This window comes from Rissa tridactyla, chromosome 13, assembly GCF_028500815.1.
Source record: "Rissa tridactyla isolate bRisTri1 chromosome 13, bRisTri1.patW.cur.20221130, whole genome shotgun sequence".
Taxonomy (NCBI): Eukaryota; Metazoa; Chordata; class Aves; order Charadriiformes; family Laridae; genus Rissa; species Rissa tridactyla.
Genome location: NC_071478.1, coordinates 743,648 through 797,094, shown reverse-complemented (window position 1 = coordinate 797,094; position 53,447 = coordinate 743,648). Strand labels below are relative to the sequence as shown.

Here is a 53,447-nt window from a genome sequence, read left to right as displayed (position 1 = left end):
CCACTACGCCAGATAAAGAAGAGCCAGAACAAAGAAGCGAAGCCGGAGTCAGCCGCAGCAGAGGAGCCGGCCAGCGCCAGCCCCGCGGCAGAGGAGCGTGGCTGGAGGACGGGGACTCGGCCGGAGCCCGGCCCAGGCAGCGATGGGAGAGACGGGGAGTGCTGCAGCCACGGCTGATACACCTGAGCGCCGCCCAAACTCACGGAAACACTCGCAAGATAAACCAAAGTATTTAACTCTGTAATTTTAGATGAGAGAGTGCTGCAAACCCAACATGCTGTCAAGGTATTTCTTGCCCTTTTCTGGGAAATCAGAAATAAAATCCTTTCGGGGTCCTTTTCCAGCCTCTAAGTACAAACATAAGCTACGTCTCTATCAAGTGCCCATTTCTCTGCCACGCTCTTCGGCTGGATGGAAAGGGAAGGTCAGGAAAACGGGCGCCGTATGCGCGCGTTGAGAGGAAGATGAGAGGCAAACTAAGGGAAGCAGCAGGAAGCTTTCAGTATTCACGTGGTATTTCAAGATTTGGAGTCAAAAAGCAAAGTAACCTGGAGGAGCTGGGCATGCGTGAACCAAAAGCGCCGCTCCTTTCTGTTCCCTGCATCTGCTTTTGTGTCGCCTTCCCAGAAACACAGAGCCCCCAGGGCACAGGCTGCTCCCAGCAGCAGGAGCCTCACAAGACCGTCCAGCTTCTTGCTTCCCTCTTCGCTGGGTTTACACCAGCCTGACTAATGGGATCAATAATCTGTTGGTTTTCATCAGAAAGCCCATGAATCCTATAGAAGAAAGATTTTTGGAACAACTGGGACTTTAGACTCACTTTAAACAGGAAGACTAAGAGAAAAGTAAATCATCAATAGCAAGATATACTGAAAAAACAGCCAGAGTTCTGGAAACACCTGAAGGAAAGTGGTCAGTGAGTAATTTAGAGTGGTTACAGGGCGATTCCAAGAGTGGCCTTCACACGCACACTGCGCAAATGATGGGGGGTGAAGCCTCTGGCACCCGGCAGAGCACCAGGATGTTGTTTCGCACTCACCAACGGCGCCTTCGGAACCGGAGCTCAAGCCCTAGGGCTCTCCTGGAGCTGGCTGAGGAGTTCCACAGGTGGGGAAGACACGTCAGAGCAAGACACACATCAACAGACACGGCGCGCATTGATGTGACGATGTTTCTGTCCTCTACATGCCTCAAATGTTTTTCTTATTTTTTAGGCCCATCAAGTGTTCCATACGTGCAATTTCATAGAAAAACTGAAAATGAAACGTACACAACACAGAAGCCGACATCTTTGGTCTGCAGAGAAAGTCCTGGGTCAGAGCTCTACAAAGCTCAATGCCATCAAACCTACACTGACGTCTCTCCCCGTAACGCGGCTCGCGCTCAAGGGCCGTTCCTCAGCCGCCTCCACCAGTATTTGGGCGCACCATCCCCGGCGCCAGCAGCTCAGCTCAGGGGCTCCCTCCCAACACGCCCAGAGCAAGGCCCACGGCCGCAGCCTCTGAGCCAACAGGTCAAGAGCGCCCGTTATACTCAAGGCTTACAGATGGAGAGGACTGGGTCCAATTCTGGTGAAATACAGGAAACGGGCAAGATATTTCAAACTAGCGCACCTTAAACACCGATTACAAGAGCGTTAAGTCGATCGGCGGCTGTCAAAGCCTCCGCGGAGCCGTCGCACTGTGCAGCTCCTGGCCGAGGTACGTGCTGCTGGAGGGAACAAAGGAAGCGAGAGGCAGCTACAGTCAACAAAAGAACACGCATAAACCGATCCATGGAAAAACTGACATTCCATAATATTCTGGGGAAAAATTACATCATCTGCCAACTCTCAGTCTCGTTACAGACCTGTCAGTTACAGCTAAGCTCTCTTTACTCTCAGGTCACGTTTTCTATGTTTTCGTATTAATTAGAGAAGTTTCTGGCAGCCGTTATCCATTATCCAACTACACCTTTTAAGAGCTCAGTTCTTTGGCACAGTCTGATTTTAGGCTAAAACCCAAACAAACAAAAAAATCATGACAAGCCCATTCCAGTGATGTAAGTTTACTTGCGTTGCTCCCAGAAATCCTACATTTCAAACCCTTGGCCCGAGAAGAACCTTTCTGTAGTAAAATGAAAACATTTGGTCCCTAAGGATTGCTCAAGTAATTATTTTCACAATTTCCTGGGAGCAGGGCGACAGCTATATGAATATCAATACGACGAGTGTCAAAAGCCTGTGAATCATCAGCTGCACTGGAATCTATTTGCATTACTCTGTGCTCAACAGTTCAAAACACTGATGGTTTCATAACTTTCTTGCACCAAAGATAAAACATTGCCGCCCGTCTATAAGGAAACTTCACCTGTGTTTCTTTGCGTGGTTTCCCTCATTTAATTTCAAGCTGGTATAATCCTAGAGCGGAACGAGCACACTTGTGTGCGTACAGATGTTGAGCACCAGCTGCTCACTGTCGAGCGTTCGGGTGACAGTGGTGTTCAGAGAAGCCGATGTGATGCACGTCCCTGCGTTTAGGGTTTAGCAAACAGCAGTTCATTCTAAAGCAAAATTCCAGGCATTCTATACATGCACAGCACTATGCTGATTTGGTAACACAGGGACACAATTTAATGATTTTCTTTGCATTTGTTTTTACAAGATTCAGATGCCAAAAACAAAACAGAACATTAAGTTACCTGATTTAAAAAAGAAAATCACATATGTTTACAACATCAAAAGAATAAGACGAAATATAAACCTTTGCTACTTACAATTGATCTATACAGATTAACCAAATCACAAATCTGTCACAATATAAACGTTTAATTGTTACAATGAATAAGAACATACAGAAAATGATTTGTTTTTTTTTTTTTTTTTTATAAAATCTTCCTTTGCTTTTTTTATTTTAAACTTACCATTAACTAAATTAGCTATGCGGGACTTGTGGGATACATGACTAAGAAGGCACCAACAGTACAAAGCAAAGACAAAGCAGTTTGAGTAGTTTAAGAGTGCTCTACACCGATACAACACAAGAAAAGGCAACAATAGTAAGTAAACCAGCTGCAACCTTTAGAAATTTGTTCTAGATTTACAAAGGTAGTCCAACCGTTACGTCTCCTCCGTTTCACTTCGTCTGATCACAGCACGTGCTACAAAAACCACCGTAACTTCACTTTACTAATGTGCACTTTTCACTAATTTAGTGTCTTGACTTCAATCGTTAACTAAACCATTTTGAACCACAAATGTATTTAAAACTTAGTAAAAGGATTGTTTGGACTTTTTTGTTTAAACCACTGCGTTTACAAAAATATTTCCCCTAAAATCTGGGATTGCTTGAAGACATCGCTGTACAAATATAAAAGTACTATGCAAGGGACCAAATTCATGAGTATATGGTGGGTACGTATAGACCTATATTTATACCATATCACGGTGCTGTAACAACACAATAAATTTATCAATAACCAAGGACTATATAAACTACACTAACAGAAGCAAATATATATTAATAAAGTTTAAATCTATAGTACAGTTGCTCAGCAAACAACTTCGACATGGTATAAATATATCGTAGCATATTACAGTGGGCAGCAACATCAGGTTTTTCTTTTCCTCATTCTGTAGGGAAAACCCCGCTCGACTCCTCGGGCTCTGTCTGGCCACTGCCGAGTGGTGCCATCGCCGCCGGCAGCGCCCAGCGCCCGCACCCTCAGCCCGCCCGGCGAGTGCCAGGGTTCCATGGACCGGGCGCCACTGGGAGGAGGAGCCTGGCAACAGTCAGGGCAGCAGAGCAAGACGCTTATTTGCCAAAGCATCCGTGAGAATTCTACGTTTGCATATTTTTCTTCAGCTGTAAGGTTGGAATGTTTTTGACAGTGAACTGTTTACATTCCTTATTCCCAAAACATCTTTACCATGAAATATGCACGTTACTTCGATCAAGAGTTGCTGTTCTCCGCTCTAAAATACAAAAACTACATAAAGAAAAGAAAAAGATCAACGTAAAATGATGAAATAACTGACCTAACACAGTGTTGTTATAGGCACCTTCTTTTAAACTATTTTCAAAATCTGACAAACAAAAAAAAAATCATGCTTCTGCATTTGACGCATCAACAGATTCAACCCAACGATGGTTACTGAATTCAGTAAGAGTGATGAATGTGGTTACTGATACTGGCAGAGCCCATTGGATTCAGCGAGAGGAGCTAAGGAAGAAAGCCCGAAAGCACCAGATGTCAGGTAAAGCAAACCCTCGGCTTCTCGCTCGGAGGCAGAATGCAAGGGTAAGTCTACACCTCCCCAAAAACCCAAAATGAAAGAAAGTATTAAAAAAATAATTGGGAAAGAGAAGGGTGAAGTCAGCTGCCAAACTTCTTCCTTAATAAATTAAAACTGAGGTGTTACAAACTGATTTCAGTAACAGTCATCTTCCCAACCATGCCAAAAATGGTTCCTGTAGTAATGATGATCGTACAAGTAGCAGAGATTCTAGAAATATTTCAACTTCTCAAAACTGAGTGAGAAAAGCATTTTGGTAAGGATGTGTAGAAATGTCAAGAGAAATTTCTACACTAGTATCAACAGTCAAGTGCATATGTCTATAGAAATGTTTTCAGCATAGGTTCCATACCCCGATTCGATGATCACCTGTGCAGTGTCCTGACAATGCTCCTAAGATGTTCCCCGCAACAGAGGTTTATGTACCACAGGAACTTCCTAATAGAAAATGCCCTTTCATGGTGAACCCTTGCTTGTTAAAAATTAGTTTTGGCAGACTAACACTTAAACTATAGGAAAAAGAAAATTCTGAAATGGAATCTTGTAAGCACCCTTATCTATAGAAGTCTGAGAGTTAATGGCTTTCCAGATTTCTTTGAAGAGCAGACTAACTGGTAAGAGGAAGCCTGGAGTTATAACCAGCAGCATCCTTCTAGACTACAGGAGCAACTGAACCTGATTTCCATTCAAACACATTACCCAAGAGGAAACCAAAAACTAATTCTTAATGTTAATGTGAAGATATAAGATTTAAATTTATTTCCAGGAATTACAAGTGCATTTTGTTCATATTAGCAAGCAGTCTTTATACAATCCATTCTTCACTGCTGCCAAAATAAAATGAGAAAAAGACAGCAGAGATATGAAAAGCTAAAAATAGAACTATTTTTCCTAAGTTATTTGTTGAATAGCATTTCAGTTGAACACAACTCAGAGGTAACAATAGATTATTTTTTTTCTCAATCATAGGCATGTGGCACTTAGACAATCATCTTTGCACAGAAAGCTTTAACAGTCATGCGAGGGCACAGTAATTATTTTAAACAAGGCAAATTTCTCACCACAGAGAGCAGTGGGGAAAGAAAAGGAGGCACTGCACTGGAACATAACACCTAGTAAACTCCACATTATACAATTTCAGTAACAAATACTTGAAAAGATCATTAAAAGGTATACAATTTTAAACATTATTTAGTGCTAGCTTTGTTTGGTTGTCCTAACTCAGCATTATCAGAAAAGTTTGATAGTACTTGACAACAGAACAGTACTTCATGTCACGAGCTCATGGAGGCTTGATTACAAATCACCATAGTGTAGGTTGCAAGAAATGAACTTGAGATGCTGACATGCTGTAGGAGCAAAAGTAAAATCAAACTTTCTCATTTAAAGATGCAGTGTTCCTCTCTGCAAGAATTCTGAACATCAGTGATTAGAGTCAAATGTGAAAACTATCGATCCTCATTTGAAGCGTTTCATTGGTATGCAGTGTGTAGACTGAGTTTATTAACATCATATTTTGGTTTCTCGCTTGCCACCACATATGGATGCCTTCCACAGAGAAAAGCATTCACCATTAGGTCATCACGCCATCATTATGTTCTTTGTTAATCTTCCACCACACGGTGAGTAAATAGAAGTTGGCGAGCTGCCACTCATGCTCTTTGCACAAGCCTTATGAACGCTACTACGCGCTATGAACTTTGGAAGTACTATGCCTCCAACATGGTTAAACTTTAAATGATCTCTTTTAGAAAAGGCAGGGAGAAGAAAGTACAAATTTTGTCAATACGTGGAAAAAATGGTTCTTAGATGAATTCAATTAAGTTGGGTTCCCATGTGGCTCTTACGCTGTATAGAATACCTGTGTGTACAGCACAGGACACCCAAACAAGTGCATAAGCGAGATTAACATGAACAGGACTTATGCTGTGATCCATAGCAAACGGTATAAACTCCGCTGGATGCTAACCATTTCTATTTAAAAAGGAAGTGCAAAAAAAATCTGGGATGTCACTGACTTAAAGTGCCCTGAATAGTAGCTTTTCTAAAAAAAATGCCAGCGACTTCAGTAAAGTCAGAAGAACATAGTTCATGGTGTAAACTTCTTACAGGTTAATGAATTATCTTCTTGGATACTGAGCCAGGAGTGAAAGGAACCACTGCATCTTTCAAACCAGAAAGCAAGCAGTTAAAATACGGCCAGCAGTAGGTGCACTTACAGTACAGTACTGCAACAGGTCAACAATGGGCATTACGCATAGGAGTGTCAATTACAATTCTTCAGGCTTAAAAGATTCATTGAAAGCATGAAAAGCCAAAACTACCAGGAACTGCCCTCCTGAATGGCTCAAAGGAGTTAGTGGATAAGCTGAGAGAGGCCACAAGACATGACCAACAATAAAGAACTGGGAAGAGGAACAGCAACGTTTGAGCACGCCCAGTCCTTTAAGTCCTTGTCCTACAAAAAAGAGCAGAGACATATTTCAGTGAAGAAAGTTTTAACATTGCCCTTTAAAACACGCATACTTTCCTGTTTCTATGCTTTACGTACACTATGTTTACCACGGGCAGCAGTACCGATATTTACTACTTCTGTTTAAACTGCTGTGATGTGGAATAGCTAATGATTCTAACCACAAATGACTAGGACAAATAGCCAGCATATTATTACCAAGCTGAGTACGATATTTAAATTTCAGTGTCATGTCAGCCAGATCAATTCTTCGGAGTAGCATTTAAAGGTAACATTTTTAGCAAACCAGAAACTTCCGTTAGCACCGGCTCACTGATATCTTTATCCCTAATCCTTTTATCCCTTAATCCCTAATACAACTTTTGTAAGTATGGTCTGGGCAAAGAGGCAAGCAGGAGAGATGATAAACTATGATTTACCACAATGTTAGCTACTTGCTCTCCCTTCCTTGATGCTACAGCCTATTGGTAACGGGTTTCATCTTGCACCTACAAATTTATGTAATTTTCTTCCATAACGCGCACTTGTACTGCTAGTGCCTCTTGTACAGAATCAGCTTTAGAAAACACGGACGGGAAATAAGCACCACGCGCGTTACTGTGTCCCACATCTCATTCTACTGGCAATGCCCAACTAATAAGAGCCAGATGTGTGAACCTCAGATTTACCTAACTTTTCATTATTAAAATAGTTTCAAACGTTAGCTAGTAATCTTAAATAAACAAAATACAGTCTTTCTAAAGATGAAAATGACTTCATTTGTGGACTTCTATACATTTCAATATTCAAGCCAGTGGCAACAGAGGTTACCCTACTGAAATAAAAACTGTATTTTCAGAAGTTTCCTCTACTTTTCTTTTTCTTTCTTTCTTTCACGGATTTCTTGCAGTGAGGAAGTTCACTGTCTCAAAACTTAACCTTTCTGCTGGAACGGCCAAGAAAAAATGTAGAAGGCTGCTGTTGACGGACAATAGCACAGGAACTACTTTTAAGATCACAGAACAAGCAATCTAGATTAGGCTGTTGTCTTTAGTTTCCAGTCACAAAACTTTGATACTTTAAACTATTAGTATCACAGAAATTTCATAAGACTGGATATCAGGGAGAAATTCTTGGCTGTGAGGGGGGTGAGCCCCTGGCCCAGGCTGCCCAGAGAAGCTGTGGCTGCCCCATCCCTGGAGGGGTTCAAGGCCAGGTTGGACGGGGCTTGGAGCAACCTGGGCTGGTGGGAGGTGTCCCTGCCCAGGGCAGGGGGTGGCACTGGATGGGCTTTAAGGTCCCTTCCAACCCAAACTGTTCTGTGATTCTATGATTCTAAGTATTACAAAAACTTATTCAATTCAGTATTGGACCAATTTTGTATGAAACTACTGAGACTTGCAAGCCTCATGGTAGACTCATGCCAAGCCTCATGCATACCCAGTTAAGTTTATTGATTTAAAAAAAGAAAAAAGTCAGACAGTAAATATCAGTACATTACATTTTTAATTAAAATGTAAAATCTTCAAAGGATTAGGAAGATTAATCATAACTGATTTATTGAGTATTTTGATACCTATTCTTATTTACTCACACTATTTCACAGGTACTTAAGACTGAAGCTAAAACATACTGAAGTTTCATGGTTGTTTTTTTTTCCCCCCTTTAAAATAATTTAAGGGATTTGTCCTCTGTACGTTACATTAAATGTAACGTACAGAGGACAAAATGTACAGAGGAAGAATTTTTCAAAAGCACTTGAAGCCATATGACAAAATAGCCTGCAACATATGAAGAACACTGTCCCCTTAAAATGTTTGGGGGGGGGGGTTGAATAAAATTTGCATTTCAAAGTGTTACTGTGGCTTTTATTCTGAGAAGCACTGTTTAAATGTAATTCTTATTCCTTAAACGCAACCTAAAAACTAGGTAAACATCTCAGGTAGTTGCCTGGATTCCCTGGAGACACCTCAATGTTGTAGACAAAACAAACTGTTTCTTCAATAACAGCGTAGGAGTGAGGTGACATGAACAAGCATAAGGCTGTCCTTTAACAGCTAGTTATCCTATCGATAGAAAAGGAAAGTTCTACATTTCACTAGTGGTAACGAAGTTCCAAAATTCTTCCCCCTGCCCAAGTGGTTCCATATTGCTGTGACTTTACCTATGCACAATTTAAGATCGATATCCTGGCTGGAATCTAGCAGTTTCCTCAAAAATCAGTTCTTTCAGCTTTTCCTTCGGCAAGTCATCCAACTCCATATCAAACTTGAAGGGTGCTTCAGCTACAGGCTTAATAATATAAAAAAACATTATTACTTTTTTTAATATTACTGTTGTATTGAATTTCATGTAGTCCCTGTACGGGGAAAAAAACCCTGAAAACACGCTTCACAAAAATGACTAATATTGTGCAGTCTTCAAGGAAGAACTCATTCTAGTAGGCCTTTGTGTGCTTTATATATTAGTTTACCAAACTTAATATCAAACCATTCTAAGTAGCTACTCAAATATAAACCACAAGTTAAAATATTTGTTTGAGGCTTGTAACTTAGTATCTACCTGAAGAAAAATTATCCAAAACATTTGTATTTCTTGTAATAAACACATCTGTCCCTTAAGAATAACTAGCTTAATTCCTCCTCCCCTACTTCTTCACCAAAAGTAACCTTAAATCTCATCAGAATTGTCTACTAAACTACAGTGAGTTCAGACTGGGGGGTTGTAAATGCAGCATCTGATGGCAAACTCGGTTATTCTCCTCATTATCAGACGCTGGGAAACAAGACCATAGCAGGCTAAGAAGTTCCATTTTCAGAAGACTACACCTTAGCATCTTATTTATTGTGTTGTGCCTCAACAAGATATACAAAATTTTGGTAAATTGATGCAATTCATTCTTCTAACTCCATTAGAGCAGTAGAAACACTGCCCTTAAACTAGTGAAGAAAATAACGTGTTGCATCATTTAATCAACATTTCCATTTTAACAATGTCTTTACCTCATCACTCGGATCGTAATACTGCTCCAGATACGGATGGGCTAAAGCTTGCTCCACTTCAATCCGCTTATGAGGATTAAAGGTCAACATTTTATCCAACAAATCGAGTGCTAAGAGGAAAAAAAAAATAAGTGAGCAAGAGTTTAATACGCACTCCAAAGTACAAAAGTGTTACAAACACTGACACTCCACAGAAAATACATGGTACCCTAAGTTTGGGGCTAACTTCAATTTCCAGCTGGAATCCCCAGCCATAGCAGCAGCAGCAGATTGCTTCCTAGGCCTTGGGCACAGCAGCTTCGCCTGCCCGCCTCATGGGCATTCATGGCTACGGGTCCCTTTGGCACGGTCAGCTCTAATGGAGGTAGACCCTTCCAAAGGCTCCTCAGCATCAGAATGAATGTCAAGGCAAGAAATGCGTAGAACCCTATGGTACAATGTGCTTTTAACTACAGCAGAAATTTAATAGATGAGGCTTTTTTCTTCACTCAAATAGATGCTTCGGATTTTTGTGCCAAATATCCAAACCGCGATAGTGCTTTTCTGAAATGAGTAAGTAATCAAGAATATGTTCTCATTCTGAAAAGAAAACTTGGCTGTTTAATGACGCAAATGTCATCGAGAAGTCATTAGGAGTTCTAGATCACCATGGTGAAGTATTCTAGCATGACTAGCAGCTCAGAAGATACTCTCCTGCTAAATGCAAATATTGCATATTCATGAGATTCAGGTAAAATCTGTTGAAGACAACTCATAAAGAATCCATAGAGAACTTGAAGATCTAGTAAGACAGTGAGGTCTGATGAAATTCTGGACAAATGTTACAAGTCAGAGTTACTGCAGTTGTTCAGCTACTTTGATTAGAACACGTTTTCCTTCTCCAGGAAACCAGAATGATCATAGTAGCAAGAAGCCCAAAGATACCTGCAGCATCCCAAATTTCATTCCATTTCTTCTCATTACCACAACATTTATGACACAGAACTTAAATAGAGGCTTCTTTCTATGATTCTTACTGTAGCAAAACAGTTGCAGTGTTGCATCAGGACAAGATGCACACCAACCATCGCAGAAGAGACAGGACTTTACCACTGCATTCAATGGCAGCTTGAAAAAGCTGCAAACTTGCACAGCAATTACATTAAATATTTTTATGTGGCTTTCTCAACACTGGAAACTCACATGCTCACTCCATGCTAAAGCATGTCATGCACAACGCCTTTTACTGAAATGATTGACAAACAGCTTTTTGAAAAACTGCTCTGTCAAAGCTACTCTGAAGACTGAGAAGAAAAGGTGCTGCAGAAGTTGTGCAAGCGGCCTGTTCCCCCAGCAGCTGAGCAGAGCAGCGCTGCTACAATGAGAGCTGTCAGAAGCCCACGGTAAAAATTCTCACATTGACAAGCACTATAATAAAAGCAGAATAAATCACTGCTGTTTCTCTGAATGATAAGGATAATCAGCTCTACCCAGCTCCATCTGCAGAAATTAGCTTTTACATGGTAGTTCCGTATCTGACCATGTTCACTACGAGTAAATTATCACATCAGTATCTTAAAAAAGCGACTTATGAATTGTGTCAGAGCAGGTGAAAGAGCACTGTACTATGAATACAACCACCCTTAAACTGCATGAAGTAGAATTTAAAAGGCAAGTTAAAAGCTATGTAGCAAAACAAAATCATATTTACCCTTCACTAAATCCTTGTTAAGAAAGGCAAAATTATTACATTCCTTGCCTTTATAACTTCTGCTCCACTTATCATAACTGAATTTTTTAACCCTTTACATTTTAACCTTTCATACTGCTGAAGGACCCGTGCTTTGATTGACATTCTGCTGTTTGCTCTGGAGCTGACACACAGGCTGCACAATCTACTCTGAGTTCAGCAATATACAGCCATCTGCTAGCTGATTTTAGAAACAAAGTTCAATGTCGAAATCCAATGCCGATGTTCAGTACTTGAGTAACGTACCATGCTTTCGAAGACGATAACACGAGTTAGGATTTACATTTTACATGTAAGTTAAAAGATCAAACACCACAACACGTAATCTTAGTTACTAAAAATTGCTTTAAAAAGATAAGCTACTATGAGTGTTTCATGCTGGTTTATAAGGCCATTTTAAGGGAGCTGCATGTTGCATTTCCAACATAGATAAATGCTTAGGGTGGTTTTAAAAATCCCATCCTGCCATTACTTTTGCTGCTTATTTCCATTTGTGAAGATGTGGTACAATGTAATAGAGCATGAAATACCTTTGGGATCAGCATTCGGAAACAGCCTGTTCCATGGTACCTTATTTTTGTGTGGTAGGGAAAGCAAGTAGTTTCTGGCCTTTAAATTGATTATACAATTCAAATCTTCTTGGGAAGGGGATCCAAGTATACCTAAAAAAAATAAATACAAACAGTACTGCATCCTATAAAAAGCACATTTAAAATGGTTATACCTCATTTGCTAAAACTCAATATTAAAACTGCTGGGAAGAAGATTTCAGACTAAATGTTTTAAGAGTACATAATACCTTAGAATTTTTTTAGAAACCTTTACTAAAAAGGTTGTTTTTTTCTTGTAAATAAACAAATGCATTTGAATTTTCTAATGATCAGTAATCTGCTTAAAAGATACAATTAAGTGGCGTATCTATAGACATTTTAAAAACAATTGACTTGGACTTAATAGTATATTTGAGCTTTTTAAATTTTTTTTTATTTTAAAAACATCCCTGCTGATGTAGTAAATCAACTGGTAAGTAGCCCCCCAAATCAATGATTTTTTGTAGGAATCACTGCAGAAATAACTATGGGGAACAGATGATAGACCTACAGGTCCATACACTGACCAACAACAGAAAGAAAGGAGTGACCAAGACCAGTTTAGCTGGTAGAAAAGATGGAGAGACAGAGGGATGTGGAAATGCTACTTTTACAAAAAGCTTACCAAGGATATGGTTAAGTTGGTCAAGGTAGTGTTTTCCTGGAAAGATAGGTCTGTTGGAGAGCATCTCTGCCAGAATACAGCCTACTGACCAGATGTCAATAGACTTGGTGTAACCCTGCAAGTAAAGCAAAACCATATTTTTGTCAAAGAAATTTTTGCATAATTGCAGCAACATGTTACTTCAGTAAATTTTGAAAGTGCACGCAAATAAATCTTTTTCTTTAGATGAGTCATGCTTGTTCATGCTGTTTGATTTTTCTGTACAGAATGAAATAATTAAGAATTGTATATCAAAACACTACTTTGAAAGGGTAGCAAGAACTGAAGTATGCAAGATATGGTTTTCCAAAGGGAATCTCTAAGTTTAGCTAAAGGTATTACCAACTGCAAATTTTTGAGAGTCCCTAATTTTACAGCAAATTTACACTAACAAAATTTGGAAATAAGCTATTCTTCTTAGTTCTGCAGTTCCCAACATCATACTAAACACATGTGAAAAAACCCATCCTTTTTCCTAACAGGATCTAAATCCCCCACAAGTAAGAAGCCCTCAGTATGAAAGGGGCGAAAGGGCCAGACAGGCTGGTGGTTAGCTGGTTTGTAAACCACAACAGGTAAGTAAGGAGTAAAGATGATGTGAGAAGACCAACAACAGTAAATGCAATACAAGAAGAACAAAACTGATGCCCATATTTTCACGTGTATGGAAACCTGCGCTATCCATAAGAGGCTTTTATTCAGAAGCACACCAGTTACACTGCTGCCTGAGGGACACAGGGGCAAGTTCACCTCCAGAAGCCCTGGCCCCATTCTCCCTCAGCCTGCTGTCCCCTACTCCCATTAGCTGGGAGCTGCCAACAAAAGCCAGTAACTGTGCTGAATCCCCCAGCCAGCTCAGCACCCGCTTCTCAGGACCCCGTCACTTCACCATTTGTTTGCAAAGCACTGCGATTCTAAAAGGAATCGGGCTACAGGCCAGGAAAATTGTAAGTTGACCACCTCTTCAGAAACAAAGTATTTTCTTGTAAAAGCTGCTGACAAATGTACGTTGATACCTAGAAATAAGGATACGTTGCCCTATGTTTATGGCCTCAATGCAAGTTTAAAATACAAGAACCGTGGGGCGGGGCAAGAAAAAACCCCCAGACCCCCTCGGTGGTCAGATGAATGTTTTCTAGAAGCACATTAGACACACTATTGCCACGACAAATCAAACCCAACAACCAATGAAGCAGTAACCCTACAGAAACAACAAAGTCTCTGAGGACTACAAAATACAGACACAGATGTCACATTTTTGTGAACAAGCATACGGCTGTAGGAACTAATGCAAAGGTTATGAAGGCTATCCATTACTCACACCGTACAGGGATTGGATACCCGTTAAAACAGCCACAGAAGAACATAAGAATTATTCCAAGTATAAAAAAAACAAAGGGATCATTTTATTAAGACTATGGGAATGCAATTAAGATCGACATACAACAAAGATCACATGCCTTCAGAATCAGATTCACCCTCATTATACATTCTACACCTAAATCAAGATGTCAAGATAACATTAAGGCAACATTTGCAAGCCTTGATGAAGACAGTAGTAAAATGCTCTTGTTACGAGTACTTCTACTCCGTGGAAAAGCATTTGATGGAAAGAAGTCTCATGATTGACAAGGAACTGGACACATGGGAGCTCATGTACATGATTACTCAGTTGTACTATCCAATAATTGCATCTGGAATCACAAATTTACTGCAAGCAAGAAGCTGTACTGCAAATCCATTACCGCAGTTCCTCAAGACTATGCGTGCGTTCTGATCCTAAAAACACAGAAGGCAAGGGGAAAGAAAAACTGGTACTCACAAGTGGATAACCAGCAACAGAAGCACCACAGCAGTGCACTATGGTTCTTACCTTAGAATTCAGCATGATTTCAGGAGCCCTGTACCAACGTGTGGCCACATATTCTGTCAAGAATCCTGTGTGATCATGATCTGGATCTGCAACACGAGCCAGTCCAAAGTCACAAATCTGGTTTTAAAGAAATTTAAGAAAAAAAAAAAAACACAAAAGAGCACGTGAGACATACAGCTTCCAGTACTACACTACTAATTCACCGTTCCCCAACCCATGATGTAACACCTACAAATACAGGGATGGTAACCTATATTTTTAGCAACAAATTATTGCACAAAGGTTAAGAAAAATGTTTTGGATTAAGTACAAAGAGTATCCAATGAGGCCATGCAGGCAGGGAATAGGAAGAATAAATGGTTTGGGGAAAGAAGATGTTCCTGGTGCACAATTTATGTTCCACTATGGGTTTACTTAACACCTTCTCTGCCAGGTGGTGGCAAGGTACACTGCTGCAACCTGTTATTAGAAATGTGCCAGGAAACAAAAAGAGAGATTAAGATTTCCAGAAAACAAAATTACAGACCAACGCATTTGTAGCAGAGTTCAATACCCCTTTTCACAAAAGCTGCTATCATAACTGCATCTTTGCATGAGAAACTTCCTATCTGATAGGACACAGGGTAACGGCCTCAAACTGAAAGAGGATAGATTTAGATTGGCTATCAGGAAGAAATTCTTTCCTGTGCAGGTGGCGAGGCACTGGCCCAAGTTGCCCAGGGAAGCTGTCAATGCCCCATCCCTGGAGGGGTTCAAGGCCAGGCTGGATGAGGCTTTGAGCAGCCTGGGCTGGTGGGAGGTGTCCCTGCCCAGGGCAGGGGGTTGGAACTAGATGATCTTTAAGGTCCCTTCCAACCCGAACCGTTCTGTGATTCTGTGTGTGATTCTGTGAGATAGTGGTAGACTGGAGAGAATATAGGTTGCTGAAGGAAGCATGAGCTTGAAAACAAAACCACAAGAAAATATTTCTCAACCCTGTATGAGGAAAATAGTTTTATCTAATCATGAAAACAAAACCAAACTCTGATCTAGACTAGTGAATTCAGAACAAAGGAAAATGTGCTTTTATCTATACTCTGGTAAGGAGGCTCCATGGCTTTCAGAGCTATTTAGTGTCCTCTCTCCAGAGAGAAGTCAAGAAAATTGAAAACGTGAAGGAAGACAGTGTTCTAGAGCGCAGCAGCTGTTCTTTTCTTACCCTCTGAAAGGTAAATGGCAAGCTTGTTGAGTGGCACATTAGACACATTCATATGCTTTTGCTACCACCAAAAAAATATCAGTTTATGATAATGATCAATTTCCACACAAAATGCATTTGCATGAAAGAGTATGTACTCTCAGAAAATCAAGGCACCAAACGTAGGAGTAGCAAACAGGAGGTTCCTCTGATGCACACATTTGATAATAGCTTACTTTTTAATAGTTAATTGTGGACACTGATTTTATTAAAAATGTGTAGTAATAATATGCTGTAGTCAATAAAGACTGTAACGGATAACCCTACCAAAAACGCAGAAAGCCCAATGCACCCTGGCAACCTCCTCCTTTGTTTTCCTGGAGGCCCAGCCTGTGAAACAACTGGTAGATCAGCTAAGGAAGAAGCGATTCAGCCAACCAAAAGCTACAGCTGAAAGACAAGATTCAGCAGCTGTTAAACGGAGGGACTGAAGAAAAGGCAATGATGAAATTCATAAGCCAGGCTCTGTGGGACGACTCCTCTGAGTTTAGCTACATATTTAAAAAAATTAAAAAAAAAAATAAATCCAAACACAGAACCCTCAATCCTTAAAAACAAAACCAAAAAGAATCCTTCCTTTTAAGCATGTCAAGGTTTTCCCAGGCTACAGAAACAGAGCAGCTGCCTTGTGTGCAATTAGCAGCTTGCATAAAGAGAATCAGTCCAAATAATAGGAAGAGTCTCCCGTAAAGACAGAAGTGAAGAAACTGCAGAAGACAGTTTTTTGGACTTCAGAAAATAATTATGCAGGCAGACAAAACTGTTGTAATCTCTTCCTCCTAACCTCAGAAAAAAGCTAGATAAGACCATAGGCAAGAGGCTTGTGCAGAATTATAGTATTACACATAAGCAAAGTGCTACGATTTGTTATTAAGACAAAAGAAAAAAGACACTCTCCGGTCCACAGTGAGGAGAAAGAACTGAGTTAAACAAGGTGTCTGTTGAATCTCTCAAGTAGAAAAATGCACATGGGGTGGAAAGGAAGATTATTGACAGAGAGAGATCATTAAAACGACAAAAAGCTCCTGCTGAATAGAGAAGAAACAGGTTAAGCAGAAAAGAAGAAACACCATTAGTGAGAAAAGCATCAAGGTTGAAGCAGCAAGAAAGAGGCTGTCGCAGCGTTTTCACCAGCTGCAGACTGACCAGGAGCATCAGCAGGCAGAGGAGAGAAGCTGGAGGGGCCAGCGTCCTGCTGGGTGCAAGGGACCAGGCACAGCGCCTGACTCTGCCCTGCTGAGGATACAGTTCTTGCCCTGTGGTGACAGAACACATTTAAAAATGCAGCTGCCCTATCTGGGGGGAAAAATAATAAAATTGTGAGTCCCCTCTGCCTGTTCAAGTAATAATTGGTAAAAGTCAAAGCAGCAGGAGGAGGTAGACTTCTCAATCAGAACTAAAACAAAAGAAGAAAGAATCTGAGAGAGCAACATAATGACAGGCAAATTTTTCTTGGCATTTTGACTAAGTCATAGCAGAGAATAAAAAAATGCATAATGAAAGACCCAGGTACGTCAGTCAGTGCTTCATGCCTTGGAGAGACAGAACAGATGCTACTAAGAGAGAAGGAATAACTTCCCCACTAAATAAATAAATAAAATGCCAGCATCTTCTTTATATATTTAGCTTACAGTTGTTCAAAACAACATTCTTGTAATCAATATCAGGTATGCTTTTCTTTCTTTCTTTTTTTTTTTTTTTTTTTAACAGAGATGCCTTAAAAATGGATGAAGCTGTAAAGCAAATGGGAAGATTTATGAGGGTCATGTACATATGACCATTTACTAAGCAAATGAAACACTACTAACACACTGAAATACCTGATTATTGTATCACTGATTAGTCTGTGCGTGTGTATGTATAGATTTGTATAAAAGGAAAAGGAGAGGTTTCCATTCGGTTTAGCTGTTAATCATAAGTTGAAACAGTTGCATCTCTAGAGTAATCATTAAAATCCTGAAACAAACAATAAGTTGTAGTTTTCCTCAACCCCCCCCCCGCCCCACATTACCTTCCTTTCAAGCCTATCAAAGTATCTAACAATTCTTGGATGTTTAATACTTGGGAGTGTTCGCTATGTAGATAGAAAAGTGCAATTTATAAATAATATTGATATAGTGTGTTAACGTTTTAACCAATGCAATGAAGTAGGTTCTGCCAGAGTAAGCTGGTACACTGAAGACACTGCAACACACTAGTTGAGAATCTGTTTAAAATAACTTTGACTTTTCTGACATATTAATGCCACTGGCCTAGGAAAATTATACAGTCATGATAGTTTTTACGTAACATTTAATTTACAACACTGTAAACCAAGTCAAATTGTTGGATGCAGATAATCACGAAAGCACGGGGAAATATTTTAAAAATGTTAGTTAGTATTTTAGAGTATATTCCAGCCTGTAGCATGTCAGCCTACATTAATCTCATTCGTGGGAAAGATGCCAGGCTGCGAAAAAGAAGACCAGTATCTGTATTACCCCAGACTCTCACCAGAGAGAGATTCCAAGGCATAGTTTTCATGGACTCTCAAATCTAATCTTTCACTGAAAATATGTATCAAGAGACAGTAGTTAAGTTCAATTATGTACTTTCACAAACTTTCCTTCACTATGTGGTAAGTTATATTTAAGGTCGCATTTAAGTCTGTAGTATAGCCTAAGGAAAGAGAAATGGCTTTAGGTTCTGCACTTCTGCCCGGAGCCTTTCAGCTGCTTAGGACAAGCAATAAGGTTCACAGACAAATTGTGTCAATGGAGACTCATACGTTTCTTTCCTAGAAATGGAATCTATGATCCAGAAGTCAAGATCATATTTAAGGGAGAAGAAAGAAGGAGCTCTTGTTACAACCTGTAGGACTCTGAGCTCTGGAAGATATCAACAGCTCTCTCAAAACACCATTAAAGAAAGAACCTAACACCATTACCACCGAAGATGAAAATTACACTTTCAGATGAAAGTTAAGTTGTTCATTTTCACAGTACGCTGTGTTTTGAGTTTAAGTACAATAATCAACATTGTAAGCATGTACGTAGCTGACATACAAACTTAGAGAACAGCCCTAAAAGAAACAAGTTAGTACAAGTTCAGCATTCATCAGACAAGGCCTAAGCATGTACTAGTTTTCTCTCCAGTCCTGTTATTTAAACTTTAGATGTGGTATTAATACAACACCAGAGTTCCCTTTAGGTTACGAAAAAGCATGTGCTTTGTCACATAGACTACCATATTCTGCACTAGGAAGCACATAGTGCAGTGGAACGCTGTTTTTAAAACCTTATAAAAGAAATTGGAACAGTCCTGTATTTTTATATTGTATTATTTTGCCATACAGTGAGTTTACCTTCTTTTTCATGACCATCTTACTTGTGCTAAAACATTGCCTTTTAATATTTTATTGCCTTTAATTGCACATAACACAGCGCTACATTCAAACTTTCCTGCTTCTATTGCACAGTCATCATAGATTTTACTCCGTTTCTTTCATGAAGAGGTTAATGCCTAGAAAGGATCTGATGTAATAACAGCTGCTGAAATCCCGTCGCAGGAGTCAGAGGTGACCAGGCCAGCAGTACCATGCATTAGGAAAAGCTGACAAGTAGCAGTGGGAATGTAAAGCAAACCGATGGTGTAGCCAGCATTTAGAATGGACCAGCGTATGAACAGCAAGGACATTTCTTGGAACTGTGACAAACTTGGACGGCCAGCAACTGGTTTACATTTTGAAGACAGTATTTTTGTTTGTTTGTTTTTTTAAATGAGAAAGCTAGAGCTTCTATAAAAAAACAAAGTGTAATTAGGTGCAACTCAGCATGCAACAAACACAGTTGTACCACGTCAGATCAAAGTAACGCACGCCCTGTCATCTCGCTGCACCAGTGGCCAATGGCAAATACACAACATAAAGCGTAACAGTGCTTCTCCACTAGTCTCTCACATCTTCCACGGGTTTGCTGCCATGGGACTCTCAACCAGAGGCAGCATTCAATAGCTTTTTCTTCTACCAAATTGTTTGGTGTTCCTGTAAGTCACATTATCTGTAATATCTACAGTGCTCTGTGGTACCAAATTCCACAGCTTAACAATGCTGCAAGTTAACTCCTACGTCCTTTCACCCCGAGCATGCCACCTGCCCCTTTTGTTCCCCCCCAGCCCTGACTTTTAATAGGTAAATACAGTGAACAACTGTTCCCTATTCACCCTCCCTACAACAATTTTATCAAATTCTATTGTAGTCTTGCCTTTCCTCAAGCAACATTTTCCAGCAGAGGAGACCTAGGCTAAATAGTTCTTCCTGGTATGGAGAGAAGTACTTTGAAGTCCTGGTCTCCTCATTTTAAAAGGATATCATATAGAGAAGTGTGATAACTAGGATCACACAGAACTGAAGGCTCAGAAACAACAGAAAGTTATAGAATGGCATGTTTTCTGTTTTATTGTCTATTTCTGTTCTAATTCTTCACAGTTGGTTTGCTTTACTGAATGCCACTAAGCATTGAGCTGACATTTTCCAAGAATTGTAACAGCTCTAAGATCATCCTTCTGTAATATTAGCTAGCGCAGAGCCCATCACTGGAAATGTAAATTAGGAATGTTCTCTCTCCAAGTAATTGCTGTGCATTTAATCAGCACTGAATTTCAGATGCTATTTTAGTTGCCCACTAATATGAAGTCCTTTTCCAACACTGAACAATTAATAGTTTAAACACAGAGAAACCAAGACTTGGAATATATACAGTTTTGAGTTTACTTTCTAGGTAAACACAATTCTGCTTCAGACAAGTATTTTCACCTAGCTCTCAAAGAGGCTGTTTCAAAGTCAGCCTCCAGATGGAAACAGTGATGCACTCATCAAAATCGCGTAACAGTGAGTTCTTAGTCACTCAAATCTTAATAATTATTTTATCAAAACCAATAACGTTTTGGCAATCTCTCCAGGATAAAAATCACATTAACCCCCAGTAACAAAACCATATTCAAGATTACAGTAGGTAGTTTAGGAAGATGATGGGAGCAAAATTTGTAAGAAATTTCAACTAACCTTGAGATCACAAGTGGTGTTAAGCAGCAAATTCGAAGGTTTGAGGTCACGATGAAGCACATTGGCTGAATGGATATATTTTAACCCTCTCAGAATCTGGTAAAGGAAATAACAAATGTGGTCGTTGCTGAGGTGTTGAGTCTTTAAGAGCTTGTAAAGATCTGTCTCCATGAGATCTTGCACAATGTATCTGTCAGGCATCAGATGTAAGGCAGCAAAACAAATGTGGTATCATGTTAGATATCAACAGACAGTACCAGATGAAACTTCTGTAACAATTTTTCTCTCTTGTTTGTCTGTTTCATGACAATTATGAAACTGTGTAGTTGCTTTTTGCTTTACAAGTTTTGAATAAAGTCAATCCTGTTACATGATGCAGCCCTTTACAGAATTAAGAGGCATCAGCATGCGGTCCTCAAATTAATCATCATAAACCTCTATTTCTTTATCTTAGAGCCTGATTTTCACTGGAATCTTAATGTGATCAGATTCCTATCCTGCTTGCCAAAAATAAAGACTGGTTTTTAGTTTAACGAATAAAAAGTTTCTGAGATACTTGGTTCCAGTTACATAAAAGCGTGAAGGTAGAAGTTCTGGTCATTTCCGATCAGTCTTCTCTGCCATCTCTGTACTTCAAAAATTCAGCTGTTGCTCTCCTTTACTATATAAGTATTATGCTAGATTGAAAACAACAGTCCTTTGCTTACCAAAATTAAATCCTAATATTTTCAGCTTAAGATTGGAATGAACTTAAAAAAAAGGGAGTTTTCTTTTTGCTTTGTCAGGAATGAGTTAAGTAAAATTTTCTTCTCCCTTAATTCAATTTGGCTGCAAAACCCTTGGGGTGTAGTTCCATGATCACTTTTCACCGAAATAGGATTTTGTGAAAACACACTACTCTTGCCATTCCAGTGGGGTGTTCCCATCCCCTCCTCTGGGTATTCAGATTGGATCACACAACCAGGACATCTTCTCACAGGCACGATGCACTTACGTTAGTCAAAATGGTCACAGAAAGGCAACCTCAGAATCCCACATAAGACCAACTGAACTCAAATAATATATTGATAATTTATGAACTGGAAAACATTTGACCTAGATTCAATCCAATTTCTGCCTGCATGCACTTATGCCTTTTATTGGGCAGACATCTGCAAAGACCCGCAAAACCAATAGACACCAGCGCATACGGGCTTGGGGAAATTAAGCTGGCTGACTCCAAACTAAGCCTTGTATCTCCGGCAGAGTCTCCCAGCTAAGACCACTTCACAGGCTAGATATCCACATGAAGTCACATCTGCACAAAGCCAAGTTTCCCATGAAAGAACAATTAGTACAACAAAAAGTCCAGATCAATCATGTTTACCTACCCATGTGCACTTTCAGACTTTTCACATATGCAGGAAGCACTGCAAAACTTGGGGTTGCATTTTGTTTTATTTTAATCCCCCCCTCATGATGTACCCATTCTACTCTTTAAGAAAATTTTAGACAATTATGGAAGAGTCTGGACATTTTATTTTATCCTCAAGGCAATCAGATAGTTCTAACAACAGCTCTATTGAGAGCAAATATAGTTTTAGGATTAAGTGACTAAACTAAATCATCTCTACGATGTTGAGTTCTTTGCCTTGAAAGACAGAAATTAACTTCTTTTTTTTCTTTTCCTGAAAAAGAACAAATAAAAGTAGTGTTCATCTACATATCAAATCTATGTATCTATAAATCTATCAAACAGGATGAACTTCCAATTTACAATAATAGAAGCCAACTTTTATTAACATCTAGTAAGGAAGACGATGAAAAGGGAGAAATGATCAAAACAGAGAAGGCGGCAACCATCACTAACTAGGCAGAGTAACTTAAAACTTCGAAAGGATACACATCTTTCATTTGTTCAATAGTCGGAGCTCGGATAATATCATTTATTCCAATAATATTCTCATGCCTGAAGCGCAGTAGGATCTTAATCTCTCTCAGAGTTCTCTGGCAGTACGTCTGATGCTCAAAAGGACTGATTTTCTTTATAGCAACTCGAACTTTGTTGACGTTATCATAGGCAGAACTAGAATAGAATCAATAACATTAGTTATAATGAATATTAAATTAATTCAATTCAGAAAGCAAGAACGTGAATTCAATTGAATATAGGGGCAGTGCATTTGTTTTACATTTATTTTTATCAAATGAAGAGAGTCAACAGTGGCACATAGCTTTTAGTTTGACGGACAAAATCCTGTTGTTCTATCACCAACCTATTTGGGTATCTACAAGTCATTAGCTTTCCCAACTGACTTAGAGTCTGTTGATTCTTGGATACCTGAACAAAGAAAGAAATATTCGCCTTCTTTATCAGCCTGTGGAATAAACAAGTTTGAGTCTTTTCTATATGCTGTAATCAAGAAGTTTGAGAGAAAAAGTTCATCTTCCGTTAACCCATTCACTTTGTGGCGCCGAAAAGCCTTCAGAAATCATCTTTCAAGCAGCAGAATTCCACACCCTATGCCTAACTCCTGCAAGTAATTCCAATTGCCACAACGTTCTACTCCTCCATCGAGCTACGCTGTTGGCACCTCCATGAAGAACAGACATTGAAGAACAAAAGGGATGGAGAATTTGTGAAAACACCATTCCAAGTACAATCCCAAAGATAACAGAGATCAAGAAGAGAAAGAATGTATTAGACTACACATGTGAAGCAAACGCAAGCAGCAGTACAAGGTAATTGGGTGATTGAGGCCCACATTAAACGAACACACTGGCTGCTGCTCTTACAGTACTGTGATTTCAGAAGCTCAGAACAGCATTGATAGCTATACAAATAAAGCAGTGTTTGTTCAAAACACCTAGCCATTTATGAAGAATATCACAGCCTAAGCCTAGTAAAAAGTCTCAGTAAAACACACACAGATTTCTAAAATTTGGACACAGGTTATTATTTAGTAAAAATGTTATGAATCCTTACAAGTTTTAGGATGTTTTCTATGGTCTTGCTTATATGAATGACAAAGCATCTCATTATAATAACTTCTCTTTGTATTAAAAGTATATGGTACTTTAATACATTAGAATTTAAATATGAGTGTATGATTCTTGTTCCTTTAAAATTTCTTTTTGCTCATTACTGTATTGCTTGGAAATTAAAAAGTAATCAAGCCTACATCTAAACATTTCTGTTAGTCTCAAGTGTTCCATATAAAAATATAAACATACTAGCCAAACAGGCTTTACATTCCAGCAATTTTTTACAATCAAGTCCCAGAACATTCTTCGATACCCTCTTAATTGGCCTTAGTCTGCTGAGATAGCCAGGTATCCAGTGATCAGGTAAAGCAGAATGAAATATGAAAATCCAATTAGAAATGGAGACCTAGAAGGAATTCAGATGCCTGGCCACGTCAAGGTTCTTCTACCACTAAGCAGATTTATGGTGCAACCAGGTGTGTTTGAGACAGTACGGCTACCACTGCATGCAAGAGTGTTTAACATTTCTCACTTTCATTATTAAGAACGACACACAATTTGTGCCGCCAGTAATATCTTCATACAGCTCATGCATACGTAGTGACACCCTTTTTGCATGCTTTTTCTGTGGAATCACTTTGACCTGTCTGCATCCGTAACTCCAGTCTATAACCACAGGCAGACTGCACCATTTATTTGCCTCTAGAAACACCGAACTCAAATGCTCCACAGGGTGCTTTGAAATTCCACATGCTAAGCAAGTATTCATTCCAACTGTTGCTATTACGTATGTATGGATACCACGTTAGCAGTTCATAAGTCCCAAAATAGATAATAACAAAGTGCCATAACTGGAACTTGGCAGAGCCTTCAAGAATGCTTCATCTTCAGTAACATTCTTAGTTAATCAGTTAATCACCTGTGGTGTTTACAATATACCCGTAAAGTAAGTCACCAGCAAAAAACAAAACTAGAAATAATTCTGAAGCGTGAACAACCTGTATTTCAGAAAGAAATGAAAGAATCCTACGGACCATTTTATCATATAAAAACAAACCTCCTACCTCCTTCTTTGTATTGACTTTGGCATATTTTACTCTCCCACAATGCAGAATCTTACTTCCTTTCAAAGTACTGGACAGCACCAGCTATGCAGAGCAGAAAAAGGCAAAATGCCAATACTTACCAATTGATGCTGCTTAGATAAAAGCTCTTAATCTCTTACAATATTTGATAAATCTCTAAGTTATTGCTTCTCAAGCAAAGGTTGGTTATTGATGAAAAATATACATTTTTCCTCGTACAGATTCAGTGAACTTGAATCCGTCAATTAAATATACAAAGATTTGCTCTCTTGTAGCCATTTCACTGACAGTTCTTGAAGCATTTTCTTAGCAAAAGGGTTATGCTGTTATTTAAAAAAGTATGGGTAATTTTGCGTTCAGATGGTTCGACTATAAAACACATGATTCAGCATGGAAAAAAGGTGACTATGTGCAGTAAAGATGCAATCAATTTCCTCTTCAGTTTATGTTCTGCACACAGTCATTTCTTCTCTTTGTATCAGAAGATCTCACCACATTAATGCAGCTATGCTCAGCTAAGGAGAGCAAAACCGAAACACGACCTAGTTGAAACATTCAAAGAGGCACAGGATTTATTTCTGTTGTCACACTTTCTGAAATATGAGCTTTTCCATAACTTGATTAAACGTATGAAAGATTATCTCAATTCCTATGAGCAAGAAGCTAATCATACAAGCAGTTAGGTACGCTTGCTTATGCATAGTATTTTAAATATCATGCATAATGCAGGTACACAGAGAATCTGTATTATAAAGTTAACACCATTTCACATTCTCAGAGTCACAGCCCCCAAAGCAAATAAGGCTTTGAGCAAACCCTGTGACCCTTTAAAAAAACGTGTTTTTTCAACTTGATGCGGGCTATAGGAAACTGTAAAAGCTACAGATTGGACTGAACTTCAGTAGAACCAATGAGTCATGTTCTTTCGTGCTCATGTGCTACAATCAGATACCTATTTGACCTGTGAAACCATATAGCAGTAACTGTTTCATTTACCTCGGAAACACAGTAAACTAACAACATTGGGTCCTTTACAGGTCAGAGTGAACCATTTCCCCAAGCTTTCCCTGTTCCTCACAACCTCCACCCTCCACCATCTACCATCAACAACAGATTTACCCACTACTCTCCAGAACTCTGCTGAAGAAAGATGCTGCTCAAACACAGTGAAACAACTGTAAGTGCAAATCCGAAGCCTCGATGCACTAACTCACTGCAGTTAATATAACAGCTTATCACTTGACGCAGGATTCATCTTGCTTAGCCTTAGCTAGAATTAGAGATCTAATTTTACGACTAATAATCACCTGTGCTCCCCCTACAGTCCAAAAAGGAACAGCTCCACGTATACATCCCAGCCACCACCCAGCACGTCCTAAATTTAGATTATTTGCATTCTGGAAGCGCTGTCCCAGTGAGCACAGTCTAACCTCGTTGCCTAGCCTTTCAGCTTCTACTGCATCTCACAACTGCTTCTATTTTCACTGAGACAGTTAACTGGGACTCCTTCTAAAGGCAAGAACCTTCTATTAGCTAGACTTTTTTCCAGAGAAGATAAAAACCTGTGAAGTGGGAATAACAGTTTACATACTAACAACATTTAGAGTGCTAATTTATAGCTTTTAGTTTCTAATCATTAACCACATGTACCAATCACTGCACAGAGAACTTTCCCTTGAACAGCCTGTGTGTCATTCACATTATGATTAATCTAGTTACTGACACTTTAAATATTCAGAAGGAAGGATTTATTTCCACCCCAATGATGTGCAGCTTCACAAGCTGATGCAACCAATCAGCTGTGAGTGCTATTTATCTGTAATGTGATAAATTTAAATATAGATTTTGCAACTGCCCAACTCCAGTATACACAATTTTATTCCTATTTCAAGCTGTGGTTCCTATATGGTGACAACCTGCAACAGCACCGTTATTTAGATACTTTTAAGACACCACGTGAAAATCAACACAAGCCCTAGCAGGACAGTTTATCATTCCTAATATTAAGTATCTTGTAAATATATAACAAAGTTTTGACTAAGTGAAACATCTTGCACAGCTATACAAAATAAACAAATGAGCATTTATAACCCCAGAGGTTGCGCCACACAACTTTTAAAGCCAGCGTTTCATGCTTCTCCTGCTCCGGTACCAACTTCCTTTTTAAAAAGAAGCCCAGGGTGGGGCTGCTTCCAGATGCAGCACCCAGAAAGCACACCACAGTATTTGAGCAGCCTACAGAAAACAGCATGCTAATTGCTCAGTCGGACCTCTGACACGTAGCCCCTCTCCCATTAATTCCTTCTCCAGGAAGGAAAGCTTTTCACCAGACAGATCGGGATGAGTGCCAAAGCTCAGCTCCTTCTACCCACAATGGCTGCTGCGTGTTCTTCCACCCATTTCTATTCTCCACATGTTTCGCTTCGGAGCAGCCTGGAACAAGTGAGAGCATGCTGCAGCTGCCGGGAGGAGAGGAGCCAGCTCCTGGCAATACTCACATCCCACAGAGGGCTGTTTCTTCATATACCCGTGGAAAAACAACTGCCTACTCTGATGGCACCCCAGCCCCAGCGCACTCCTCTGCCACGTTGCCCGAGGGCTCACCCACCGCGGGATATTCTTCCAGCACTTCTAGGATTATTCACCTTACGGCTGGTTTACAGGCTGCTCTCAGCACACGCACGCATACACATAAAAACACACAGTGCTACCGGCAAACAGCCTAATTACAGCTCAAAATAAAAGAACGACTTGAAGTTTAAAAGGGATGTTTTATCAGTAGCTTTGTGTTGCTGTGGAAACAAGATTCCAAGGGCGTATCCAGGGATAAGAATCTTTCTGAATATTGAATAATTCTGCTTGCAACCAGGAGAGGAAAGGCAAAAAATAATTCCCAGCAAAGAAGATGATCTATGAAGGTGTTTAATCTTTTCCTTCAGTCTACATTTGTGGACAATGTAAATTGTGGACATTTCTACAACACGCCGACACTTAGCAAGTTAAAATGCAAATAGCTTAAACTTTTTTTTAAGACTGCTGTAGTAAAAACAATGCAGTATTTTGATACAGTAATAACCAGCAGTACCATAACAGACTGTTCACTACAATTTTTGAGGGTGGGGGAAGGTGGTGTTATGGGTGCAGATTTGTGGAGGGAACTGTTTGGTTTTTTGATTGTTTGGGTTTGGTTTGGGTGGGGGTTTTTTATAATCAAATATTAACCCTTTCAGATTCTTCAGAACAATTAGTTTCTGATTTTGGTGATTAAAATACAGGGAGCAGCTACAGTGTACTATTGTTTTACCAAAGAGAAAAGACTGGAAAAAGGATAAAAGTAGTCAAGGACAGTTTTGGGTTTCAGGACATCCAGTAACGTGTCATGTTTATACCACTGAATATACTTTTTGTCCCCAACTGTAAACACCTACGGTTACTAGAAATATTTGTTACTTCGTTCCATTTAATCATAATATTTTTGAAGATAAGTAAGTATATTATTCATTAGACCTTTTTTATTAGCACTAACTTAACAGAATCAGCACCTGGTTTTAAAAGGAATATGTGCCTATTCACATTAAGATGGACTGTTCTATCACACCTCAGTTTATGAAGAGACAACCCATGACTCACTCAGAGCTTTTGTTTTGATTTATTAGCTTTCTCTAGAAGAGGTTCTCCAGAACTGAACATCTCCCAGGCTTCTCAGCTGTAAATTCAGGAAATAGACTACAGAAACATGGGCATCTTAATCTGCTTCTACTTTTCTCCATTAAAGATTCAGTTTTACAGACTAATTCCTACCATGTAGGAAAGGTAGTATATCCATGAAAATGGAGAGCTACCTAAATATTAGTTCCTTAAAAAAAACCAACAAAAAACAACCAAAAAAACCCAACCAAACAACACCAAAAAACAATGGAGCCTTGACGCTCTAGTTGCTTTTCAAACTATGAAAATATTATAATAACTTTAAGAACACGAGCACCACGTACTTTTTCATTCTACTCTGAGGGACAAAAGTCAAATAAGTTGTAATTCTGCACTTTTTAATTATCTATTGGTATGCTACAGACACCCCACATTGATTATTAAAAGACAGCTGTACGTATTATCTTCTCAGTCTTTGTGAAACATGCATAAGCACTAGTAGCTTATAATGAAAGAGGCCAAAAACTTGAATTCAAAATTGAGATACTTCAGAATAAGCTTAGATACATGAATTATGTAGTGAATTGCCAAAAGTTTGAGTGTTTAAGAAATGGATCTCTTCTCATCATTACCGGATTGCTGAATTCTCTACCATTCGTTGAGCATGTCAGAAAACTACCTGAAGGTATAAATTACAGGATGACCTCAGAGTTATCTTAAGCCTTGTTTTTGTTGAGGAAAGAAAATGGGGAAAGAATATGTGCTGCTGTGAAATACAGCTGCCTGCAGACACTGACACTCGTTGACAATTTCTCCCCATTTTCTTGCATCTCATGCTACAAAAATGGCATCGGAGGAAGACTGAGCAACAAGAGAACACTGAAATAACTATATAGTAGATGTGATCCAATTTGCAGTAGTATTAATCTGGCCCTACCTGAAAAATCCTAATTGCACACTATGTGAAAAATCTTGGGTTTGTTTCGGTGTTGTTTTGGGGTTTTTTAAGCAGTTTTACATTTGTCAGAATTCTAGCATCAGTGGATAGATTATTGCTTTGGGGCTAAGAAAACACGAATCCCTGTTTCTAAACCTTTTATTACAACCCCTCTGCAAAGCACCTGTCATACTTTACAAACTCCTCATGAGTTTATCCATACTCCTAATCCCTTTTTGTCTGTTGCTCATCACCAAATGATCACTGCTACAGTTTTGTTTTGATTATAGAAGATACAAAAAAAAATAGTTTGTTTAGGTATTTCTTACAAAGTTGATTATTTTTTTCTTTTCCAACAAGGGGAAAAATAAATATAATTTCTAAACCAGTGTCCTTCATTTTATCACAAGTCCATAGCAAGATGCCCAAGTGACCACTGCAGACTGCTCTATCATGCTTTTCCTTAACCTCTGAAGCATACCGGGTCAAAATGTAACTACATTACCTTCACCTTTACAACATACTTTTTCAGTCACTTTTCTCATAACATTAAAAATCAATCCTAATATTAAAGGTTTCTGGCACAATTATGCCAACTCTTTCCTCCCATGACAAAAGTGAATAAGTGATTTTACTCCTTGTCAGTTTCTGATCTACTACAGGTTATTGCCCTTCACACCACAAATTCTTAAGGCACTTTTGTAATCTCCTATAGATTTGTTTTCATATATCTACTCAAAGAATTCAAACAGGTTACAAAGGTACGATTTTATTTTTCAGAATTTGAAAAGTAAAATCTGATAGAACCTTCCAAATCATTACAATTTTAAACTACTTACCATGCACATAATAATGACTTAATAGTATAATTCCTTAGATCACTCCTAGTATTTTGAAAACAAATAGCTAGTCATGCAAAATGGAGTCTGTTAAATAAATTACTTTTGCCAGCTCATAATCCTGGGTGTGGCAGACCAGATGATTTGTGTTTTGTGAGCACCTACTAAGCAGAACTCTGAAGAGCAGCAATTCTAGAACTACACCTTAACTTTTGCATTAGAAAAATATTAGCCGTTTCACCCAAGGTTCTGTATTTTTGGCTAAAGATGTCGTTTAACTTCATGGTGTTCTGATCAATTTTAGTTGTTCGAAAAAAATTATCACTTCTCTCAATTTCTTTTAATATGTATTTTTCTTTCTGTACCTTTAGCTGTGAAGCGCTCTGACTTCAAGTCATCATATATGCCTACTCCATGCCACTTCAGTTCAAGTTGGTCTTCAGAAAATAGACAACTCTTACATCTTAGTATTTTGCCTACTTCTTGCCTTCCCACTTATCCTCCCCGTTTTAGAAGTTTACAGGTTCTCCGCTGCCAATGTTTCTTTTGATAGCATCTATGCCAAATTGAACATTTGGGCAAACTTCACTGCTATGTTTAAAGGCCCTCTGGCTATCTGCGAAATAAACCCCTCATTCCAAATGCACCCATTGCTTTTGATAAGATATTATGATATTAAATATCAATATTTTTCTTCTCTCTGTATAAACTTAAAGCCAATTCCTGGGGGAATCAATTTCAAGGTAAAATTGTAAGCACTCAGCAACATGAGACAACCTAAGTGCTCAGTGAATTAAAAGGAGTGGTTGTGGTTCACTCTCCTTTTCGTGCCTAACAACCCTGCCCCTTTCTCACTTTTTTGGTTGGAGCGGTGGCTTGCTTTGTGAGAGTTCAGAGAACTGAAGCAGCTCCAAGTCAAAGTAGCTTACAAATAGCAACAGTAAAGAAGTCTTTACCGGCATGTTCCTAATTCCCTTCCTGTGTCAGCACTAGCACTCACAGGGTTTTGCGTCAGTTGAATCAACCTGCCACCTTTAAATTTTATTTTATTTTTTATGAAGTAACTTTTCAGCCAAATCAGTTTTCGAGCACAGCTAACTCTTCATCTGCATAAGCAGCAGCACAAGAGTGGAGGAAGGAATGACAGGACCCCACGCAGGGAAGGGAAGGCTGCCCCTTTAGAAGCAGCACAGACCAAGATCAGCACAGTCAGTCATGGCAACCACAGCCTGCCTGAGCCCGATCGCCATGAAAGCTAAACCTCCGCACACGAGCCCATGAAGTGCTGACTTCCTCCTCCTCTGCTCACAGCTTTGCGAGAGGCAACAAAACGCCGCCAGGCCAGTGGTGGCAGGTCAGTTATGTGAGCAGTATTACCGCAGGGCCTGGAACACAATCGCCACCCGAGCAGCAAAGCAGACACTGTCTGTGTGCGCAGGAATGCCTCCCTTGCTGGGGAGAAGGGAGAGCACTACCAGAGAGCTGCGAGTCCTAATGGTACTAACAAATACCCCAGCGTGGTTTACTCTTTTGTCTGACAAGGCTCTAATTGATTTGCACCCCAAATACTCCTCCTAAAGTCAGCCTTAGAAAAAGGAAAAAGATTCAGACACTTACTATATTTTTCAGCAATTAGTTTATTTGATTCCACATGATATAAAACTTCAGAGGAGATAGTTCACAGTACTTCACTCCAAAAGAAAAGAAATAAAGAAATAAATAACTATACAAAATCATTCATGCATACTTGAAAGCAGAGGTTTTCCTAAACCTGTAAAAACATCAGTGCAAAATGAAAACTACCAGAAAGCACTAGAGAAAGCAAGCTCATTGCTACTGCCCACTCTGCCATGGGTAGTTCAGTATTCCACTTGCAAAACAAAACCAAAAAACCAAACCACTAGCATCAACTGTGCATCTCACCACTACCAGAAGTTACTTCCCTTCAGTATCAGCTTACAAGGCATTTTTTGCATGTTTTTTCCATCTTTTTAAAGAGACATGCCAACAGTAAATCCTAGCCCCTCAATATATTAAGAGTTTTGTTCAGACAGGGCATCAGCATTAAGACATGTTGGCTACTGTAACTAAAAGGAAGACATTTCACAGTTAAGAAACACTCAGAAAAATCCAATATAAAAGTCAGTCTGAATGTCATTTGGGGTTCTCTGCACCACCCAAATCCCAATAAACCGGGCAAATTCTGGACTGAAGCAGTTTGGGGAAGTATTGATTTGTGGTGCTCAAATGACTTTGAGTTTTGCTTAGGACACATCAGCAATATTTGGTGGAGCACACTGCCTTCCCACCAAACAAGCGAGAAGTAAGGTACTGCAAAGACAGCTGCTAATTTTAAGGAAAACTGCAAAATGAAGTAATTGCATATTATAAACTGTAAGCCTAATTGCAAGTTGCTGGTACTTAAAACATACCCACAACACAGACGAATTACTTTCTACGATGTAACAAAAACTCTCATTTGCATTCTAATCACCACAAAGTATTTCAGTATTTTATGGAAATTCTCTTAAAATACAAAAGAAGAACTCCAAGAGAAGAGATTTTCCCTTAACAGAACTTAGGTTGTTGTGATTTTAGGTACTGCTAAACAAGATAGGTAGTAAAAACACATGCACAACTCCACTGAAAACAGGGCTGTCATGAAGCCTCTGCCCAAATCTAAGAGAACGGTATTTCTAGTAAGGCCTTTCTACAAGCCATATATATGTATGCACACCGACAGAAATCAGCATTTCCTCCCCCGTGGAAGGCAGCAGGGCCTGGGCAGGCACACGTCCGCAGCAGGCAGCAGCCGGGGCACTCCCCTGGGAAAGAGGTGTGGGCAGGGATGCTCTGGAACGGGGACCAACCTCCTGATGGAGTAGCAGAAGCCTCGGCTCACCCAACTATCTACCAACATTTCATCAAATAACCCCATCTGAATTAACGACATTTATTACTGCTTGAATCTTACTAATCTGCCTGGTCGAAGCCGATAATGAAGTAATGCATATTTGGCTTTTAACATACCTTGCAAATAGATGAGTTTGAGAATAGCTTCTTTATATGAACAAAAGTTGTAATATAGCAAAGGAAAATAAGCTCCCGTCTGAAAAGGAGATTCATTCACAAGCAAACAACTCCTTTTAATAACTCACCTAACAATTAATAGAATCTAGGTTTGACACAGATAAATCACCTGAAACAAGCTACACTTTGCTGCATTTCACATATACTATTACTTTAATTTACCTTACACCACAGTAAAAGTAAAGTTATATTCTAAAAATATGTTTATGGCTCCATATGCTTCATTTGAACAATTTGGACGTCAAAATCAAATACAATTGAAGCAACTTAATTAAATGTTGTAGGGTTTGGAGGTTTTTTTCAGGCTTTATTTGAAAAGTTCCTAAAATACCTCACCTTAAGAGCAAGTAAAAGTATTTTCTAGACTACCAGAGCGACATCCAACTTTATCCATTGGCAGTGCCCGCTCAGAGCGATGCAGGCTAACCATGGACTGGGCTGCATTATTAAGTGCATAGCCAGCAGGTCAAGGAAAACGATTACTGTTGTGAGGCCACATCTGGAATACTGCATCCAGTCTTCCTCTCTCCCAGTACTGGAGCAAGTCCAGCAGAAAACCATTAGGATGCACGGGGGGCCGAAGGACATGACATACAAAAAAAAAAATTGAGGAAACTGGGTTTGTATAGGCTAGAAGGGGGAAAAAAAAAGGGGGCGGGGGGGGTAAAGGATCTAATTGCTGTTTAAAGTCACATAAAGAGGGATTACAGAGAAAACTGATCCAGACTCTTCTCAGGGGTAAGACGTACAAGGGCCAAGAGGCGATGGTCCCAAGTTGCGGCAAGAGAAACTCTCATGTTTTTAAGGGCAAAAGTTTCACAGGGCAGTTGCTTAAACGCTAGAACCAGAAGCTGCCCAGAGATGTTGTGGAATCTCCATCCCTGGAGATTTTGGAAATATTGAGTGGACAAGTTGAGCAACTTGATCTAATTTTGACATCAGCCCTGCTTTGAGTAGGAGGTTGGACTACACAACCTAAGGAAGGCTCTTTCAACCGACACTACTCTGTGAAATACTCCATACAAGATGTCATAAAATATTTTTGTTAAATATCAAATTGATTAGTTAATTTCACTTCTAGATCACAGCTGAAAGCTATGACAAATCATCAACATAAAAAGCATTAAAAAAATTACTATGTTGGCAAAGTATTAGTTTTCAACTCAAGTTGAGCTGTACACCTACTCAGTTGGTAAGTATTAACTATGGGCTGTAGAACCCACTCCTAAACAAGGAGCTCACTGAACTAACAGGGCCTGGTGTCCTACAAATACACATTTCTGGTCTCGAGAGTACCAATAAATCCACCTGTGAAACTGGGGCATCTGTCATGGCTTTTTGGGGGAGTCTGACTTCTCACACGTGACCTCCTGATGCAGTCTCCTCCTCAGGGGAGCAGCACATAGGATCTCTTCACTCTAGCAAAATACCTATTTTTAAGAAACTTGCAGAAACTTTCCATCTTTAAGACTTCTGCTATCTGCCAGATTTGATGGAAGGCAGGCAACAGGTTCAAGAGCTGTATGTAGGGACACAGGAGACAGACCAATGCAATGACATACAGATAGTATGAACACAAAAGCCTTATTTCCTTAATAAATCATGCTTAAAAAAATAACACAAGTTATCTTTATCTGTTTGCGTGGGCTGGATCATGCTATGTTAAGAAAATGTTTACTTATTTATAAAACGCAAGTGTCCCTGAGCCGCACTCTTCACCTCTTAAGCTTGCATCCCATTCCTTTGGGCAGATGGGAGAAGTTGCTACCTCTCATCTTCCATCAGTCTTAAAGACAGCTCGGAGGGGAGCAGGGAGCTGCTGTCGCGGCCCCGGAGCCTACTGCACAGCCTGCCAACTGCCTGCCGCATCACCGGGAGAGCAGCAAAAGCAGCTCCAATGGCTCCGCTCCTGCTTCCGCATCAGGCTAAGCAAGTGCTAGAAGTCTGAGTGACTGAAGGGAAATGCTTACCTCGGCCTTCTCCTGGGGGGAAGAAGCTGATAACTAGCCACCAATTACATTCCTTAATTCTCTGCTCTGATCCCTGCACTAAGGAGGACCTGTCAGGGTTGGCTAACTATTTTCCTTATCACACAGACCAGAACATGTTAATTGCCAGGTATCAACACACATACCAAACCTGTGCTCCCTAAAAGCACACATAAACAGGGACACGAATCTGTATACTTGCTCTGTCTCTCCAGATCAATGCAATAGCTAACACAAAAAAATTATAGGCTGTTTCTGATCTTTGCCACTAAGCAGTCCACCCCAGATCACCAATCTGACCCTCACAGAGGGATGCAAACGCTACCTTTTTGTTTAACATTGGACTATCTCGAAAGAAAATATTATGCAACCATTGATCCTATCAAGTTTTCTATTTTCATCTTTTAATATAAAAATGTATACCTTGCAGATGGTTCTATTGCCAATTTTTGTTCTGTTTCAAGCCTCTTCACGGATATACTTCTCAGACTTCATTTTAAATGATCTATCCTCTAAAAGTAGGCTCTTCCTTGACAGTAGAAAGGAGCAGAACTTTGGAAAAATTACTGCCTACTGTGTTAAATATTCTTTTCAGTATTACTTTAACATTCATCTATTGACTACCTTAACTTCCAATATCACTCTTCTACAGCACATCAGTAACACAAAGATGTCTTTGTAAAAACCCAGTCAAATTCAGGCCAACAACTACAAGATTTGAGTTTCAAGATTTTCTTCCAACTGCTTTCATGTTTATTATTTATATGCAGTTACTTGCAGCAGTGATAATACTTCACGTAAGCATGATAACAAAAAGGACTTCCAAAAAACAGAATATCCCTGTCACGCTCCCATTCACCATTTCTTTCCAGAAAGCTTACTTGTTTTAAACTCCCTAATGAGCATCCTTGCCAAATTACCACTGAGCAACTGGATAAAGAGCAAGTCACACTGGAAACTTAAAGCTCAACATAATCATATTTTTGTCATTGTTTCAGTGCGTTTAAAGTACGGCCTGTTAACAGGTTGATTTTGGGGTTTTTGCAAAAAGAAGAAAAATAAAAAACCCCAACCAAACAAAAAACCACACACACATTTGGGAAGGAAGAAACACTCTCAAAAACCTTTCACACTTTATTGTGTCTGAAAGGTAGTTCTGAAACTGCAGACTTGGTCTGAAAAGTCAGTCCCAGCTGACTCTGAGGTTGATGATCCCCTATCACTGAAAGTCACATAAAGAACTTCACACCAAAACCCCTGAAAACAGCTCTTAAGCAATAGAGAAGAGGAAGAAGAAATAATAAACACAACATTTGCATATATTTGGATAAATTAATTCAGAGTAATAAACATGACTGTATGACTAAACTGCTCAAAGACTGTCCTGCAGTCCTAGAGAGTGCTGAGGATTTTGGCTAAAACTGTTTGCACTGTGGTCGTCCCCTATTTTTACAGGCAGAAATACTGAAAAGAAAAAACTAGGTTGGAAAGGGACACTGACGTGGATATGCACTTATTACCCACTGCAACCCCAGCAACAAAATTTCCAAGTAAGATGCAAGCCTGTATCAAAGGATGAACATTTTTGGCAGAGTTTAACTGGAGGACATGAAGATGTGAGTTTGCCTGATAACATGCTTTTTCTGCTTACAAAGCTGAGAAAGTGCAACCACAACACAGCAGTAAATATACTGCTCTGTTAAGTTTATTTTTACTCAAAACCTGATTATGTTAAAAATGACTGCACTAGGGAAAACAGTTAAATGCCTTTAAGGGTTTTCAGATACAGATGAGAGAACACTCGCGTAGAATCTATTCGGTCAACATCTTCCTCTGTTTCCTGTGCTGCTGTTTTATGTTGCGATCAATATTTCTCAAACACTATTCTCCCTGCTGCAAAATCAAAATGGAAGATTGACCGTAAGAGCACTACCCTAAGAATACTTCATTTGCCCTTTTATTCAGTAATATAATTAAAAGAATTTTATTGTTTTCAACTCCCTCATCCAGAGATATCAGAATTGGGAAAAACAAGGAAAAGAGTGAAGGATTTTAAGAGTTAAGTCACTTGTTTTCCGTATAACAAGCCTTATGGCACAATGCACTTGTAAATAACTAGCATCTCCCAAGTTGTACACATTAGCTGTGGGTCTAAAACAAAGCCATCAGAGCCTTCTCTGCTTTCCTTCAATAAAGTATACAAATTGAAATGGATTTTGCAGTTGCGGGAAACATCTTCATCTGCACACTCATAGCTTGCCCTCTACCCCACCCCCAAGGGAGAAGCTTCTGCAGATCCTCACTGCATTAGCAATCAAAGCATGATAAGAAGCATGTAGTATTAAACTGCATAACCTATCCTTCCTTTGATTGATAAGTAATCTTATTTAATCGTAGTAGCTCATATGTTAGGCACTACAATACATTACAGTTGCTATGGCATTTAACTACAAGTGCATCCAACACTTTCCTTATCAAGTATACAATATAAACCAAGACTTTGTTCCCTGTCATTTCACATCCAAGGCAGAAGAGCAATAATTAAGGGCACAACCTATTGAATCTAGTACTTCACATTAATAATTTTAGAGTAGAAAACACGGGAGCCAACTGAACCAGAGACTTGGATTTTTTGTTAGCAATTTTGTATAGCGTTCATAGCAGACATAACGTACTAGAATAAGTTTCAAAATAAAAGACAACCTTATACAGCTTTGGAGAGGAAACAGTTTCAGTACAGAACTTAATAACATACCATTTGGAGTGGCAGAAAGTGGCCCCATTTCCCTGTATCTGCTCCCTTAGCACAGTGATGCCAAAAAAGGGCATCGACTACCATCATACTGCTTCTTGTAATCTCTGATCTGTGGCGAAATACTTTAGCTTTAACACGTTGTCTGTTAAACACCCTGTTGATATGAACTGGACTATACACAGCATACATGTTGGAAGCACTATTCCCAAGAACCTTCCTAAATCAGACTGCAAGCGTAAACCAGCGCGGTTCGTACTGATGTTATCTGCCACGGTTTACTTGCCCTAGCTCAGATGATAAAGCACACCATAATAAAATACAGCTTGTACCATAAACTACATTAACAAGTTTTGGACTGGATATACTGCTGTGATTTCTAATGCTAAAACAATAACAAAGATATTTTTACACCGTAAACAGGATTTTTGATTCACATTTTGAAGGTTCTTCCCACAGCAAAAAAGCAAAGGCCACAGCTCAAAACTTCATAAGAGAGGCTCATCTCCCAGCTAAGTTCAGGCCTAGATGAAAGCTTCCACCCTGAAATACAGGATGACTTCATCTTAACAGGCCAGCACAATTCAATGACTATACGCAAAAACCTATAGCTATAGAAATCTGTAACAGACAGCTGAAAGCCGTGAAGAGGCTTCACTCAGAAATGCATGAGCTTACAAAAAATTGAGAAAAATTAATGCTGATAAAGCTTTCACGAAGTCATAGCCCGTAAATCTCATTTAATATCTCCAGTCAAAAAACATGCTGAAGAAACAGAAGCAGTGTTGGAATAAAGTTACAAAACAATAACAAAAGAAGTTTTTCATCGGCAGCCCTTAAACTGTTTCACAAGGGGTATTTTTTAAATCTGTTTTACTAATAGAAGGCAGAATAAGAAATCTTAAGTAAAGTCACTGAGCATATGTCAGATTTATAACCCAGTCACTAGATATACCATCACTGAGCATCATCCCAAATCATTTAGATTGCTAAAAAACCCCACCTCACACTCTCGATCCGGTTAGTTTACATTTTCGCTATTTTGCAGTTCATTCACCTTGCTCTTTAAGGCTGGTACTAACCAAAGCAAGCACACAGAATCGCTTTCTATTGAGACTTAGTACAAGTCTTCGTGATACAAAATAACCAAGCGCTAGAATGGCTGAGGAGAACTTTCCCCTGTATACACGTTAATTTAGACACTAATCTGGTAGGCTGTGCAGCACAGACAGCACGTCCGAAGAAAAGCCAGGTAGGGGCAGCAATTCGTATGCACAGATACACTTTTCTCATCAACTGTGACCTCGGGGACGTGCAGCCAAGGGAGCCTTCGCAGGGGCACAAAGAGAAACGCGGAGCTGCCAGCAGGATTTTACGACCTTTTCCCCTCTCTGAACGCCTGCAATCACGCTACGGACGGGGAAAATAAAGAGAGCAACCAACTCCAGAGGCCAGGAAAAAAAAATACTCAAGAAAATAAACGCAGGACTGAAAGGAAACGAGAGGTTCAGTTGCACCCACCGAGGGAGGAAATTTGGGGCGGGGGGGGTGGGGATGCGGCAGGGAGGGAGGGGAAGGGCGACGCCGAGGGACAGCTCGGGATCACGGAGGGAAGAGCAGAGCCGACGGGAGCGAGGCAGAGATGCTGGAGCCCCGGCCTCCCCTCCCCCGAGGGCAAGGCCCGGGCCTCCCCCCCCTGCAAGGGCGGGACGGAGCCCGGGGCCGGGCCGCGGGGCGGCTGCGGCCGGGCAGGGCGGCGGGGAGGGAGGGAAGGAGGGAGCTGTCGAGGGCGAGGGCGCTGCCCCGGCGGGCCCGGCGGCCGGCACTCACCACACCATGCCGTAGGCCCCCTCGCCGATGTAGGAGAGGTTGGTGTAGCGCGGCCCCACGTCGAACACTTGGCCCCGCACCATCTCCGGGCCCCCAGCGCTGGCAGAGCCGCCCGCGGCCCCGGCCCCCGACACCGCCGCCATGTTGTCCGTGCCGGGAACCGCGGAGAGTGGGGGGGGGCGGGCGGAGGCGGGGGAAGAGGCGGGCGGGGGGGCGCGGAGGAGGATGCGGGAGGGAGGAAACGAGGCGGCGCCCGCTCGGCCGCGCTCCGGAGCCGCCGCCGGCCCAGGCCCCTCAGCGCCGTCCCCGCCGCGGCCGCTCTGAGGAGACGCCGCTGGCCGCGCGCGCGCGCATCGCCCGGGCTGGGGGAGGGGAGGAGGGCGGGGGCTCGCGCGGAGGGAGCGGCGCGGGAGGGGGCGGGGCCGGGCGCGCGGGAGGGGGCGGGGCAGGGGGCGGGGCCGGGCACTGCGGTAACCGCAGCCGCTGGGGAGGGGGCGCGGCGGGCGGGTCACGTGGTGGGCGGGGCTGCTCTGCGGGCGCGCGGCCGCCCGGCGCCATTAGAGGCGTCAGGTGGCGGCAGGAAATGGCCGGGCCCGGGCGGGCGGCGGGTCCCGGGGGGTCCCGGCGAACCGGACTTCCGCTCGCCCGCCGGGACGCCGCAGGACGCGCCCTGCCTGCGTGGTGCCCAGCGAGGCCCGGGCCGCGGGCGGAGGGGAGAGGGCCCGGGCGGTGCCGCGGCGGCCTGAGGGGGTGGCTGGGCCCGCTGGTGTCACTGCACACGAGCGCCAATTACTGTAACAAGGGCGAGTTTATTTCTGACGTTGCCTAACTCCAGTGTTGCAACCTCTAGTTAGCATGTTGTTTGTGCGTAGAGCTGTGTTTTCCTGTGAGTTGTTTCCCGCGAGAGTGTAAAGGAGCTGGAGGCGGGTTTGGCGGGCGGTGGTCGGCGGTGGCCGGTCCCTGCCGCGGTCGCTGGCAGCGGCGCCCGTTCTTGCAAGGCTCCCCTCTCCCAAAACAGCTGCTGCTTCGTCTGGAAGTTTGCAAAAGTTACGCACGAGGATCTTAATGCTGCTTCTGATTATTTTTTTTTTCTGCAATTCTCTAATGATCTTGACAAAAAGTACTAACCCTGATCTGAAATCCTGTTGCTGCTTGCGTTAACCATTATTGCCACAGCTGCTTGAGACGTGCTTTATCTTCTGTTGCTTTGAAAATTTGTTCAAATACGTATCTTTATATAGCTTGGCATGCCCGTGTCTCCACATTTGTACCCATCCCAATCTGCCAGACGACCCCGGTGTGGAATCATCCAATTACCCCTTGACCATCGAGTTTTTTTCTTACAAGTAGTTCCTAATTTTGTGTTCCTGTCTAACTGCTCAGCTGGAAGCTGTTACATGACAATCCTGTTGCTCTCAGGTTCTCACCCGAGGTACTTTGCCCTCTTCCTTCTTTCAACACTTCTCTCTTGCACCGCGCTCTCTTTCTGTTGGCACGTTGACTGTCGATATCTCTGCCGACAGTCCTGCTGCTTCACCTTGAGGGCGTCCCTGCTGATGTTCTCCCCCTTCCTTCTCCCACCTGCCCGAGGGTCCTTTCTGGATCCCACCTTCCCTCACCACTTGCTGCAAACCGGGTTCCTTGGCCGAGCAGTTGCGGTTTTCCATATCCGCTTCCGAAGGCGGTACAATCCCAATCCCAGCCCACTGACCCCCCGAGCGTGGGGCTGTTTGAGCGGGCGTTGGAGGGAAACGTCCCGGTCTGGGCTGCAGCCCCGGGACCCCACGTGGCACAGACCGACCCGGCCCCGATTGATGGGGTGAACGCTGCCATGGGTGGCCAGCGTAATCTAATTAACTCCTCTCTGTATTTAACAGACATTTCACTATAGAGCTGGAGGTTTCTTATGTATTTGAGTGGGATAATGCTTCTGATGTATTTATTTTTACTTGTATATAATGTTTTCCTTTCCGTGATGTGTTCTTCTGCATGTTAGAAACACAGCATTATTTTTCTTAGAAATTTTAGACAGCAGTAAATGTGAATAAATGTTTAAATTTTCTGAAACCAAGTAAAATATTATTTAAAAGGTTTTCTTAACTCTAAAAATGAAATTATGCTTACAGTTCTGATTACCTACATAAATAAATCTGTCATCCACAAATGCAAAACAAATGATTATAGAGAATCTAGCTTAAACACAACCTGTCATAGCAAATTTAATTAAAAATTGGCATGTATCTAGATTATTTTCTACCTTCACCAGGATGTGTCTGATCAAAAAGGAAACCAACCAGGCAGACCAGGAAATTGTGGAAAGACTGTCAGCTGCTTTGAGTGCTGTGTTCGAATAGACGTCTAATCCAATTAAACCCAAGTAAGTGGTCAAAAGGCTACGGCATGCTTTCCCAACAGCTTCTCCTGTGGCAGAGCTTAGTGCGTGTACTTCCGTGAAGCGCTGCAGTTACCCAGACGGGCAGACCAGACGCTTTTCAGCCTCCTTAAATACACTGCCATTACCTGCACTTAATGTTGGGTCTTTTACCTGAACAAGGTGACATTAAAACCTCAATTCTGGAAACAGCATAAATGTGTTTTAAGAAAATTATTAGTTCCATGATCAAAATAAAGGGGTGTGTCGGGGGAGGAGAGGTGATACTAAAAAGTGATAGCAGATAATGAAAAGGAGGAGGAAGAAACCCCCATTTATTTCAAACAGAAATAAAAGCACTGCCAAGAAGAGTTTGTCCAACCAGGAACACAGTTCCTTTGGTTGAGAGCTGTATCAGGACGCGGCTGAGCCCGGCCATTGGGCAGTTGAACGTGCCGTGGACCAGACTGTCTCCATCTTCCCATCGCCTCCGGGATCACCTGGGTGAGCTCATCCCACGGCCAGGGGCTAGGAATTCTCCGCTGTGTCACCCGTCTGCTTTAACTGTGAGCCTCGTGTTCTGCAAAGGTCTCCGGGACAGCACACGCCGTCCCGCGGGAGCCCCACGAGCCCCCTCAAACGGCATTACCAGGTTTGGGCGCAGCCGAGCCGCTGCCCGGCAGGGACACCCTTCCCTGGGGCTGGGGGGCGGTTCGCGCTTGTTTGAAACCAAGTCTACGTCTCCCCACATCACCATTATTGCATTAGTCCTGTCATGTGCCTGGGGACGGTGCAGACGCAGGTTGCGGTAACGGCTGTAGGAGTTGGCGTTTGCTTCCAGAGCGCCTCAGCACGACCCCCAACCTCCCCGGCACCCAGCAAAGCGCAGGCATTGAGTGCATGAAACAATTTTCCCAGTATTATTTAAAAAGACCTCAAGCCTCTGTGCGGGGGTGACGAGAGAGCGAAACAAGACATGTAAGATGTTTTATAAAGATATATTTTAACTTCTAAGGCACTCAGGAACCATGGTGATGAATGTGACACAAACTTAAATTGCTTAGATATGAGCTCTGATCCACAGGGAACCATCCCAGGATTTGTAAAGAGCATCGGATGCTAATAACTCGCAGCAGCACCTGCCCGGGCTCGGTTTAGCTGGTGACACGCAGCTGAAGTCCCTTGAGACCGATTGTCATTTCAGTGTCGGCCACCGCTTTGACAGCGTAAGGTGACCTCAGCGAAAGCGAGGATCTCGGCGTAGTCTTGCGCCATGGGGAAGGGAAAAAACAGTCTCTCACCCAAATTGCCAGGCAACTGACACCAAAACAAATTTATTTCCCCCCCCCCAGTATTTCCTTTTTTCCCCATTCAGCATTCCGACTGGCTTTGCAGGAAGCTTACGGTGGCTTATACACCGCGGGGTTAAACCCCGTAAACAGATTGCTGTTTGTGCTGGGCATGCCAAGGGGAGCACAAAAGATTACTAATTGCAGAACTATACTGCCAGTAACGACCTTGATCTTGCACTAGTGTCTGTGCCAGAACCTGTCACTGTCCTAGGAGATGTCTCGTATTATCTACCACGTTCTTAGATTTGCTGGTCACAAACACAGTTTGAAAACACAGTTGCAATTTCGAGTCATGCTTATGTTCCTTAGTTTTGTACAACTAGTTTATAATCATATTCTAAATATTTTAAAAGGGGTCCATTTTACAGCAACCTTAAAAGCTTATTATATAATTCTAACAATTTAATTAATATACTGACATCTTGTTGCTCTCCCTATAAAATTAACTTGCTTTTATTTTTCAGCTGCAGTAGCAGCAGTACCCAGGCACTGTCCTGCACTCCAGTAATGGAAATTTCCCAGCCTCAAAGCACACTCTGTCTCAGTCAGCTGCAATAAAACTGAGTGATTTCGATATTGTTGTGTGCTTTACTTGTCCTCGGTTATCGGGAGCTGGTATCTTCTGAAAACCAGCTACTCTTCATGAGCTTGCTCCATCTCGCCCAAGACTTAAAATTCAGTAAACAAGCTCTGGACGATAAGAGAACTGAACCACCAGATAAAAAGGGGTTTTTTTTTGCAGGGCTGATAAAAAAATACCCATAAGGATGGTCAACATTCATAGAGAACGTGCGAGGACGTGACCTTGCTCCAGTGACCGCTGTTTTCTTGTGCCGAAGCTTTATACACTGGAAGGCTGTTAAGTTTTTACAAAATATCAGTCTCTTGATCGCTGTATTTCTGATACCATTGATTGCTAGGAAAATACAAGAAAATACAAAAAAGGAGATAAGATTATTACAAAAGATAAGATCATTACAAAACCCACAAGACTAATGATTTACAAATCCTAAAATATGCAGTCTGTTTCCCCCACCGGTTCTCAGCTCAGCTGAGACGGGACGAGAGATGCCTCCAACAGAGGCAGAAGTCACAGGATGCAGAAACAGGATTATTAGGGGTTTGTGTTGCCCACATATTGCAGCAACCGCGTTTTTAATACTGCTCGTAGTTAAAAACGTAGGGAGCGTTTGCGATGAAGAGGTTGGCTGATGCGAGGGCAGAGAAGGGATGATGAAGGAAAGAATAAAAGAGGGGACCGGCGCCTTTGCTCTCCAGGCTGAGGGAAGGAAGGCGTCAGTCCCTTCCGAGTGCCCAGAGTCTGCATGGCATCTTTTTAGTGGATATTATACAAGTTACAGACATCTGTTTCTACAGTCCAAAACTGACGAGTCATCATTCCTTTTTAAAACAACCATTTCTTTGGCAATTTTGCATATCTATAGCAGATAGGAGCTGGGCAGAGGAGAGGTTTCCTGCAAGAAGTGGAGTGGCGGCGTTGTGAGCGCGGAGCCGAGCGTCGGACCCTGCGCTGTGCGGGCTGTGCAACACCTCCAAGCCCTTCCTGTTTACCACCAGAGAGACCGCTTTCACCACATCACAAAACTTCCACGCATTTATTAATAAACACTCCTAGAGAAAAAATAATATCCAAGTATACAACCCCCTGTGGCATCTGTCATTGTAAACAATAGCAAGTTTTCATTATATATACCGGGGGACTATCTGTGCGAGAGAAGCGGATTTTGAGGGCCCCATCCACCTCCCGCTGAAGCCCGTGCTGCAGCCCTCATTAGGTCATCGGACCCCTGGCATAGGATTTCTCTTATATGTAACTATCAAGATGTTTGAATGAGCAAATGTCATTTTTACTACCAGCATTTGTCATTTTTGTAAACAATGCGGGTATACAGAGAACGAACATCTGCAGAATTACAGCACAGAGCCTTATACGAAAATGGCGAAAGAAAGATTTGCTTCCAACAACAATAATCTGCGAGTGCCGAGGTACCTAATCAAATACACAAATTGTGCAGATGTTCGGAGCGGCGCTGGCTCGCTGTGTGGCCTTTCTCACTTGACAGCTCTGTTGTCTCAATTAATTCTTCTGGATAAATTAACCCAGCCTGAGAACGCAGTGCTGGGGAGCAGAACGCTGCAGATTCTTCAACACCAGCGACCTCGATGGCGCAATCTGCACCCCAGCTGATAAGATCTCTGGCACGGAAATGCAGATTATTGAGACCTATTCGGGATGTTCTTGTGATCATGGGCAGGACTTGGGAGACGACAGGCACACGGCGGGGGCGGGGAGGGAATCCAAGGTTTCTACCAACCCTGCAGGGAATGAGCATTTTGGTAGGTAACTACAACGCAGAGACAGGCTCGCGTCTCTCAGAGCCCCACCGCGGAAGGCGGCTGGTTGCGCTCAGCGCACACTGTACAACTTATCTCTGCTCCGCTTGCTGGGACGGACGGGCGGATCTGAGCTGCAGCTCCCCGGGGTCACTGCTGCGCCGCATTCAAGGCGGGCGACGACTGTATACGATTCTACTTCTTTAAACGGCTACAGCATTCTAAACTCTGCCACAAGACTGTCATCGGCTAGACCAGGGGAAAGACTGAAAGATGTCCCCTCCGGCCACCAGCAATAGATCTAGCTAAATTGAATTAATAATTACGACATTTGTAGCTTTCTGGATTGGGAAAGTTTTAACAATGGGAAAATTATCTGGCGCACATTGTTGTTGTCTTACCTTCCATATGGTGGTTATTACTCCAGATATGCAGAGCCTAATGGTAAGAGATGCCTTTTGTAACTGCAAGACATCCATTGTAATCAAGCGCTACGTTTATCTCACTGCATTACCGGGTCTCTGGGTTTTGTACAAGTGACACAAAATTGCTGTGAGCGTCTATCAGCGTCCTGCATCTCCACTGGCGTTTCAATGATGTCTCATTTCCCACTGATGTTGACAGAGCCAAACCGAACCCCTGGCCTGGAAATCCTGGGGGAAAGACCAACAGCAATGCGAAGTATTTTTGACTATTACAATAAAGGCCGCTTTTAAAATAAAAAATTAATAACAAATAGCAGAGTGAGAACACCACTCTTTTTGAAGGATACGGCAAAACATCTGAAATATCTGTAGGATGATGCTCTGCATCCAATTTTACAGGTACCATTAACAGCGGCAGGGTAAGATTAAGTGATTACGCTCTGCCGAACAGTAAGCGTGGGACAGCAGACAGCAGATGTCCGGCCACTTAGCCCTATGCCTCGCGCACCAGACTGTGGTATGGAAATGTGTGTGGATATTTAATTGTTATTCAGCTACAAGCTGCCTGGATGTATGAGCCTGGGAAGCGCTTGCATTGCAGTGAGAAATGAGTGTTTATTAGCATAGTAGCTGTGCCGGCCTTTCCCGCAGAGGGGCAAAGTCCCCCCATCTATGGAAAATGGATTAAAAGGGGGAGTGTCCCACTCTCGTGTCCCATTTACCTTTGGGAAGTGCAGATGGATAAATGCCAATATAGGGACACATTTCCACCATGAACTCCGAGCAGCTTTTACTGCTGCTTGTCACAGATAATAAAAATGCAGCAGCTGTCCTCTTATCAAATCCCAATCTGGAGAAATGTGTACCTAAGGGACATAAAGGGGATGACTCCTTCAGGGACAGTGACGTGGATACACGAGAATAGACCCTTTAAGAACGAGATTAGGAAGATGGGGCCATTGCCCTGCATTCAGGCATTTTTCTGGTGCTTGTCGCAGCAACCTTCTGTGGTCGCTCTGAAGGTGGCCTCTTTCCTCCCTGGTTCCCCTTCCCCCCCTCTTGCCCATGGCAGCATCCCCCCGCCCTCCTGCGCTCCCCTTCGCTGCCCGTGGATGCCCCTCCGGCTCCTGCCCAGCCAAACTCCCCGGGGGGCTGCCTTCGCCCCGCACCGCCCAGCAGGAGAAGTGGCACCTTCGGGGCCGAACAGCAGCAAAGCGTCCCCCAGCACACCCCACATCCACCAAAAGTCTGCTGTTCGTATTTCTCCCACTCATTGCGGTTCCAGTCTCCGTTCTCACAGTGCCCGACTCTCCTTTCCTGGCCTGATATATTTTTTGCTGAATTCATTTTCTTACAGTTTGTCGAGCTGCAGGAGCTCAAAGGGCTGACGAGCCCCAGACCTGCACAAGGGGAGCCAGGAGCAGACGTGTCCTTTTTAACACTGGCAGTCCGTTAGATCTGGCTCCGCTGCCATGCGGGATCACTCCCTAAGTCCGGTCGCATCTGCCAAAGAGGGAGCTTTGACTACACTGCTGAGAAGCCTTCAGACTCTTCTTTCGCCTTTGCCATCCTTTGCTGCGCTCTTCTCTGTTCTGGAAAAATGCAGGAAAAAATAGTCACGAGGGCAATTTTATAGGGACTTCCTTACCACCTCCTTCCTGCTCGTCCTCTTCCTCTCCTGTTTCTGCCATTTACCCCTCCCCAAATCTTCCCGCTGTAATTCTCCGTGCTCCTGCTGACCTCCTCCTGCCATCTCACCTCCAGAAAGGCGCTCCTGATCCAGGACCTTTCTCCTTGCGAACAGACTGCACAAGCAAGACAGACCCACGCAGGCCGCCTTTCCCTGGACAAGCGCTCAAAAAAGGTATTACACAATCCACAAGACATGCGCGTTACTCACCAAAACAATCACGGGTATCCTATTTCTGCAGCCCTGCCTCTCCCTGCTTGTTTCTCCCCAGTGTCGTACCAGCATGCCGAAGCCAGCGCCCCGTAACAGCCGCGCGTGAATCAACCTAAAGCCTGCGATGAGGGAATTTCTGTGCAGCTGCAGCAATGAGCAGAGGCAGCCCCACCGCCAAGGATGGAAGCATCTCGCTGTGTTTGGTTTGTGATGTGGTCTCATCACTTACACTGTTGAATTACCAGAAATAGCAAGATAGCAGCTCTGCAAATGGAACCCATTGCAAACTGTCGTTTGTTGCCCTATTCTTGTTCCACATACATCAGGGGTAGCGCATCATCTGATAAATCAAGACATAAGAAACAAATAAAGGCCTTTATATTGTAAGGGGGGGAAAAAAAAAAACCAACCTTCTAGAAATACTGTAGGAACATTCACATCCTCTATTTCTGTCTTTTATGAAAGGCAGGCTGTGTCTTATTATCATCAAGGAAAAAGTAAACAAACGTAATTTAATCAGTTCTGTCTTTCGTTGATTTGCATCAGCAAGAATAAAAGACAAAGGCAGAACGGAAAACAGCAGCTTTGTGCTAAAAGTTTGAATGCACAAAATACTTCTTTCTCCAGCTGTCAAACATTAAAAAACGCTCTGCATACCAGCAATAATAAAAGTGTCAAACAATTGACCACAATGGCAATCACAATGCTTCATTAAAAGCTCCAAAGCGGAGCAGAAAAGCTTCCAGCCGTTTGTTAAACAGAGCTCAATGCTCAGATAGTTTCAGAAAGTGTCAGAAGCTGCTTTTATCTCGCCCAGTCAGCCAGAGAAACGGCTGCGGGCCCATTTCAGCCCGGCTGGCGCTCGCCCGAGGCCGCGGCAGCAGCTGGAGGCGCCACTCGCTGCCCTGGGGCCGGGGCACCCCCGGCACCCCCCGGCAGAGGTTAACGTCCCTCCCAGCCACCCGGCCGCCACGCCACGCCACGCCACGCCGGGATATAATCACTGATTCTGTATTTACATACGTAATTACAGAGAACCTAACCTATTTGTTCAGCTGACAGGCGATGCTGTGATAAGGAATTTCAGCAGACAGGATATTTATAGACCCTTTATCTCTCTGTACAATCAGAACTAAAACGTCAAACAATACCCCGAACGAAGGGTTGTTTCAGTTCAACTTTTCCCCATTGTTGCTTTTCCCTTTTTTTTCTCCCCCCTCTGTCTGGTTTCTGCCTAAAACTTGGCAGTGAGGAAAAAAAAGGGAATGTGACTCACGCTGACAACTTCATTTGCTGTAAGAGACCTCAGTAATTGCTCTAACCCACTTACAGGAAAGCTGTCCCTCCTCTCCCTCCGCCCCGAGACAGACAGAGGCCCTGGCTCGGAGGGCAGCAGCCCGGCTAATCGCGGGGGTCACGCTGTCGCTATCGCTCGGGGAGTAACCAGGCCTCTTTCTTTTCACTTGTCTTCTTCTGGAGTCACGTTAGCCCCCCGCAAGAGCCCAAAGCAGTTTCAGCGTCAGGGGCAGCTCGGTGGCCGGGGCAACCCGGGCTCCCGACAGTGCGGGGTCAGAGCGGCTGCTCCCGCCGCAGCTCCGCGGCCCCAGGATAAGGCTCCAGCAGCCCAACAACGGCCACCTTCTCCTTTTCCGACAGGGTGGGGGCAGGGGACGGTAAATAGGAACAGGAGAAGAATCAGCAGATGCCTATGCAGCACTCCACCAAAATATATTTTCATTTTTAATTACATAATCAACATAATGAGAGTGGCATTCGTAGTGAGGGGGCGGAACAGATGGCAAAGACTTCGTTTTCAGCAAGACATTAATTAACAACAATTCTGGTTTCTGCTAGAAAAGGGCGTTTGTTCTGCTCTAGCAGGGTTAAGGTGGGCGCTTACTACACGGGACAGAACTCAGTTTCCCAACACAGGATTGTGATCTTTGTGGGTTTTTTTCCCCATATCCCTGTTGATATTTCCAGGCTACTCTCGAACACAGCAACACCCTACGCGCAAAGCCTCACTAAAAACCAGCACAAGTTTGGGGCCTAGCAGGAGCTCGGGATCCTCCTTGCAAACACTTCTGAATGCTCTGTAGGCACATAAACGCAAAGAGGAAAGGGAAGAGGAGTTAACGCGATTAAGTGAGAGAGCTTACGCTGCAGGTGAGGCCTGTGTAACACACAGCAGCTTCACGGAGATACGGCTGACGTTAAAGCTGTCTCAGATGCTCTGCAGAAAGTTCTCTCTCCTCTGTTCCAGGCACTCGGGCTCGGCATCTTCAGCACGCTGGGGCAGGCGAGCTGGAAAGAGCTATCCCAAGGGGGACTGAAGCAGAAAGTAGCTATGAAAGATATTTATTAAAACCACAGGCAGAGAATACATCACCCAGACACAGCGAAGAGGGAAACAGCACAGGCCGTGGAGAAGTCAGGCCTCTCTGAGCTGTCTGCCGGGCAGCCAGGCACACGCTGACCAGCCACAAGCCCCCAGGAGAGGGGAGGTTGCTTTTCCCTGCTCTGCATTCGCCCTTAGAGGCTCCCCAGGGCCACCCCTGAGTCCCGCGGGGGCTGTGGGCCGCGTCCATCCCAGCAGGAGAGGGAGAGATCGGCCAGAGGGAGCGGAGGGAGCTGCGCGGCAGAGAGCACCCAGATGAGCACAGGCAGGAGCGGAGGACAGTGCTGCGGGAAGGGAGAGGGGAGGCAGCCGTGTACGATAGTGATATTATATACAACAGGGCATCCAGATTCACCCGCTGCGGAGCTTGGAAACGAACCCATCATTCCCACGTCTCAGCACTCCTCCCTGTGCTGCCAGCGAATATCTCACAGCTGACAAGAAACGTCTCTGCCCATTCTAGCGACACACACATCTAGAAAGGATGCGTTCCCGTTACTCCCACTTACTCCGTGCAGGCAGTAGATGGTTGTGGGTCTGTGCTGTAAGCTGAAAATCACGCCCCTACCCATTGCACAGGGGAGTGAATGATATGATAGCAGAGGATTTTTTATTTTCTTTCAATGTGTGTGTAAAAAACATAGTTGGGATGAGTTAAAGATTACAAGAATATTATGGTTATGAAGCCCAACACTAAACAATTACTATATGCCTGAACCAAGAATGTCTGTTGCACCTTTCAGCAGCCACTTGAACTCAAAATAGCAGATCAGGCTGCCGTGCCGTGCTGCTCTCGGCCGTTAAGACAGCGCATCCTGGCATCACTGTACCGAGCGTAACTAACCTGCAGGATCGCGCACGACTTGGGCCTCCATCAGTTCACGCTGTGTTACTCCAGAAATGGGCCACGCGGAGGAACTCAGTCACTTGCATACATCAGATGGCAGAGATTCTTTGCAGGATGATTTTTAGGAGAAGTGCCAGATATCACCAAAACCGTGCTTAGGAGGTGCAAAGTAGAGGAAAGAAAAGAACACAAATAAATTATATTCTGCTCAGCCTGTCCTCCTTTTGCAGGGGTTAAGAGGGAGACGTGACAACCAACAGAACTACATTTGTACTTACAGCTCCTTTACTGGGAGGAGAGAATGGCAGCTAAAAACCCCTTGCAGATATATTACCTTTAAAAAAAATAAAATCAACACTACAAGAAGTTAACTCTTCAAGCAAAAACCAAAAGAAAAGCGACCAACAGATGCACAGACAAGCACTGACTTCAGTGGAGCTGCAGGGCTGAATTTGGCTTGAATTCTGTGAAGCACTTTCAAAGCAGGAGCATACTGCATACAAATGAGCGTTAAATAATTCCCATCATTAAGAGAGCTCTGAGCAGCTCATCTGGACTTTGAAAACAGCTAAAGCAAATGTACATTGTTTGAATACCATTAGGGACAGTCATTAACTAGCATTAAGACATCTACAGTATCGACAGTTAGTGCTGTAATAAGAGACCCATCCTGCTTTCCAGGTTATTTTCCTTTTATTGATTTGTAGATTTTCTTATGCACAAACTTTAGAGCGCCACAGAGCTCAGCAATTCATGTAGGAATACCCATTAAAGAACTACGCAATTCCTTCTTTTTTTTATATCGCATCTTTTAATTTTGGTTTTTAGAAACATAGTCCTGCTTGTCTGGTGTAAATACCATAGACTATTTAAAAACCAATATATATCAAGGAAACAAAGAGGCAAAGATGTAAGTGGGTTTACCCAGGGTGACAGGGAAGGACGCCGTGTAAGAGAAACAGACTACAGGGTCCGGATGCCCGGTGTTCTGGTGTAAGCCCTTCGTCCACCAGCTCTCAGCAGAGCTGCTGAGGCGGGGGACAGATAAACTGTGGCCTCACACCGTACCTCAAATGCTTGAAAACGTGTTGCAGAAGTAGCAGGGACAGGCCAGGTGAAGAAACCAAGCCGTGCAAAGAACCAAAGGTACAATATAGATTAATATGGTTGAAGATCATAGAATCATAGAAGATACTCAAGTGCCGGAGCCCCGGGAGGTGAGGAGTGCCGGAACACCGAGCGCCAAACGCGTGCAGCACACTGCGGGGGGAGGCAGCAGCCTGCGGGCTGAAGGCAGCTGGAAGGAGTCTCTGATGAAGGCAGAAATCGTTCTGAGTGACTCAGAATATTGGTATTCACAAAGAGAATTGAGAACAGGCAAAAATAAATAAAGCTGAAAGCAAAACCCAAAGGCCAAATCCCTCTCAATAGCCAGAGCGCTGATACAATCTGAGCAACCAAACAACAGCTCCTTGTGAGAACCTCTCGGTGCTGCTTCCCGCACCCGGCCCCTCGCCAGCGTTTCGCAGCCTGCGGTTCTTCTGACGCCGTTCCTCTGGCCAAGCACAGCCCCGGTGCTCTGCCCTCCACCCGCCCAGCCCCGGCTTCCCCCGACACTGCAGCTCCCCAGACTTGCCCGGAGCCCCGAGCGGCTCAGCCCCGCTCCCGCTGGCCGCCGGCTCCTGCCCGCGCCACGGGCACACGCACACCCGTCACCACAGACTCCACATCCCAGTAGTTCCATTTATGAGCGGATTTATGTCAGCCGGCTCCAAGACTCCGCTGCCATCAGCCCAAGGTGT

The 53,447-nt window shown here is 42.5% G+C and overlaps 1 protein-coding gene and 2 long non-coding RNA genes across 13 annotated transcripts; 1 reads left to right on the top strand and 2 right to left on the bottom strand.

The window, feature by feature from the left end:
* Window positions 1-2,585: 2,585 nt before the first annotated feature.
* MAPK1 (mitogen-activated protein kinase 1) lies at window positions 2,586-40,215 on the bottom strand. Its single transcript, XM_054220051.1, has 9 exons — window positions 39,995-40,215; window positions 22,744-22,926; window positions 20,862-21,051; window positions 14,584-14,700; window positions 12,672-12,786; window positions 11,987-12,118; window positions 9,728-9,837; window positions 8,890-9,017; window positions 2,586-6,731 (listed from the first exon to the last, which is right to left on the bottom strand). Exons 1-8 carry the CDS (start codon window positions 40,135-40,137, stop codon window positions 8,901-8,903), a joined length of 1,107 nt encoding a protein of 368 aa, XP_054076026.1. The 5' UTR covers window positions 40,138-40,215; the 3' UTR covers window positions 2,586-6,731; window positions 8,890-8,900.
* A 592-nt stretch (window positions 40,216-40,807) lies between these two features.
* LOC128917194 (uncharacterized) lies at window positions 40,808-44,291 on the top strand. Of its 3 annotated transcripts, XR_008469194.1 has the most exons (5): window positions 40,808-41,426; window positions 42,261-42,371; window positions 42,714-43,017; window positions 43,450-43,591; window positions 44,182-44,291. It is a non-coding gene; the product is annotated as an uncharacterized LOC128917194 (long non-coding RNA). The 3 variants fall into 3 exon arrangements; XR_008469192.1 differs by having other exon boundaries at window positions 42,714-43,591; XR_008469193.1 differs by having other exon boundaries at window positions 42,714-43,596.
* Window positions 44,292-44,400: 109 nt separating this feature from the next.
* LOC128917195 (uncharacterized) lies at window positions 44,401-53,196 on the bottom strand. 9 transcript variants are annotated; one of them, XR_008469200.1, is made up of 6 exons: window positions 51,643-53,196; window positions 50,560-50,745; window positions 48,398-48,740; window positions 47,689-48,089; window positions 45,729-47,363; window positions 44,401-44,633 (listed from the first exon to the last, which is right to left on the bottom strand). It is a non-coding gene; the product is annotated as an uncharacterized LOC128917195 (long non-coding RNA). The 9 variants fall into 9 exon arrangements; XR_008469201.1 differs by having other exon boundaries at window positions 44,401-46,377; window positions 46,474-47,363; XR_008469196.1 differs by having other exon boundaries at window positions 44,401-46,725; window positions 47,220-47,363.
* Between the last annotated feature and the right edge of the window lie 251 nt (window positions 53,197-53,447).

Coding starts and splice junctions, on each gene's coding strand:
- MAPK1 (XM_054220051.1), bottom strand. CDS start 40,137: ATGGCGGCGGTGTCGGGGGCCGGGGCCGCGGGCGGCTCTGCCAGCGCT. Junction 22,927..39,994: donor GGGGCCTACGGCATGGTGTG/GTGAGTGCCGGC, acceptor ATTCTATTCTAG/TTCTGCCTATGATAACGTCA. Junction 12,119..12,671: donor CCAACTTAACCATATCCTTG/GTAAGCTTTTTG, acceptor TATTTTTTTTAG/GTATACTTGGATCCCCTTCC.